Source organism: Vitis vinifera, chromosome 13, assembly GCF_030704535.1.
Source record: "Vitis vinifera cultivar Pinot Noir 40024 chromosome 13, ASM3070453v1".
Lineage (NCBI taxonomy): Eukaryota > Viridiplantae > Streptophyta > Magnoliopsida > Vitales > Vitaceae > Vitis > Vitis vinifera.
This window is the reverse complement of record NC_081817.1, coordinates 1,070,081-1,140,528: the sequence shown is the minus strand read 5'-3', so window position 1 is coordinate 1,140,528 and position 70,448 is coordinate 1,070,081. Positions and strand designations below refer to the sequence as shown.

The following is a 70,448-nucleotide window of genomic DNA, read 5'->3' as shown; positions in this document are numbered from 1 at the left end:
TTGGCCATTGTTTGCGCGCATGGTGCGTTTAGGATGCCGGAGGATCTGTTCCTTGATGATCAGGAGCCCGCCGCCTCCGGATTCCTCTCCTTCCTCGGCGGAGCGGCATCTTCCGCCGCCGCGGCTGCCGCTCCGGCCGTTGCCGCTCGGGCCGTTGCCGCTCGCGTATGAGATAGATCTAATTTGATCTGATCTATACATTGCTACGAGGCTATTTTTGGTAGAAGAAGGTTTTCTTTTATTTCGGTTCAATGCAATTTTTAGGTTTTTCCTCTCTTACGTAGATTGGATCTGGAAATCTGAAAATTTAGATGACCTGATCTAGTATGCTGTGATTGGTATGTAATTTTGTTTCTGATGGATTTGGTCAACCAACATTCTGTATACAATATGTTGATGGGTCATCATTGATCAATGGAGGAAGATGAATCATTATAATCTGTTTCCGTTTGGGTTGATTTTAGTTTTGGTTTTAATCTTTCTCATTATTCCTTACACTTTTTAATAGAGTTCTTGATGGCCATGCCTTAATAATCTCCATTTAATTGTACTCAACTTGCTGTCATTATGTGTTTTCTGTTTTTGCTCTTTTAGAATTATGCTGAAATTTCATTGCTCAATAATGTGGAGATCTGTTAGTGTAATTCCAGCTTGATTTGCAAAGCTGTGGCCGGTTATCATGGCTGTATTGTTGAAGAGATTTACTTGTGGGTCTTTGTCTAATTGCCTATTCGTGTTCATGATTATTAGTTCAAAATGTGAGCCTGATTCCAATGTGTGTGTTTGGATATTCATCTAGTAGCCTATTCCAATGGATACTGATAGGGCTGTTTGGAAGGTAGTCAATCATGACCGGGATGCAATTGCCCATTGAATGACAATTTGGTAGGGGAACTTGGAAGTGAGGATTGTTCGAAGGTGCTTTAGGTTTTAGGATGTTTCCTTTAGAACTGAAAGATAATATTTGTGTCATCAGTGTTAGTTTAGGAAAGGCCCATGGAAGGGTTATCAAAAGGGATGTGGGGATGATGTTTTCTAACTTATAAGTTCATCCCTTTGCGGTTTTGGCATGTCATGCTAAGTTAGGGCGGGGAAGATAGTAAGCTACTGAAGTTTTCGAAGGTTTGAGGCCTTTTAGTATAGTCTTTCTGTCCTTGGATACTGGAGGCACCTGTTTCCCAGTTAATGTAAGTTGGTATTGGCTAGGCTCATATGTCCAGACGACTTTTTGGGTGAGAATCTTGAATTTGGATCATCTCATGTGTCGCTGCACATGCAAAGGATCGAGGAATAGTGAATCTCCCCGACTCATTACCCTTTTGCTTGGGAATCGTGGTAATTAGTCTGCTATGCCTTCCAGATATCTCACCCGGCACCTTTGTTGAAATAGAAGTTCTAAGGAGAAGGGCTGGGAAAGCTACTCTTTCTTTTCTAATTTTTTTGGGGTTGTGGACTCCTCAATCTCTAGAACCATAGAAGTTTTTGCCCCCTGTATTTGCAGTCTTGGTTTGGGGGGGGGGGGTGTTTGTTAGAAGGCCATCTTTGGTGGTGTTCATCAGCAGAGTGGATTTGAGCCAGTGTCTAATTCGTCTTACCCCTTGTGCCTATTTTTATTTTCCTCCACTCTCTTGTTTAGTTTCATTAGGTGCTACTGCTAGTATATGCTTCCTCCGTACATGGGGTTGTTCTGCATCTTCTGCTGCTTGTTATACTTATCTTCTTATAATAAGAAGATTGGGTCAAGGATATCCTTGTCTTTGAGTGCTTGTGTACAAAGCATATCAGCACCACCCATTGTATCCCATTATCTGAGATATGGAAGAATAAGAACCAAGATATATCATGTTTGAAATGTGGTGGTGTCTTTAATAAAGGCAGGATATCAGTGTTGATCATTCCATTGTTTTCCTAAAACATGTTTGGTGGGTTTATCTAACAAATGTAAAGATGCAGCTTTGTTTAAAGAGGACGAGTTGATGGGGTTCTGTGCCCCTATACATCTGAACCGATAGCATCTGGGCATGAGACTTTCCAGCCCGAGCTAAGAGGTACTTGGCCGGTACTTAGTGTGCGCCTATACATGATTATATCTCTATATCTAGTGGCTAACACCTGAAAAAGTGACATAGTTTACCCTAGATTTGAATTGGTATTAGGTAGCTGTTTCATATTGTTCTAACTTCTAGCCAATGTTTCATCATTCTAGGGAAAGAGAGGCTTTTGTAATTGTATCTGGCTTCCTTAGGTCATATCTAAATCTAGAGGAAGGGTATACAAATGAGGGCCATGCCAATAGGCCCAGAGCTGCCTCTAGCTTGCTTATGGCCTCCCTTTTTGATCCCTAATGAATTGATAGTGAATTATGAGATTTTGCTAATTTTTTTACCTTATAGAAGAAGCCACTGGTATGGAAAATGGAATTGCTTCAATGACTGCAAATTCCTCCAATATCGTTTAACAAATGTTGTGAGAAGATATGGAGACGACAATTTTTCCATATGAATAGGTTTGATTGTTTTGTTCTTGGAAGTGTGTGTGAGAACATGGCAAAAAGGCAGCTTCCTTGGGTTGGAGAGAAGCTTTCTAATTGGCAATGTGGAACTAGAAAATTATGGTCTGTCTGTAGTAAAAAACAGTCTTATGATATTTAGAACAAAAAATAGATTCTCATATTTAAAAACACATTGGATAAATTTTGAATTGAAAACAGTGTTTCAGAATTTGTAATGAAAATAGGGTAATTTTTCAGAATAAATATGAGGCTTTAAAAAAAAAAAATAGGAGAAATAACTAGAACCCATGAATAATATTTTGGGGAAAGTAGCGAGGCCACCTTGTCTCTATGAAAAATACTGTTCTTTAGAATTAAGCTCTGAAATAGAATTTTACTCCTTGAAACAGCATACATCTATTTTAAGAATTATTTCAAACAAACCCCCTTGTTCTCTCATACCTACCTTCTCTTTTCCTACATTTAAGAAATTAAACGAGAACAGGGGATGAAAGGGAAGCGAATGGCGATTCTCTTTTCCTATATTTAAGATATTAAGGGTTACTTTAAAAATATTAGAAACTCTTTCTAAAATCATTCTCAAGACTATTTTAAAAATATTAAAAACGTTTTTTAAAATTATTTTTAAATATATTTTAAAAATATGTTTGATAGTGATTTTAAAAAATATTTTTAACATCTTTAATATATGAAAGATAAAAATTTTCAAGTGGTAAAAAGATAACAGACTCCCGACGATAAAAGAGAATTGATTCGCAACAAAATACTACCAAACACACTTAAAAGAGAATTGATTGGCAGGGTGTTTGATTGATTCATATTCATATTCAAAATTTTACAAATAGTTTCATCAATCCCTTGTACAGGCTGAATGATGGAACTTTTAACGACCTCTTTCGGAGGGATAGCTTTCACCATTAATACTGCCATATGCTGTACGTTCCACATATTCTTTCTGCCCAAAATATTTTCTTGGTTGTGGAAAAAAAAAAATTAAGTTCTCTTTCAATGGTAAAACTTACCGATGGAATTGATAAAAGTAATGGTTTTTTAATTTCAAAATAATTATGAAATTAGTGTTTGTTTATAACCAGGGTTTGTAATTTTAGTTTTATGAATCATTAAAATCATGATCATAAGTTTTGATTTTATATATGTTCTTAAAATCATAATCCCCAACTATAATTTTGAAAAAAAAGAAAGATGTGGAGGCTAATATGAGATGAAAACAAATACTAGAATATTTACATTTAAATTTTGTATTTTTTTTATTTTAAAAAAAAACATTATATCTGTGGCAAACAAAACGGTGTCATCAAAGCATTATAAAAGTTGGATGATGGGACATGCAACAAACCTTTTTAGCTTCTATACCTTTCACCTTTAATAGTCATAGTCATCCCACACTCTCCCACCTAGTATTTCGTTTTCCTTACAAGGATTTCAAGATACTTTCAAGAGTTTTGAGGAAAAGTAATATATTCGAAAAAAAAAAAAATTCCAAACAATGGATCCCTTATTAAAATAATTTTTAAATTAGTCAATTTATTCATGAAACCTATAAATTTTGTTTTATTTATTTTTATTATAAAACTATAATTACGATTTTAATATTTTAGGCCAAGCTCTCAGACAGTGTTAAGTCTTGAGGACCTCCTTGGGTATTGAATTTACGGCAAATCTAGTTCTCCTGATCAGCAAGCCAGTTCCTTGCAAACAAGCTATGGGATTACAGAGCTGAGAGTGAGTTAGGTATTTGTTTTGGTAGTAGAAAACTAGAGCCGGAAAGATCAAAGGCGAATCATAATAATTAATTATGATTTTAAGTTTATATTTTAAAATTATAATCACTAATTATGATTTTAGGATTAAAGTTCTCACTATAATTTTGATCGTTAACATAAAATCAAAATCGTAATTATCAACTACGATTTCAATTTTATGTGGATATTCCCCTAATTGAGAACAACTAGTTTAGAGATTATTATGAGAAGATATCTATTTTTTGGATTTTTTTTAAATAAATTATTTTTACTCTAAACTCTACTTTCGAATTGTTAAAAATATTTTAAAAGTTTTTTTTTCTAATATCTCATTTAATAAAAAAAATTTAAATGATTAAAAATTTAATCATTTAAAGATTTTTAAACTCTGTTTGGCTTCATTTCTAAAAATAGAAAATAATAGTGAATATAATGATTTTTAAAAAATTGATTAAAAAGATTAAGGTATTAAATTTTTTTAATTATCTTAAATTTTAAAATTTTGGAAAATAGTTTTTAAGGATATAAAGTAGGTTAAAGGTAGTTTTTACTTTTTAATGGATGATTTTATTTAATGAAAATACACCAGGGTAAAACAGGAAATGCATGATGGAGATTTAGTGATTGAAGTCGATGGAGGTGTTGCTAGGGGCAGGAAAGTAATTTCGGAGTCCACTTAATCCATAAGTGAGAAGATAGCCGTTGGAGGCGCGGCTTCGCCACAATTACACTTCGGAAAACCAGGTGGTCAAATTGAAGTAAAACCTAGAAAACTAGCCGTTAAGGCTTTATTTTTATTTATTTTTATTTATTTCTTTTTAATTTTTGTGTAAGAAGAAGGGTCTCTGAAGCTAATGATACCTGACATTATGTCTCCGGTTTTATTTTTCCCAATACAAAGATTCTCTTTCTCTCTCTCACAGATCTTCACGTGAAATCTCCCAGGAGCCCCATCTCTTCTTCTCAGTTCTCACTACAAAACGCTCTCTCAACTCACTTCAGCTCCTGTTTCATCCCTCATTCTCTTTCCATCTTCCCACTATTACAATACAAAGAATCTCCCTTTCTTCTTTTTCTTCTTCTTCTTCTTCTGGTTTCTTTTCACAGCTGGTATAGTTCTTAATGGTTATGGATAAGGAAACGGAGATTTTCAAAGGCTTTTACGCATACCCTTTTTGGGTTTTTCAGTTTTTCAGTGGGAGAGTGGTGGGTTGGAGACACATTTGTGATAAAAAGAAGGAGAAATGGAAAAAATTTCAGCTCAAGAGTGAGGCTTCTGGGCATTATGCTCGCTTTCTACTGTTTGTTCAGTTGATTATCTTGGTGGTCCAGCCTGTTTCAAGCCAGGCATGGGATGGAGTCATTGTCACAGAAGCTGATTTCCAATCGCTTCAGGCCTTCAAGCATGAACTGGTGGATCCAAGAGGGTTCTTGAGGAGCTGGAACGACAGTGGATATGGAGCTTGTTCGGGTGGTTGGGTTGGGATCAAGTGTGCTCAGGGACAGGTCATTGTTATTCAGCTTCCATGGAAAGGATTGGGAGGTCGAATCTCAGAGAAGATTGGGCAGCTACAAGCGCTACGAAAACTGAGTCTCCATGATAATTTCATTGGTGGTTCCATACCTTCAGCTCTGGGGTTTCTCCCAAACCTCAGAGGAGTTCAGCTCTTCAATAATAGGTTTTCGGGTTCTATTCCTCCTTCAATTGGCTCCTGTCCCTTGCTTCAAACTGTTGATCTCAGTAACAATTCTCTCTCTGGGACTATCCCTGATAGTCTTTTCAACTCTACCAAGTTTTACAGGCTCAATCTCAGCTTCAATTCCTTTTCGGGTTCCATCCCTGTTAGTCTCACTCGCTCTTCTTCCCTCACCTTCCTTGCTCTCCAACACAATAACCTCTCTGGCCCTATACCCAACTCTTGGGGTGTTGGGACGCAAGGGAAAAGCCTTTTTCGCCTTCAGTCATTAGCCCTTGATCATAACTTCTTCTCTGGAAGCATGCCCACTTCTTTGGGGAAGTTGAGTGAGCTCCAAAAGGTTTCTCTCAGTCATAACCAGATCACTGGAGCCATACCTGATGAAATAGGTCGGCTCTCCAGGCTTAAAACAGTAGATTTCTCCAGCAATGCCATTAATGGAAGCTTGCCCATTAGTCTCTCCAATTTATCCTCTCTTCTTGTGTTGAATCTGGAGAACAATGGCCTTGATAGCCAAATCCCAGATGCCTTTGAGAAGTTGCAGAACCTTTCAGTCCTCAACTTGAGGAGAAACCGATTCAATGGTCCTATTCCTGGAAGTATCGGGAACGCTTCAGCGCTCACACAGCTTGATTTATCGCAGAATAACCTTACCGGAGATATCCCATCTTCCATTGCTGATCTTCCAAACCTGAATTCCTTCAATGTTTCTTACAACAACCTCTCTGGTTCTGTTCCAGCTCTTCTGTCCCAAAAGTTCAATTCAAGCTGCTTTGTGGGGAATCTTCAGCTCTGTGGGTACGATGCTTCAACCCCTTGCCCTTCTGAAGTACCTTCTCAAGTTGTCCCAGCTCCATCTCGGGGAAAACCGAGGAGCCATGGCAGAAAACTAAGTACCAAGGACATAATTCTCATAGCAGCAGGGGCACTGCTCATAATCTTGCTTCTAGTCTGCTGTATTTTGCTGTGCTGCTTGATCAGAAAAAGGGCTGCATCAAAAGCAAAGGATGGTCAGGCCACAGGAAGAAGGCCTGGAGCAGCAAGGGCCGAGAAGGGCGCCCCATCAGCCGGCGTTGAAGTCGAAGCAGGCGGAGAGGCAGGAGGCAAACTAGTCCATTTTGATGGGCCAATGGTGTTCACAGCCGACGATCTTTTGTGTGCAACCGCAGAGATTATGGGAAAGAGCACTTATGGGACTGTTTACAAGGCCACATTGGAGGATGGAAACGAAGTTGCAGTGAAGAGATTGAGGGAGAAGATCACAAAAAGCCAGAGGGAATTCGAAACTGAGGTTAATGTACTTGGGAAAATTCGACACCCTAATCTTCTGGCTCTCAGGGCTTACTACTTAGGACCCAAAGGGGAGAAACTTCTTGTTTTCGACTACATGCCGAAAGGGAGCCTCGCAGCTTTCCTCCATGGTGAGTAAACTGTACTCCACACTTTCAACCACCCTAAACGGAAAAAACTGCATTCATCAGATACTAATATCTTGTCCTGTTTGCTGCAGCCCGCGGCCCGGACATATCGATTGATTGGCCAACAAGGATGAGAATCGCACAAGGAACTACGCGCGGTCTGTTCCACCTTCATAACAATGAAAACATAATCCATGGGAACCTTACATCAAGCAATTTATTACTAGATGAGAATATAACTGCCAAGATTGCAGACTTTGGCCTCTCCAGGTTAATGACGACTGCAGCCAATTCTAATGTGATTGCAACAGCAGGGGCATTGGGTTACCGGGCACCGGAGCTCTCGAAGCTGAAGAAAGCCAGCACAAAGACTGATGTATACAGTCTCGGGGTTATTATCCTGGAGCTTCTAACAGGGAAGTCGCCAGGGGAGGCGACGAATGGAGTGGATTTGCCTCAGTGGGTGGCCTCCATTGTGAAGGAGGAGTGGACAAATGAAGTGTTCGATTTGGAGTTGATGAAGGATGCGTCTACGATTGGTGATGAGTTGCTGAACACTTTGAAACTGGCTTTGCATTGTGTGGATCCTTCACCCTCAGCACGGCCGGAAGTCCACCAGGTTCTCCAGCAGCTTGAGGAGATCAGACCGGAGGCAGCTGCTAGTTCCGGTGAGGATGGAGCCGGAGTCCCTTCAGCAAGTGATTGAGAAGGGAATGCTTGAAAGTATTTGTATTTGTTGGTAGAGATATTAGGGAGAGAGAGACAATAGTCTCTACCACGATTCTTTTATTCTTGAATTTCGATTTTGGGTAGTGATTCTGTATCTGTATATATAAGTTTGTTTTAGTTAATTAAAGCTTGTTTTTGTCTGAAATGGATAAATTTGATACCAAAAGGTTGGATTCAGCTTACAAACAAAACCACGACAGAAGAGGAAAAAATATAAATAACATATTCAACAAGGAAAAATACTAGGATACCAATATGGTACCTATCAAACTTACAGTCCTTGAAAATGTATGATGGAACTAATTTAATAATTGCTAGTCATGGAAAAATACACATGTTTCTAAGTTCATAAATGATTACCAATAAAGTAATAGTAGTTGAATTTTATGTTTATTTAAAAATATTTTTATATAAAAAGGAATAATTGTGATATTTAAAATTAATTAATTAAATAAAAATCTACTTCCAATTGAGAAGCTCTCTTGAACAGGCCTTCCATAAAGCCTGCATATTCCATGAACTCATTCCCAATTTCTCCCTTTGTTCCTCTCAATTTCCCACTCCAAAAGCCCAGCCGCAGCAACAGCCACAAGCACAACCTCCGGCCCCAACTCATTATCATCTTACAGGACGAATCAAATGAAAGACCCTTAGCCTCAATAGAGCAAAAATGCCCATTGCAAAATTCATATAAACAGAGCAAAAGTAAAACTCAGAGCTAACAGTTGGAACTAGAGAAGTGATCTTTTACCCTAAAACAAGACCATATGATGAAATGTTTTTCCAACTCTGTTATTTTTCTTTGGTTATATTAAGAATGTGTTACTACTCCACCTCTATTGTCTTTGGAGTTCCCATATCTTCACACAGAGTTCCGAGCTGAAGTAACAAGGGTTTCTGTAGGCAACTGGGTATGTAATGAATGTCTCATTAAACTCCATATAATTTACAAAAATGAAAAAACAGAAGTCCACAGAAAAAAGCTGAAAACAAAATTTACAGCCTCGTCCTTCAGCTGCCATCTTTTGCATACCCACTTGTTTCTTCTGCAACCTTTTCCCAAACATTTGCCATCTTCTCTGCATATCCGGCCTGTGTGACATACATGACACAACCTTCTTTATTATGCATTCAAGAAGAGGGACCACATATAACTGCATGATAAAAATGGTTAAATAAAGGCATAGTGCTGCAAAAAATGAGATGCAAATTTAAGCAGAATCAACCAAACCGGAAAGACCAACTATTTGTTTATCCTGGACACTATTATAGTTGGCAAAAATATTCAATTTAATACTTTAATAAGGGCTCCTGTAGCAAAATCAACACCTCGCAAAGTCTGGTCCATGGCATCAAAGGACTATACTAGTCTAGGTAAGTTCTACCAAGCAACTATTAGCAACAAATGAACAAAGAAAAAAAAGGAACCAATAGAAGAAAAAGATTTTGTTTTCAGATTATAGAATGGTTATACAGGGCAAAGCGGAAAGAATCATGCAACTCTAAAACAGCAGGTACTTTAGCAGTCTCAATCCACTACTGGAAACCAAACAGTGCAACAGAAGTAACAGCTGTTCTATAGGACCACAAACCAAACCAAACACAATAAAATAAACAATCAATATCCAACCAATTTTAGAAGCTCTTGTCCCCTAGTATATGGAGTGAGAATGATATTAATGTTGAGTTATTAAAGAAGATAAAAAAGAGCTAGGATACAGTGGATACCCTTGAGCATGTCATCTTCAGATGTACCAAGTAAAGACACACGTGAATCAATATTATTTCAGTAAAGATTCAGCAAAAAGTACTCAAAAAATGTCTGAAACGGAGCATTAGGAGATTGAATATCAAAACACACCTTAATTGAGCAATGTCTAGCCCACTAAATCACTACAAGAAAATATAAGATGCATCCTGAATTTTAGAGAGATGCAAGTAGAGCCCTTAGTAACCAAAATCGAGCATTTTTAACTCCTATAATTATCATGGAATGGTTTTTAGTAAAAAGTTTGTAACTTCCCTTACAGATACGGAGGGTTTCCCCCCATAGTTGCTCCTAGCTTTTGATCTTAGGTTATTATTCTGATGAAAATTTTTTGTTTCCCAAATTTTTTATCTCCTACACTATGTAAATTCTCTTCATGCCATGCACTCGCAGTTTCAAAATGTTGTGTCGGTCGGGACAGATACAAACATTCCCCTTGAATCAAGGCAAGATCATAGTTCGAAAGCGCGCAAGGTGAGCTTTAGGTGGAATGGTCTCCTAAGGTTTAGGTGCAAGGTGCAACATAATGCTCACACCTAAGAGAGGTGAAATGCACTAGGATGCGAATCAATTTGACAAATCTTATTCCAATTCCAATCCAAGTAACAAAAAGTCTAAGATTCCAAACATTTTTAAAAGAAACATTAAACAAAAAATTAATGATATTATAGAAATTTCAATACACAGTTAAAATTTTTCAGAATAAAATTGTTAAAAATGGAAAAATAGAGTACACTAGGCATGTCCCTGCAACAAGACAACACCTTGGCAAGCAAACAATTCTAACTAGGGAGTGGTTGAGTCTTGGGCTTTGGTAAAGTGTGCCTTTCACAGATATGGGCAAGATAGTTAATCAAAGCCCATTAAGGCTTTAAGAGGATAACAGAAATCACAATTAAAGCAGGTGATTGATGATGGTGTGGTGTGGAGGACTTGGAATCCCCTCTGTTTACTGCTGCTCTACGTTAGTTCAATTTGCACTCTGATCGTCACATATCCGCCCCAAAACACAGATAAGAACCCAAAATGTGATGCTTCAACTGTTTTGAAGTTTTTGACTATCCCATTTGAATCACAGCTTTCAACTGTTTTGAAATATGCAAAATCCTTTGAAAACAGCTCCTAGAAAAAAGGCAAGTTGGAATAGAAGAACTATACTCATGATCTTGAGCTGGACTGATTGGAAAACCCAAATCTGATTCCTTATTTGCAAAAAGTTCATCAGAAGCAGGAGAGCCTTCAATGTTGCTCTTCAATGGCACCCCTCCACATGCTAAATCTTCAGTTTCTTAATTGCCCAAAACTCTGTTCTATGTCATATAGTTCATATAAAATTCCCCTTTCATTTGTTTTCAAAAAATAAAAAAATAAAATAAAAAACTTGCACTTTATTTGGACGAGCATATATCAGAATTTTGGCATTAACTATGTTTTTAGAAATTAAGATTGTACAAACCCTTGATATTAAGCTGCTAACCATGTTTTTAAAGTTCAACAAGTAGTCATGAATTTATGCTCTGACATAGTCTCAAGATCTTATAGCACCCAGAGCATAAAGGGGGGAGGAATACCTGATTGACTACAAACCCCTTCAACATGCTCAAGAAGTCATCATGCCTCTCCTTGTCTAGCCTTTCAAGCTCATTCCTGTTGTTTTCCTGCATATAGTTTACCATTCGTTATACTTAACAATCATACAATATCTTCATGAAAAACCAATGTGTTGTGGATTTATGTAATTTTAAAAGCTAATGCCAATTAAGCAAAACTATAAACAGCATAAACATATAACATAATTCTTTCTTAAACAAGTTTGAGCTTTGAAGGTCAAATAAAGATGGCTGATATGATTAAAAAAACTTATAAAAAAGATGATTGATGGGGATGAAACTTCAAGATCTACTCAAGAAATGAATAAAAAGAAATTAAAAATAATAATAATAACAATCCTAACTTACTTTATCAAGGGTATTTGGGTAATTCTACAGTGTTTTAGGTTCTTGCATTTGAGTTTCATTTAGAATTTAGGAAATTTTTTTGTTGGAAATTTCTCCTTAAAATAAGTTTTATATTTCTAAATTTTCTATTTTCTGAAGAGCTATTTTTTTTTTCCTAAAGTTTATATTTGCATCATGTTTAGAATCTAGAAAATCTTTTACAAGAAGGTATTATGAAGTTTAAGTTCATAATTCTAAAACAAAAGTTTCTATTTTCTTTATTTTTATAATTTGGAAGATTTAAGAGTTTTAAGAATTTGGAAGATTTTGGGGAGAGGGAAGTTTGGAGAGGAAAGTCCACTTAATCAACTAGGAGGTGGTGTGTGCGCAAAAGGAGAAAGGTGGTCTAGGCATAAGGAAGCTTGCTCTTTTGAACAAGGCCTTGCTTGGCAAATGGATTTGGAGATTTGCCCACGAAAAGGACAATCTTTGGAGGAAGGTGATTTTGGTGAAGTATGGCCAAGAGGGTTTTGGGTGGAGGACTAGTGAGGCTAATGAGACGATTGGAGTGAGGGTTTGGAAGGAGATCTTGAAGGAGGCAAACTGGTGTTGGGAAAACATAGAGTTTAAAGTGGGTAAAGGGACTAAAGTCAATTTTTGGACTGATCGGTGGTGTGACAATGCAGCGCTGTCCCAAAAATTTCCCTAGTTATTCGCTTTGGCGGTCCATAGGAATGCAACGGTAAATGAAGTGTGGGATTCGAATTTTGGTCAGGGAGGTTGGAATCTCAGATTTTATAGAGGCTTTAATGATTGGGAGCTGGATTTGATAGGAGATTTGCTTTTTATGCTGAGGGACTACAAGATATCTCCAAAGGAGGATTCTGTTTTTTGGAAGGGTGGAGGAAATGGAATTTTTGGGGTTAAGGAAGCTTATAATTTGTTGATTGCTCCCAACGATCTCGTCTTCCCGAAGAAGTGCATTTGGGTGGATAAAGTCCCAACCAAAGTTGCCTTTTTTGCTTGGGAGGCAACGTGGGGGAAGATTCTTACCCTGGATAGGCTTCAAAAATGGGGGTGGCAGCTCCCTAATTGCTGTTTTTTGTGTGGTAGTGATGAAGAAACTGTAAATCATATTCTTTTACACTGTACAGTGGTCAGAGTCCTCTGGGAGATCGTCCTGGCCTTGTTTGGTGTTTAGTGGTGTTCCCAGAGACAGTTAAAGATGTGTTATTTAGTTGGAGGGACCCTTTTATGGGGAAAAAAAGGAAAAAGATCTAGAATTCCATTCTGTTGTGTATTTTTTGGACGGTTTGGAAGGAAAGGAATATATTAGCTTTTAGGGGAGGGTCCTTAGCTATATAAAAACTCAAAAATTCTTTTGTTTGTAATTTGTGGAGTTGGGCTAGAGTGTATATTGGAGATGAGTCCTCTTCGCTTATAGGCTTTTTTGAGTGGCTAGCGTCCACTTAAGGGTTGGTGAGATTGTTGTTTTTTGCGTTTTTAGGTTTAGGCTTCTGTGTATACTCCATGTATGCTTTGTGGCCTTTTGATAATATATCGTGCTTATTTATAAAAAAAAAATAAAAAATTACTAGGTTAGACTTCTTTTTTAATGATTTTAATTCATTTTTTGGGTCTTCTAAATCCTATAAATCATGCTAATTGTTGTAAAACGCAATTGGTAATGAATAATAACAAGTTTTGCAAACTTTGCAATTCTCAATTATGAGACTCATAGAAGACCTTAGTAAGGGTCTAATCTTTTCTTCTTCATTTTTTATCTTGTTCTCTATTTTATTTTCTTCTCTGCTGCCATAATTTAAGTTCCTCTCCTCAAATCATAAAATATTAAAGCCCTAGTCCATCAATTTGATTGTAAACAACCATCTTATGGTTGTCCTACATCAATGAGTTGGTTATATGGTTAAACAGAAGACAGAAAATCAGGCTTCTAAACTTCGAAGTTGCAGAAAAGTGGTATATCTATGAAGTTAGGAAATTATAAAACATGGAAAATTAAGTTTTCATTCAGGCTAGACCAATTAGTGTATCAAAAAAGAAATTTCAGGTTAGACCACCAAGCCATCTTTCAGAACAAGGCAGCTAAATCTGAACCCATAATCAAGCCTCCATAGATTTTCTGGATCTCCATCTCAGTCCTATACTATATTGTAAGGAAATATAATATAGGCATACTAGCCCTTTTCCCTAATAATAAATTTTATTATGTGAAATTACAAATTATCAGCATATACATTTAAGCCTCTTCCCTGTTGGCGAAATGACTTGCCTTTTTCTCTGTCTATCATTTGTCATCATATATCCAATCAAGCTATAACTATTAAACTCGGTACCAAGGCCGCCATGCCAATTCACAAATAAATTTGAATTCAACTGATGAATGTAATTATATTGAACCACTTACAACCCAATTCAACTATTCAAAGCATTGATTGGTCAATAATCACATAGCTATAACTATTAAATTCAGTGAAAGGCCGCTTTGCCAATTTACAAATACATATGAATTTACAACTCTTTGTTATGTATGTATCTCTACTAAACATGTCATTATATAATACTATCAAACATACTCAAGATTTCTATTTTTGTACACTTGTGTGAATAGGCTATATATATACATATATGTACACACACACACACACACACACACACACACACACACACACTACAAAGCTAATAGTTTAGACATGCCATGGAGCAAAGTTAATGTGAATGGTACCCCTTTGGGTTTCTTCCAAAATTGTAGAGGATTAAGGCAGGGGGGTCATCTTTCTCCGTATTTGTTTGTGCTTGCTATGGAGGCGCTTAGCTGTCTCCTTCGAAGGGCAAGGGAAGGTGGCTTTTTGACTAGCTTCAAAGGGAATGGTGGAGGTGGAGAGAGTTTAGAGGTTATTCATCTACTGTTTGCAGACGACACTTTGGTGTTTTGTGAGGCCTCCCATACCCAATTGACCTACTTAAGCTGACTGCTTATGTGGTTTGAAGTCATTTCAGGTTTGAAAATTAATTTAACCAAGAGTGAGCTTATTTCGGTAGGGAAAGCGGAGAAACTAGATGAGTTGGCCCTTGTTTTAGGTTGTAAAGTGTGAGTGCTCCCGACCACCTATTTGGGGCTTCCTTTAGGCGGCCCTTTTAATTCTTTGGTGGCTTGGGATGGGGTGGAAGAAAGATCTCGCAAAAGATTGGCTTTGTGGAAAAGACAATACATTTCTAAAGGGGGAAGACTAACATTGATTAGAAGTACGTTATCTAGTTTGCCAATCTACTTTTTGTCTCTTTTTCAGATACCAAGGATTGTGTGGTTAAGGTTGGAAAAAATTCAAAGGGACTTCCTTTGGGGAGGCGGGACCTTAGTTAGTAAGCCTCATCTAGTGAAGTAGGATATTAGTCCTTGAAGATGGAGGAGAGAGAGAGGGTTAGAGAGAGAAAGAATGCGAGAGAGAGAGATAGCGGCAGCAATGGGGGATTGACAGAAACGGTAGGGGGCGAGAGCCATGCGAGGCATGGGAAGAAGGTCAGGAGGGGTGGCTTCGGGGTGGAATCGAAAATGTTTGAGGTTGAGGTGGAGGTGAGGAAAGGCAGTGTGCAGGCTACGATTGTGGAAAAGAAAGGAGGGATCTCGTCGTGGGTTAAATTAGGTCCGGTGAGCATTGGGATAGTCCTCGAATGCCTGACTCAGTGTATTGAGGATGTAAGGATGGGTAGGTGGGTTAGAGAGTGGAAGGAGAATGGGAGGGAGTACTCCCTGTCGCGCGACTATAATAGAGGGGGTTGTTTTCTCCGCCTGGGGGTTGCGGATTTGGAGAGAAAGAGGTTTAGTGTTTTTATCCCAAAAGGAAGAGGCGCAAAGGGCGGCTGGGCTTCAATGGTGGAAACACTACGGAGATTGGGCTGTGAAGAAGGAAGTCCTATGAAGCAGAAGGTAGACGAGCTTCGGTCGATACCAAACAAGGCGAAGACATATGCAGAAGCGACCAATAGGGCGTGAGGAAAGGAGAGAACATCAGTAAGGGTAGAGGTCACCAAGGAGGAAGTGGGTCGGAACCTATCCAAACTGGAACATTGCATTATCGGGACATGGAATCCTAATGCAACAAAGGGGGATGATATCAGAGGGTGGGGAACCCAGCTAGTGAGAATTTGGAGACTAAAAGGAAACCTAGGGCTTGCAAAAATGGAGAGGGGCAAGGTTTTAATGGAGTTTGAGTTCCCGGCAGAGGCTGACAAAGCCTCCAAGATTGGAAGCATTTCATTTGGGGGTTTTTTTCTCCGTCTAGAAAAGTGGAAGCCGGAGACGGGATGTTTGAGGGAAGGGGAAAGAAGCCGAGAAGCATGGGTGCGGGTAGTGGGTCTACCTGTTTCCCTGTGGGAGCGGGATATCTTGAGGAGGATTGGGGATGCGTGTGGGGGCTTTCTTGCAGTTGACCATCAAACGGAAAAAATGGAGGAGTTACAGTGGGCGCGAATCTTGGTGAAACGGAACGATGTGATTCTTCCCAATGAAGTGGAGGTTTGGGTTGAAGGATCATGCTATCGGGTAACTTTGTGGTGGGAAATCAGGCCAATCTTGAAAACGCCGACATGTGAGAAGAAAGGGAAGGCCGTCGTAACAGGAGCGGAGGTAGGGGATGATGTAAGTGCACGCACGAGGGAGCGCGTGACGGAGACGATGGAGGGCTCGAGGCTCGAGGTCTGCTTGCTGAATGCTGATGGGACGCGAAGTCAGTTCCATGAGTTGGGCCAAACTTCAAACCCTTCTCGGAGCGAAGACGGGCCTTCAGACGGGCCTCATGCCTTGAGTGGGCTGGGGTTATTGGGTCAAGTAAAGCCTTCTTCTAACGCCACTGGGCCGGCTAACTCGGGGATTGAGAAGCCCACGGAAAAGGCTTGGCCTTTGAGGCTGCTTCAAGAGGCTGGGCTGGATTTTCAAAGCCCATTTTTTTCTGGGTCATCTAGTGCCCAGGCGGAGAAGGGTCTGTCTGCCGCAGAGTGTAGCCGAAGCCCGTTAAAGGGCTCAGACGCAGCTATCTCCACGTTTTGGGTGAAGGATGATCAGTGGGGGACTTATGGAGATGAGCCACAGTGGGGGGGGATTTCCAGGACTGACAGTGCCCTGCTGGAGGAAGATGCAAGGTATGTTAATGCTCTTTCCTCCTCTGGATTGGTGGCTCTTGATACTCCTTCCCCCTTCTTTTCTCCTTTTGGTCGGACTCCATTGATGGAGTCTTTCGACCGTTCTAGGGAGCTTGCGGACTCAGCTACGGGGGACAATCTGTGCAAAGGAACTGGGTATTCAGAGAAGATTGAAGAGAAGTGTTGGGACTTGGTAGAGATCAGTAATGACTGTATGGAGGTTAATAGAAAGGCTCTGTGCCTAGCCAGGCTTTCATCTCAAGTAGAAAGTGGATGGGAGGAAGAGAGATGGGAGGAAAGTGATCTGGCCAGGTTCAGTCAATTCCTGGGGTTTTCAACGGAGGGCCTAGAGAAAGATATCTTGGAGTTTATGGTTAAAATTAGGAAGAGGAGAGAAAGAATTCACAACAAAGTCATGTTGGAGAAATCGAAATTTGAAAGAGAACTGAGAAGACTTGAATGCTCAGTCAACTATGAGGGGGGGAAGAAGAAAAAGTGTTCCGGGCAAGGAAGAGGGTGTCAAATTATGGAAGTCCAATGAAAATAAGGCTTTTGAGTTGGAACGTGCGCGGGGTTAATGACAGCTCCAAGAGGAAAGTGATCAAAGCTATAATTAGAAATCAGAAAGTTGATTTGTTTTGTATCCAGGAAACGAAAGTTCAGTCCATGAATGAGGGTTTGGTAAGGAGTTTGGGTTCTGGGAGGTTCCTAGATTGGGGTGCGTTGGATGCTCAGGGAGCTGCAGGGGGGGTACTGATTTGCTGGGACAAAAGAACCTTGGAAATCATTGAGATGGAGAGGGGCCAATTCTCAATCTCATGCAGACTTAGGAATGTAGAAGACGGGAAAGTCTGGATATTTACAGGTGTGTATGGTCCGTTCTCCAAAAAAGACAGGGAGACACTATGGGGGGAGCTTGGGGCGATAAGGGGAATCTGGGATGACCCATGGTGCTTAGGGGGTGACTTCAATGTCACTTTATCCCTTGAGGAAAGGAGCAATCAGGGGAGGGTGTTTGGAGCCATGAGAAGATTTGCTCAGGTGGTGGATGATCTAGAGCTTCTGGATATTCCTTTGTAAGGGGGGGTGGCTTCTTGGAGTGGGGGAAGGAATAACCAAGCTTGGGCTAGATTGGACCGGTTTCTAGTGACCCAAGATTGGCTGGATTGCTTCAGTGGGATCATTCAGTGTAGGCTGCCCAGACCCATCTCTGACCATTTTCCCATTTTACTGAAAGGTGGAGGGGTTAGAAAGGGCCCTTCCCCTTTTAGGTTTGAGAATATGTGGCTCAAGGTAGATGGGTTTAAGGAGCTGCTTAGGGGATGGTGGCAGGAGGCGGGGGGAAGGGGGAGGGCTAGCTTCAGATTGGCTTCAAAATTGAAGATTCTGAAGGAGAAGATCAAAACTTGGAACAGGGAGGTGTTTGGTAGCTTGGAAGTCAACAAAAACTTAGCCTTGCAACAAGTGGAATTTTGGGATAGGGTGGAGAGTGACAGGAGTCTAACTGAAAGAGAGACAGAGCTGAAAACAGAGGCTAAGAATGTCTTTAAAAAATGGGTGCTGTTGGAAGAAACGCATTGGAGACAACTGTCCAGGGAGTTGTGGCTGAGGGAAGGGGATAAGAATACGGGGTTCTTTCACAGGATGGCGAACGCTCATAGAAGAAATAATTCCATGGACAAGATTAAAATTAATGGGAGGTGGCTGGAGGAGGAGGGGGAGGTAAGAGAGGGGGTTGTGAATGCCTTTCAGCAATTGTTGTCAGAAGATCAATCCTGGAAAGCTGATATTGATGGGCTACAGCTACAAAGGTTAAGCAATGCTGAAGCTGAAGGTTTGGAACAGCCATTCACTGAGGTAGAGATCCATGCGGCTTTGATGGGGATGAATGGAGATAAGGCCCCAGCCTGCTTGGGGGATTGTATAAGCTCTTGGCCAAAGTGCTAGCCAATAGAATTAAGGAGGTGCTTGACAAGGTGGTTTCGCCGGACCAAAATGCCTTTGTGAAGGGAAGACAGATTTTAGATGTCTCGCTCATAGCCAATGAGGTGGTTGACTATTGGTTTAAACGCAAAGAGAAAGGGCTGATCTGTAAATTGGATATAGAAAAAGCCTATGATAGTATTAACTGGAACTTCCTCATGAAGGTCATGCGCAAGATGGGCTTTGGGGACCGATGGATGGAATGGATTGGGTGGTGCATTTCAACGGCTAGTTTCTCTATTATGGTCAATGGGGTGCCAGCTGGCTATTTCCCCAACTCAAGGGGGTTACGCCAAGGAGATCCACTCTCCCCCTACCTCTTCGTGCTGGGAATGGAAGTGCTAAGCGCTATGTTGAGAAGGGTTGTTGATGGGGGTTTCATTTCAGGATGTAACATTCAAGGGAGGGGGGGAATGGAGTTAAATGTCTCCCACTTACTATTTGCTGATGACACGATCATTTTTTGTGAAGCAAGGCAAGACCACATTACCTATCTAAGCTGGATTTTGGTGTGGTTTGAGGCAGCCTCTGGTCTTAGAATAAACCTTGCTAAAAGTGAAGTAATCCCGGTTGGGGAGGTGGAAGATATTGAGATGTTGGCGGTGGAGTTAGGGTGTAAAGTGGGGACCCTTCCCTCTGTTTATTTGGGGCTGCCCTTGGGAGCCAAGCACAAGGCCATGGCTATGTGGGATGGAGTTAAAGCAAGAATGAGAAGGAGGTTGGCTTTGTGGAAAAGACAATATTTGTCAAAGGGCGGGAGGATCACCCTCATTAAAAGCACGTTGGCCAACTTGCCGGTTTATCAATTGTCTCTTTTTCGCATGCCTAAGCTAGTTGTAAAAAGACTCGAAAAACTACAGAGGGATTTTCTTTGGGGAGGGGGAAGTATGGAAAGAAAAATCCATCTAATCAATTGGGAGGTAGTGTGTTCCCAAAAGGAGAGCGGGGGTCTAGGCATTCGGAAAATTGACCTCCTGAATAAGGCCCTGTTGGGGAAATGGATTAGGCGGTTCGGTTGTGAGAAAGACATGTTTTGGAGGAAGGTGGTTGGGGTGAAGTATGGCCAGTTGGGTTTTGGTTGGAGAACAAGGGAGGATTGCGGAACGTTTGGGGTGGGGGTTTGGAGGGAGATAATGAAGGAATCGTCGTGGTGTTGGAGTAATATAGAGTTCAAAGTGGGAAAGGGGACTAAGGTTAGTTTCTGGACTGACCATTGGTGCGGTAATGAGGTGTTGTCCCAAGCTTTTCCCCAGTTGTTTACTTTGGCAGTCTAGAGGAGCGCCTCGGTAAATGAGATGTGGGATTCTAGCCTCGGTCAAGAAGGTTGGAACATAAGACTCTCTAGAAACTCTAATGACTGGGAGTTGGACGCCTTAGGAGAGCTGTTGCATATGTTGAGGGACTTGAGGATTTCTCTTGAAGAGGATGCAGTGATATGGAAAGGAGAGGGGCACGGCCGTTTTCGGATTAGAGATGCTTACAAGCTGTTGACAGGGCCTAATGTCATTACCTTCCCGAAAAAGAGCATTTGGGTGGACAAGGTCCCAACCAAGGTCGCTTTTTTTGCATGGGAGGCTTCTTGGGAGAAGGTTCTAACTTTGGACAAGCTTCAAAGGCGGGGATGGCAGCTTCCAAACCGGTGTTTTTTGTGTGGTTGTGAAGAGGAAAATGTAAATCATATTCTTTTACACTGTACAGTTGTAAGGCCTCTTTGGGAGATTGTATTGGCCTTGTTTGGGGCTAATTGGGTGTTCCCAGAGAAAGTCAAAGAGATGTTAGTCAGTTGGAGGGGCCCTTTTGTGGGGAGAAAGAGGAAAAAGATTTGGACCTCCATTCCGTCGTGTATTTTTTGGACGGTATGGAAGGAGAGAAATAGATTAGCTTTCAGGGGGGGCTCTCTAGCTATTCAGAAACTAAAGAATCCGTTTGTTTGTAACTTGTGGAGTTGGGCTAGGGTATATATGGGAGAGGAGTCCTCTTCGCTTTTAGGTTTTTTGGAATGGCTTGCCATTCCCTAAGGGGTGGTGAGTGTTGGTTCTTGTTAGGCTACTATGTATACTTCCTGTATGCTTTGTGGCTTTTTGCCTCATTTTATATATGCGCATTTATCTAAAAAAATCTAGTGAAGTAGGATACCGTTTGCTCTGAAAAATGGAAGGGGAGCCTAGGTGTTAGGGCCTTCACTCGCTTAACAAGGCCCTCCTTTGTAAGTGGATTTGGCGCTTTGCTTGCCTTTTGGAGACAAATCATTAATGGTAAATATGGGGATTAGGAAGGGGATTGGTGCTCTAAGGAAGCAAGAGGAGGCTACGATGTTAGGTTATGGAAGACCATAAGAAAGTTGTGAGATTAAGTTAGTTATAAATTGTCACTTATCAAAAAAAAAAGGTAGTTGTAAATTGTCTTTTTTGGTGGGCAATGGGAAAATGATAAAGTTTTGGAAAGATAAGTGGTGCGGGGATGAGCAATTAATGTTTATTTTCCCTCTTTATTTGCCCTTTCTAACTTTAAAGACACTTGGGTGGTGGAGTTGTGGCAGCATTCTAATGAGGAGGGTGGCTGGAATCCCAACTTCCCAACGCCCCTAAATGATTGGGAGATTGGTATTGTGGTACGCTTTTTGGCAAGACTTCAAGTTAAAGTGGTTGAAGAGGGTAAAGAGGATAAAGTGTGTTGGGATGATACGAAGAGTAGGACTTTCTCTGTTAAATCACTTTATGCTAGCCTAGAGACAGGAAGGGTAGTGCAATTCCCTTCTAGTGTTGCGTGGAATGCGTGGGTTCCTCCTAAGGTGAGTTTTTTTGTATGGGATGCGACTTGGGGAAAAACTTTGACTCTTGACCAGTTTCAAAGGAGGGAGTGGTCTTTGGCCAATCATTGTTTCCTTTGTCTATCTCATGAGGAGTCAATTGACCACATCCTTTTGCATTGTGACAAGGCAAGGGTGTTGTGGAGCTTTTATTCTCTCCCTTTTGAGTTTTTTGGGTGATGCAGTTCACATTTAGAGAGACTTTGCTAGACTGACATGGTTCCTTTGTTGGAAGAAAGCGGAAAAAGGTTTGGAGGACAACTCCTTTATGCCTCTTCTAGACTATTTGGAAAGAGAAAAATAGAAGACCTTTTGAGAATGTGGAGCTCTCAATCCAAAGGTTGAAATACTTGTTTTTGTGTAATTTGTTATCTTGGACCAAACTGTTTATAGGTGTAAGATTGATGTCCATAGTAGATTTCATTGATTGGTTGGGGTCAATTTAAGGGAGGGAATAGTTTTTTGTTTCCTCTTCCTTTTTTTGGTACTTTTTTGTTGTTGTATACATCGTGTGTACTTTGGTGCGCCATTTTTGGCGTTTAATACAAATCTCATTTACTGATAAAAAAAAAATGGAGACAAAATATTAAGATACCCGCATGATTTGCCATGGGGAAAGAAGAAGATACAAAATGAAGATATAATTATCTCCTCTTATCAACCAAAAAGTGATTTATTAAATGTCCTTTCAGCATGGAAATGAATTTAGACAAAAGCTTGCTGACAATCAGTTTTCATGAAATAAATAAATTATGAAAATTGTGAAATTAAATTGAGAGCCTAAAAGTTTCCTACATGGAAACTTAACTTTACTAGCCTCTATCTTACAACTTCAAAATTCAGAGTTTGGTAATGCATGGCAAACATAAACTCAAGCATAAGGCATGCTAACAAGCAAAATGTTGAAAAGTGTCTCAAATTCCTAATTAGTATAAATTCTTTTTCGTAAAAATATTATATAGAATATTTCCTAAGTTAATATAGTGTAATATTAAATTTCCTCACAAAATAAGGAATGTTATTAAAAATATCTCTATAAATATTTTACGTCATGAGGGAAAAAGTTTATGAGATGGAGATGAGCTTCTAAAAACTACATATGGTGGATAGGGATGTGAGGAAAAATGAGACACTTAGTGGAGTGAGAGATTGTGATTTAGGGTGCAAATACAAGGAATGGGGAAATATGGGATATTTTGGAAACCTAATAGTTGTATTTGTTTTTATCCTCTGTAATATTCTCAATAGTATAGTGGAATAATTCTCTCTTATCTGTGGATGTAGGCATAGTTGACCGAACTATGTTAAAACCTCATATATCTTTGTGTAGATCATTTTATTTTTGTGTTCTTGAACTAACATTGTTTGCATTAAAACTTCCATATATGCAACAAACTAGTATCAAGGCTCACGTTAAAGATTTCTAGAATAGCCAAAAATAATAGAGCACAAAAGAGAATGACAAGAGGAGTTTTAATTGAAAGTGAAGCCAATTATTCTCTCATCGGGATGTGATATAAAAAGTGTGTATCATAGAGAGATGGAAGTTGACTTAATGGAATTTGATCGAAGGTGGAAATTGTTGAAAAATATCTCAAATTCCCAATTAGTATAAATTCTTTTTTGTAAATAATATTGTATAAAATATTTCCTAAGTTGATATGTTATTATAATATTAAATTTCCTCACAGAATAAGCAAAGTGTTTAAGAATATCTTCCCTAAGTTGGAATGTTATTATAATACTAAATTTCCTTATAGAATAAGGAAAGTTATTACGAATATCTCTATAAATGGTGGATAGGCTTGTAAAGGCTATACATGGTGGATAGAGATGTGAGGAATAATGAGACACTTGGTGGAGCGAGGGGGCTCGTGGTTCAAAGTGTATATACAAGGTAGTATGGTAGAATGATTGTCTCTCATCCGTGGATATAAGCCTATTGGCCGAACCATGTTAAAACCTTGTGTACCTTCTTAAATTAACATTGTTTGCCTTAAAGTTTCTGCTAACACAACACAAAACCCAATAGACAGAATCCTAATGTGGAAAGAAAACAAACATAGGTCTTCATGCTCATTAGTATTTGCAACTTCTTTTTAGAGGAGCAGGGAAAGGGGTTTGTTGTGGTTGTTTAACTGTGTAGCATGTTTATTAATTTCACAGGATTCTTCTCATTTTTCCATTTGGGAAATTTGACCATTATTAACTGCAAGGAAGCTGATTGACTTTTATAAAATCTTGTACATGTTAAAGCCAAGCAGCCTATAAAAGGTCATAATGAAACTTCAGACTGATCTTCTCATGGTAGCCATTGGTCAATGAACCTCAAAATCAAAGGTGAAAACCATGAAAAAAAGATGTTACCTTGATCTGTTCATATTCTCTGACTGCACAATTTTTAGCATCCTCAGAAACCTTCAGAGTTTCTTTCAACTCTTCTATTTTGCGAATTCTGGACCTGTCTCCACCAAATATTTTGGATGAAGCAGCTTCCAGCTTTTCAATCCTTGTATGCAGTGAAGATAACTCAGATAAAAGAGTTTGTACTGTTAACAAAGCACTTGCTCGGTCTGAAAATGCACTGTTGACAGCTAACATCACTCCAAGATATTCATGGAGTGTGTCCTGCAATATATGTCAAACAAAAATAAGCAAAATATCAAAACATTCTTCAAAGGACAGTGGACCAGAGGTTTCACTCCAATTCAGAACAAATCAAGAAGGTTCCCTAGTACAATATAGTTGTCAAAAATAGCTTTCTGACACTTTTGATATATTGGGACCACATTATAGCAAAACTACTGAAACTTACCAAATGTTTGACTGTTTGTGCATTTAACTCCCTATACAATCTGCTTGCTTTAACAGAAGCAGTTGCTAAATTTTTCATGTCAGCAGCTCGAACTCTCTGAGAGTTATACAAAGCTTCCTCCGTCTCAAACTTGGTAAGCTTAACAAATGCCAACCCCAACTCCCCCATAGTCTCTCCAATATCTTGCTGAGCTTTTACAAGTGATTCAGCCTGAAAAACCAGAAAACTGACTAAATTTCATTCGATAATAAATAAATAATCACAAACAAAAAGTAGGACAGGTTTAGATATCACAGGTCAGTCACCCTAGAAAAATAACTGAAAAATAAGGGTAGATTTGGAAGTCATCATAGAAAAATGACAGTGAAAATTACATTTCACAAAATCCTAAAAACCAATCCTATATCATAGCTGCATTCCAGCAAGGATATAGGAGGTCATGTCTGACATGGCAACTTCCTCGAATATAAATGTGAGTCTGTAGCAAGTTTGTGAACAATACATTCGACCAAACTATCCTCATTTGAGTATGTATGCATGTACATATACAAAATAACCATATATAGTAAAAGAGTGAGTGAAGTAAGCAACATACAATAAGCTCTATAAATAAAAAGGAAATTCTCACAAGTAATGAGTGAAGTAAGCAACATATAAAACAAGATCCTAAGCATAGAAGCAGAAATCTTTTCTTATGCACACTCTGCAAGTAAAGATCGACACACTTATTCTCTGTGCATCCAAAGAGATGTTGGACACAGTTGAATATGATAATCATGTCTCCTGCAGACCAACCCATACACTAATTATCAGTTATATTGATGATTAGTGTCAGCCACGTGCAGAAGTGATCGATACACTAATTATCAGTTATATAGATGGGCTGGCATTGATCACATGCAGAAGTGATCAGTATAATAATAATCGAGTATTGTTGGCTGGCTTAATGTTTTCAACACCAACATTCCAAATGCTGATTCGTATCCCTAAATGCTGTCTAAATTACATCAGAAAAAAATTAATTTTCATGGGACTGTGCATTTTAAATTGATTCAAATTAAGCTTAAATAGAAATCTATGTCCATACAAACTAATAGAAATAGTGCAAGAATCGACCTGCTGAGACACATTACTCAATTGCTGTTCAAAATCCATCAACTTGTCTTTCCTCTCCAAGAACTCCTTATCTTCCTCCACCACTGGTGGTTTTGAGCCACCCCAATCATTAGAAACTGCCTGCTTCAACTCCTTAAAAATCCTCAATAAGTCCCTCCCACCTTTAGCTGGCTGCATCACCTCCTGTGGATTTGCAGGGGCCACTGATTCTCCAAACAACTGTTTTGGAAGCTTCACTGCCCCATCCAACATCCTCGACGCCACATCAGTGCTTCGCGGCAATGGCAGCTTGCCATCCACCCGTAAAAATACTCGTAACTCCTCGCTTTTCTTGATCATTGGGTGCCCAGCTAATCTCCGCAAGTACTTCTCCAATGCCGATCTTCTCTGCTCCACGAATTCTTGCTTTTGCATCACCTGACTCTCGACAACACTCTTGTCTGGCCTCACAGGGATGAAGAACCCCCTGTACGACTCCGACATCCGATCAGACAATGTCACTACGTCTTTGAACCGCCGTCGGACGCTGAACTCCGATCCGGGACCACCGAAATCCGGCAGGTTCGTCCTTGTCGTGATCAGATACGTCACATACGTGTTTCCACCGGGAACAAGCGAATTTGACATCTCTTGCTCTCTGTGAGGCTCCGTAACTGAAATGTTCAAGTAATCGGAATTCGACGAAGCCGATCTCGGCAACGATTTGGGGCTTTCGTGGCCGTTGGTGTCGCCGTTGGATTCGTCGAAGGAATTGAAAATCACGTCGGCATAGGAGGGAGGTTCTAGAAACGAATTGAACGGTAGATTAGGGTTTTTGTGGTCTACGGACGACGTGGAGGATGACGAGACCAAAGGATCATCCACGGCTGAGATTACGGCAGCAGGCGGAGATAGGGTGTGGTGCGCCTCATGAAGAGACACGATGCTACGGTGATCGGAGAGATGGTGGCCGTTGGATGGCTCGTCGAGGACGAGAGTCTCCATCTCTTCTCGGGACGCGTAGAGATGGGCTTCTTCATAGCCCTGATTCTCATAGCCCATCATCTTTATTCAAAAATTCAAACCAAAGAAAGGAAAAGGAAATCTTAATTTGGAATTCACGTCGTTCTCATTCTGTGAAGAAATAGAAAGTTTCAGGAAAAGATTTGAAGGCAAGGAAGCGACAATTCCGAGCCGCTGCCACGGCAGAGGCTATCGTGCGCAGGGGGCGGTGATGGGGAGTGGGATACGTGCCAGGAAGAAGAAGAAGAAGAAGAAGAGTGGAGGGTGGAGCTGCATGTGGGTTCGGGAAACGGCGAGCGAGTGAGCCAACAGTATTTTTGAGACACTTGCAAGCTTTCAAAACTTGAACCTGACACGTCTGGACCAGTACGAAGCGACGTCGTTTTGAGCACTTGACTCGCTCCATTTTCCATGGAAACGGCGTCGTTTAAGTCCATTGCTTTCACGCGGTTTTCAGTTGGAAGATGTTTCCCTCTCCAAATTCCTCCAAGATTTGTCAGCAGTCCTTTTTTCTTTTCTTTTCCAATATAATTTATTTTTAAAAAATGAATATTTTATGTTACATTAATATGGATGTTTGGAGTAACAAATTCAGAACTGTTTAATTAATGTAGATTATCTTTTAATTAATTTACTTATAAAAAAAAAAGCAAATGTAAAAAAATTAATTAAATATAATAAATATTATTTTCAATATTTTTAAACAACTAATATGATGTGCTTGTCAACTAAGGTCATGTTTGGAACGGTTTTTAAAAGTCAAAAATTCTTTTTTAAGTTTAATATTAATTTATTCCATATTTTATTAGTTTCATTTAAAGAATGTATAATTTAAAAAGAAACTTAATATGAACGCCAAAATAAATATTATTTAATTTAGAAACTTTATTTTACTTATGCAAGAAGTAACCTAATATGGAGAGAAGCTAATTTATATATTCAAAATAATGATGAGATTTCTAGCCAGCCAACCAAGGGAATGCCTCCAACTTGATCTCAACAATAGTCCATAGTTTTGGCTCAATTTTGATTTATTAGCTTTGCTATTATAAAACTTGAAGTCATGTTTGGTTTTAAAAAAGTATGGGAAAGGAAAAAAAAATTGATTTAAATTATATTCTTATATTTGATTTTATTAAAATTTTAAATTATTTAATTTGTATATATAAAAAAAAAAAATATATATATATATATATATATATATATATATATATAAAAAAAAGTGAAATGGGTTTAAAATAATATATCAAAATTATTTATTTTTTTAAACCTAATTTTTACAAATAATGGCTTGAGAGTATGACACTAAGAGCCTTTTTCTTCTAAGTCTCGTATACCGAGTTATTCTCTTGGAATGGTACTTCAGAAGGCTGAGTTGCTTGAAGGAACCAAGACCAAGTCTTACCAAGGAAGGTTCTTCCTTGTGTAAGAACAAAGTTCTTGAAGATGATATGAGAGTGGTTTTGTGAGTGTCCTATAATATATCATATTATATCATATCATATCATATCATATGAGTATATATACACTCATAGATTATGATAGCTTTCACTTGACTTAGTTTTAGGTATTGAGTGATAAGTTTCATTTAAATTGCTTTGTCTTGATAGAGAATTCTCTTTATTTCATTGATGTAATGTTTAGTACAAGAGAATGAGGAGTATGACAGCACATTTTTTTATATATATATAGTTTTACATTTTCAAAATTATTAGTGGTAGAAAAGGGAAGGTAAGAAAAATGAAAATGGAAACCCTCTTAATGCAATGATTTAAGGTTTGTTTGAGAATTGTTTTTTAAAACTATTTTTTGTTCTATAAAACAAAAAATACAAAAAATATGTTTAATAACCAAAAACTATTTTATGTTTTATGTTTTATGTTTTTAAGAATAGAAAACATAGTGCTTTTAAAAAAATATTTTTTAATTATTTTCAATTATTTAGACTTATTTTTTGGGTTGTTTTAAGAAATAATTATACAAACATATAAAATGATTAAAAATAAAACACTAAATATAAAAAATATTTTTAAAATACATTTAAAAATATTAAAAACATTTTAAACTTCCAAATAGACTTTTATTTTACCAAAATCGAGAACAATTTTAAAAAATTATTCTAAAAAACTATTTTTGATCATTGTTTTAAAAAACAGTTATTAAACAAACCCTTAATTTTTTGTTTTTCCATTATTTTTTTATTTAACTCGTATTTATTTATATCTATTCCTATTTTCAAATAGCCTTGGAATATTCACAACTTTTAATATTATAATATCCATAAATTAATTTCCACAATTAAGTAATTTAAAAATATAAATTTAGATACCATGAAAATTTCGAAGGGACAAATGTTTTTAGTTGATTAAGGATTTTCGCTAATAAGGAAATCCCTTGGCACTTCTTTGAGATGGTTGGTTGCCGATTCCATCTCACCTTTCCAAATGCCATAGCAAAAGCAAACGTAAATAGGCAACCCATTAATTAAGAATTATAATCTCCATCTCATATCATCTTTAGTAAAAACTAGTAATTAAGAACTATAATCTCAATTAAGAGGAATAAATTGGACCGCAAATTTACACATATTTATTCTAATTATCATTCATTTCTTATAGATATTGTCATTCCACACTCTATTATATAGTATTAAGATTTTTTTTCTCCTTAACTAGATGAGATCCAAGCTAACAATGCTATTAGGCTCTTTAGTTAACTAATATAAAATCTAGGGATGGCAACAAGATTGGTTTGGGACGGGTCACCCATCCCAACCCCGTCCCATTTAACTTTTTTTTTTAAAAAAAAAAAAATTTACTTTTAAGTTTTTTAATTACATTAAAATAAATATATTTTATAAATAATTAAATTATTATATTTTTTTACTACTTATTTTACTAATTTTTTTATTATTTATATATTAAAAATAGTAAAATAAAAATTAATTTAATTTAATTTTAAAATTTAATTTTATATATAATTAGGATGGGACGAGATAAAGCAATACCCAAACCCGTCCCGGGTTTAAAAAAAAAAAATTAAAACCCGTCCCAAACCCGTTTAGCTAAAATTGAAACCCGTCCCATTAGGGTAGGGGCGGGATGGGGCGATGTAGGTACCTGAGAAAACTCGTCCCATTGCTATCCCAAATAAGATCTCTTACCTTTGTCATATTGAGAGTTTTTCTCCCTAATTATTGTGTGATTTCTCACCCTAATCAACAATGTCATTAATGAATTGTTGGGCCAAATGTCACCCCCGCTTTGATACCATATTCATTCAAGGGTATATGACTTTGAAATACACATCTTGAAAACTGATTAAGCAAGTCACACCTCATAGGCATTTTGGTCTGATCTCTTTGTATATACCATGATCTCGACCTCATTGCTTTGCACCTTAATCTTATTATTTGTGTTTAACATCATTTTTTAAGTATAATGATCCTATTATTTGTCTAATTGAGATACATACAAAGTTCAAGAAATCAGTACTGGGGACTTTGTCCTTCAGGTTCTATACAAACACCTTCCCATGGGGTTAGGACTTAGGAGAGGTGGTTCACACCCTACTGACCTTTGCATATTAGGTGATTTTTGTATTGTAGGTGTCAACTACTAAGGGTTGTATTCGTTTTTTCATTTACTATCAGCTTTTCCTTAGAAATGCTCTGAACTCAGACAGCATTTCCCGGTGATAGCCCAGTAGAAGTGAGGCATTTCTTCTGGTTTTTATTCAAAGGTTTTCCATTAATATATCTGTAGAGTTTCATTTCTTCATAAGCTACGTTTTTCAGATACTGATCGATATGGAAACAAGCTGGTTGTTTACTCATAATAAACCTCTGATTCAGTGAGGCATTTGAAGGGGAGAAAGCAACGATTCCGAGCCACAGCAGCGGCGGTGGAGGCTATCGTGCGCATGGGGGTGATAGGAAGTAGGATACGAGCAAGGAAGAAGAAGAAGAAGAAGATCGGGAGTGTGGAGCTGCATGTGGTTTCGAGCATTACTCTCGGACTTGGACCTGACACGTCTAGACCTGCACGAAGCAACGTGGTTTTGAGTACAGCTTCATTCCCACGGAAACAATGTCGTTTTATTCCTGTGTTTTCCGGGCGCTCTTAACAAAATGGAACCTCAAAAACATAACACTCACAACAGCATGAAATCCATTTGTTTGTGGTCGCTTTTCTTCATAAACTACGCGATATATAGCTCCATCACCGCCTGCAGGTACATTAAGGCCTGAGATTGGTTTGTTCAGGATGTGTGATGGCACCAGATATTAGGCATTCAGATATATTAGGTGAATATCGATCAGAAAAACTGAAGTTAAAGTTGGATTTCCAGCTAGCCAACCCTTGGAACCTCTACAACCACTCCTGTTTGGCCTTCAGTAGTCCAAACCCAGACTCGATCACAGCCAGAGTCCATAGCTGTGTAGTGTCCTTGCTTTATTAACTTGGCTTTCACTAAAGGATTCTCCCTTTCAATTGTCACTTTTGCTACTTCAGATGTCTCTCCCACCAAAGGCTGCAACTTGGTTGGGTTGGTCGGTGATGGCTAACCCAAGCCCAACCCGGATTAAGTAACAATAAACCCGAATCCAACTCATCCTCTAACCCAAAGCGTTCAACTCAAGCCTAACATAGTTTCATTTCTCTAAGCTTAAGTTAAATTCAAATTGGTTGGGTTGATCAAGTCCTATAATTCAAAATTTATCTATAATATTTTTTAAAATTTGTTTCTATATATTTATATAAAAATTTAAATAATAAATAAAACAAAATTTCAAAATAAAAAAAAATTATGTATCTTCTTAAAAAAAGAAATGAAGTATATAATGTAATATAATTTGATATTTTTTAAATAAAATCTAAAAAGGAAATTAATATTACTATGATAATATATATTATAAATATTATAAAAAAACATTAAATCAAACTCGGGTTAAGTTTGTGTTGTTTGAACCTTATTTCAAACCCAATCCAAATTGAGCTGAGTTAGAAAAACCTAACTTAAGCCCAACATGAGTAGTGAAGCCCACCAAGCCTACCCAAACATCAGGTTGGGCCGGGTCAAATGACCCAAGTTGCACCCTACTTCCACCAATTCAGGCCACACTTGCTTCCCTACAAAAACACTCCACAACAACCCACCTCATACGCCATGACCAAAACTAGTAATTAAGAAGCAAAACCTTCAATTCAGACAAATATGATCCACTAAATAGAAGGGCAAGCAGTTTCAGAAAGTAGTGAAGGCAAACCCTCACCAAGGCAATGAGGTCCTTCCATCATTGTGTATGAGTGAAGAGTTTATGGATCAGCTTAGGATGGTTTTGTCATATTGGTTCCATGGCTATTCACACCTACATATACGGGTTACAAGTGATTCAATATTGAAAATGTTGGCATAGTTTCAGGTGGATTGGGTTTGATTTAGGACAGGTGGGATCAGACTCCAAACCCCACTTTGTATGTTGGGCGATGAAGGTGATATAAGCTGCCTTGTCTTCATTGTTGGACTTCTTGTCTGTATTCGGAGCATTTTATAGGTTTATTTGGCTTAACATTTGTTTCTTCCTTCAATATGGTCTTTTTTTTCTCTTGGTGGTGGAAGTTGGGGTGTGGTTCCAGGGCTGGAAATGCTCTGAACTAGCAGAGAATTTCCTCTTGATAGACGGAGAGAACAGCTGATTGTTTATGATAGAGAAGTATGGAGTTCTGTCCTTTGGATTTATATCCATTTGGAGAAAGAACTTCGATGATTTGTTAATGAGTTCCAAATTAACCAAAACCAAACCATTTGAATGAAAAGTATATGTATGGCACCAGAGATGCTACATAATATTGTTCATTTATTCAGAATATAGCTGATTACTCATCTCCCTTTACAGAGGATTTCCAACTAGCCAACCTTTGGGACCTCTACAACCACCCCTGTTTGGCCTTCAGTAGTCCAAACCCAGACTCGATCACAGCGGTAGTCCATAGTTCTGTAGTGTCCCTGCTTGATAAACCTGGCTCTCACCGAAGGGTTCTCCCTTTCAATTGTCTCTTTTGCTACTTCAGCCTTCTCTCCCAACAATTCAGGCCAAGCCTGCTTCCCTGCAAAACCCCACAAAAACCCACCTCAGTAACAAGTAAAACCTTCAATTCAGACAAAGAAAATGAACATGAATTCATAGATTTATGAACAAAACATGACCCTTCAAACAGAAGGGCAAGCAGTTTCAGAAAGTAGAGACAGAAAAAAAACCCCTTACCAAAGCAATGAGGTCCTGACATTCAGAGCAAATTGCTTGTGGATCAGCTCGGGATGAGCTTCCGAGAATGGCTATGTATAGAGATAGATAGGTGTCCGAATATTGAAACAGTTGTCATAGATTCACGTGGGTGGGGACAGGTGGAATCAGACCCCATTTCCTTTTGCATAAAATATGTAAGGATGGGAGGACTGGGTTGGCTTGATTCCTGGGTATTCTTGTTCACATGAGGAGCATTTACTAGCCCTGCAGAAAAGACAAAGTCACTATCGACTGTTTTGGCGTCGTGTGTGTCCTGTGCTGGTAATGCTTCAATTCTTAGAGCTTTTCCTCTTAATAGGCTGATTTTTTAGTCATTAAAATGCAGCTGGAAGACCTAGACGATGGCCATTATCGTTGATGTTGTGCCAACTTGATCCGGGTCAGTGTAGTTTCATGAAAGTCAGATAGACTTTTTTCCTTGAAAGGATGTCTAGGTGGGTGGTTCGGACACCTCCTTGCTTAAGTCGTCAGGATTTAGTAAGAGTGAATTCAACTTTTTTAATTGATTATATGCATGTGTACCTTTTTCATGTTTTTCAAGGGATTTTTATTTTTAATTGATTATATGCATATGTACATTTTTCATGTTTTTCAAGGATTTTTATAGAACATATAACGTCATTGTGCATTCATACCTTTCTTGCGTTGATGATCGTTGTCGTGACGGATACTAAGCCTTAATAAGGTAGTCAACATCATCATCTCAATGCGAACTGAGCAATCATATCAAATAAGAGCTGCAAATTTGTGTCATTTGTTGGCTATCGTGTAAGAATATTAGACCATGTCGTTGACTGTACATTTACGTTTGTCAGTGTCACTAATTGCGTATAACGACTGATTGATATTGATTTTTGGGTGTAAATATCGTCTAAATTATCGTTCAGGTATTAGGTGTGATTAATCATCTGTCCAATGCTTGGAATTTTCGACTGGGTTGGTTTGTTTGTCTGAAAGTCTTAGTCGGTTTGGTCTATCTATTTCATTTGGCATTAGGAAATAAAGAAATCTATTTTTCCTCTTACAGGTTTATCTTAGCCTAAATGGATTGATCCTAGATGGATTATTTACTTACCTTAGACGATCAAAGGATCTTAAACTTGGAAAGGACACATGGAGGGAGGCTTTCCACAATAATCAATGGTGTCCTTGTCAAGTATAAAAGGTTTATGCAAAACCATGGATGATGCAACAAGCCTAGACTCAGCAAGTTCAAGGTTCTACAACCAAAAAAGGTTACTAATGACAGAGCTTTCGGGTTTCTACAATGCCACATAGACACTAAGCTCTGAGAAGTGTTCTTTATAGAACAGTTTTTGTAAAAAAAAAAAAATCTATTTGAGAAGTTTAAATGTTTTTAATTTATTTTTTATGGTTTTAAAAATAATTTTTATATTTTTATTTTTAATTATTTTCTATATTTATATAATTATTTATTAAAATTATTTTAAAAAAAAGATAAATAAAAACAACTAAAAAAAAGTAAAAGATATTCTCTAAAAATTTTTTCTATTTTTTCGTTTTTCTATTTTTAAAAGTAAAAAACTATTTTCAAATTTTCAGTTATTAAATATGTTTTTATTCTCGATAACATAAAACAATTATCCTATACCGCTTGGATGGTTATTGTTCCTGGTTTCTTTGAAAAACAATCGCTGCTTGGGATGATTGGATGTGATGGTCCTCCAGAGTATACTGGTAAACAGATCAAGGGTAGATCATGGTCCTAGGCTCACAATCTAGCTTTTTGGGTCCTAGCAATGGGGTCGGTAACAGAGTCGCAGTTCAGGATTAAGAATAGATAAATAAACTTCCATGAGAGCGACGGTTGAGGACCTCCTGGTTGGTTGTGACAAGTAAAGCAACCCCAAGTTCCCTACTCTCTACGACATTGACTATCAATAAGATAAGAAGGACGCGTTTACCCCATGAATTTATTTATTTATTTATTTTTCTTCAACCCTCCTTCCTAACCAAGTCAAGAGACTCGGAATCGAGATTCGAGATCACGGTTGTTGGAATTCTTCTCCTCTTCAGGGTCTGGTTCCGCTTTTAGAAATCCAGAATCTCCTACTTTTTCTTTTTTCATTTTTCTTTCTTTTCTTTTTTTAATTTTTTTTATTCCTCCATTGGTAAGGAAAAAGAACCTTTATTTCCTATTGAAGTTTCTAAATAGGAATTTGTTTCTAATAATAATAATAATTCAAAATTATTATCAAAATCATTTTTTGGATAACTATTTTAAGAAATATTACCAAATAGATCCTTAATTTCATTAGTTGTCTTAAAAATGACACAAATTTTGAATTTGTTTATAATGAAACAACATTTAATATTATTATTTAATGAGTTATTACTATATTTTTCTTTTTGCATAGACTTTTTTGGCTTAAATTTGTACAAAATCTTAAGGTTAGGTTTGGTTACTAGAAAGAAATGGGGAAAAGAACAAATGCTATCAAAAATTATTTTATCATATTTAGATAGCATAAACAAATGCTAAAAAATGGAAAAAAAAAAATAGTAAAAAAAGAGGAAAATACTAATAGATTTTTCTCCCTCGGTATTGTTTGGCTCTTGGAAAATTTGAGAGAAAATATAATGAAAAGAAAGTTGAAAAAAACAAAAGTAGAGGAAAAGAAAAGTGAATGAAAATAAAAAATAAATTTAAAACTAATAAATTATTTTTATATGCTACTTTAAACTTATTTAACTTATTTTAACTTTTCAGTAAAAAAATTATATAATTTGAAAATGTTTAAGTTTCTAACTAATTTTAATTATATTTAATTTTCTTTTGTATTTTTCACTGCACAACCATGAGAAAATTATTTTCTTTTATATTTTGTTTTATTAGTACTTTTTGAAAACTAAATGTAACTCTAATTTCTTTAAGTTACATTTGGTTCTAAAAAAGTACTAAAGAAAAAAAATATTTTCTTATATTTGGCTTATCATGAAACCACTACACACTAAACACGAGAAAATTATTTTCTTTAGTTTTTTTTATTAGTACTTTCTAAAAACCAAACATAACCCTAATTTCTTTGCATTATATTTGATTATAAAAATATACTAAAGAAAGAAAAAGAAAAATATTTTCTCGTATTTGACTTGTCATGAAACTACAACACACTCAAATACGAGAATATCATTTTTTTAAGTATTTTTTTTCCTTTATTAGTGCTTTGAACTAAACATAACACTAATTTCTTTGAGATATATTTGGTTCTAAAAAAGTCCCAAAATATATATATATATATATATATATATATATATATATATATATATATTTGATTTATCATGAAAAATATGAAAAAAAAAATAATATAATTAAAATTAATTATAAGCTTATGTATTTTTGCATAATCAATGAAAATAGTTATTATTTTTTCTTGTCAAATTTTTTTTGTTTAATTTTCCTAAACCAAAGTATAAATCAAAGTTTCAATGTGAATTGTATTAGTTATTAAACTTTCAAACGAGCACCTCAAAGGCTGTTTGATAACTATTTTTAAGAATAGTTTTCTATTTTGAAACAAAACAAATAAAGAAAATACGTTTAATAACTAAAAAATTGTTTTTAATAATATTTTTAGATAATATATTTTAGTTATTTTTTTTATTATTTTCACTTATTTTATTAAAGTTATTTTAGAAAATAATTATACAAATATGTAAAATGATTAAAAATAAAACATAAAATATAAAAATTATTTTTAAAATATATTAAAACTAAATTAAAAACATTTTAAATTCTCTAACAAAATTTTGTTTTATAAAATATTTTCCAAAATTATTCTAAGAATAGATAAATTTACTTCCATGAGAGCGACGGTTGAGGACCTCCTGGTAGGCTGTGACAAGAAAAGCAATCCCAACTCCCTACGACATTGACTATCAATCCACTGTCAAAAAGATAAGAAGAACGCGTTTACCCCATGAATTTATTTATTTATTTTCCTTCAACCCTCCTTCCTAACCAAGTCAAGAGACTCGGAATTGAGATCACAGTTGTTGGAACTCTTCCCCTCTTCAGGGTCTGGTTCCGCTTTTAGAAATCCAGAATCTCCTCCTTTTCCTTTTTCTTTTTTTTCTTTTTTTAATTTTTAATTTTTAATTTTTTTTATTCCTCCATTGGTAAGGAAAAAGAACCTCTATTTCCTATTGAAGTTTCTAAATAGGAATTTGTTTCTAATAATAATAATAATAATTCAAAATTATTATCAAAATCATTTTTTGGATAACTATTTTTAAAAAATTACCAGACCCTTATTCTCATTAATTGCCTTAAAAATGACATAAATCCTAAATTTGTTTATAATGAAACAACATTTAATATTATTATTTAATGAGCTATTACTACATTCTTCATCTTGCATAGACTTTTTGGGCTTAAATTTGTACAAAATCTTAAGGTTAGATTTGGTTACTAGAAAGAGATGAGGAAAAGAACAAATGCTATCAAAGATTATTTTCTCCTATTTAGATAACATAAACAAATGCTAAAAATGGGAGAAAAAAAATAGTAAAGAAAGTGGAAAATGCTAACAGATTTTTCTCCCTAACTAATGTTTGGCTCTTGAAAATTTTGAAAGAAAATATAATAAAAATGAAATTGAAAAAAAAAACAGAGAAAGAGAAAAGTGAAAGAAAATAAAAAATAGATTTAAAATTAATAAATTATTTTTATATGCTACTTTATATTTATTTAAATTATTTTAACTCTTCAATAAAAAAAATTATATAATTTGAAAATGTATAAGTTTTTAACTAATTTTAATTATTTTTATTTTTATTTTTTTGTATTTTCCACTATGCACAACGTGAGAAAAAAAAATTTCCTTAGTATTTTGTTTTATTAGTACTTTTTGAAAACTAAATATAACTCTAATTTCTTTAAATTATATTTGGTTCTAAAAAAGTGTTAAAGAAAAAAAATATTTTCTTATATTTGGCTTATCATAAAACCACTATATAGCCAAACATAAGAAAATATTTTTTTTTAGTTTTTTTTTTATTAGTATTTTCTAAGAACTAAATGTAACCCTAATTTCTTTGCATTATATTTTATTAAAAAAAATGTATTAAAGAAAGAAAAAGAAAAATATTTTCTCATATTTTACTTGTTATAAAACTACAACAAAATCAAATATGGGAATATAATTTTTTTTTTTAGTATTTTTTTTCCTTTATTAGTACTTTGAACTAAACATAACACTAATTTCTTTGAGATATATTTGGTTCTAAAAAAGTCCCAAAAAAGAAAAAATATATTAAAAAAATTATTTTCTCACATTTGATTTATCATGAAAAGTATATAAAATACAATTAAAATTAATTATAAGCTTATGTATTTTCATATTATTTAATCTTTCTACAAAAGAGAAAAGTTAAATTACATGACTATGAAGATGATAGAAACCATGATTTATGCAGCGGAAACAAATCATGATGAAACAAGCATGGAGGCAAGCCAAAACCATATGTAAAAGACTGACCTTTTTCTCTGCTGAAAACGCCCACAATCTCCTACAATCTTCTGCTGTTTACCTTTATCAATTTTCCGGACTGTAATTTCTGAGTGGGCAGAAAAAACAATAGCTGGGGTTCGTCACTCTCTTTTCTGTTTTTAATATATATCTCTTCGATGGGAAGAAGACCACTTTCTTAGAAACTCTTTTTTCTGTTTCTAATATATATCTCTTCGATGGGAAGAAGACCACTTTCTTAGAAACTCTTCAGCACATAATTTGCTTGAAAAAAGATATAAGCGTGACTCTCTTTCCCTTAAAATGCTCATTTTAAATAAATTAGATTATCTATTTTTAATTAAATAAAATTTAATTAAAAACTAATCTACCATTTATTTAAAACACATAATTCATGTATAGTCCAAACAATTAAGGCACAGCAGGGACCGCAGGAATAAAATTAACAAGGCTACTAATTATAATAAGAATTCATACAGGACCAGTATATTCTCATTATAATTAATCACAAATTATACCACTAAAAATTCATGATTGAACTCCTTATTAATCTTACAATTCCATTACATAATAATTTATGTTTCCCACGTTAAGATTACAGATGCTATTTACATCAAACAAATTACTGACAATTTATTTGAGTAACAATAGATCTTCAAGATTGTCGCTTAACTTAATTCATGTGTCGGATAAAAATCCACCTGCAGGGTTTACACAATGAAACCTTATAAGCTTACTTAAAGTGCATCATCAATCTCTATACCGAGACGTGGATTCAATCATTATTTAATACATCGCAAACATAAAGCGTCTTTGTCCAACTCATCGAGTCTTATCGCTCCAATAAATGAAACTCACTCTTTGATGAATCAAAACACAAGATATTTTATATTTGCTCATATTAATTAAATCATGATTAAAAACATAAATCTTATTTCTAATGTCCTAGAGAATATGTTTTAACAGTCAGTACAAAACATCCATTCTCTACTTGGTCCAGTTAGTTATATATAAAATATACTAACACAATTATTATTAAATTATGCCGAAAGATTAATTTATCTAATGCAAATCTCCAATTAAATACAAAGAAATAATTGTTTATAGAATGACATCATAATAACATACTATTAAATTCACGCTTATGCATGGTTAATAGTATATCTCTATCAGAAGAAACGTATAAAAATAATTTATTTTTCAATTTTCTTCACTCCTTCATTCATAGTATTTTTCCTCTTTATTTTCTTTCCCTTATCTTCGAAAACCAAACATATTAGTCCCTTTGGTTTCCTCTTAAAAGATGGCATCAACCCAACAATGGTTTATAATTAAACATCAACATCTATTGTTTTTTTAATTTTAATGAATTACCCTCTCCTATCATACACTTTTTCAATCTAGATTTGTACAGTTTTAAAGAATGAAAAATAATAAGGTGGTGTTTGTTTTTTAGCTGAATAAAAAAAACTAAAATATTTGACTTTTTCTATTCAACTAAAAAACAAACACCATAAAAAAAAAAATGTTTAAAAGACCCCTTTGGGTTTTTTTATACTTTTTGTCAATTTAACTTTTCGTACCTCAACTTTCGTATAGATAACCAATGAAAAAAGTTACTATTTTTTCTTGCCATTTTCTTTCTTTGTTTTTTTTTTTCTTTTTTTCTGTTTAATTTCCCTGAACCAAAGTATAAAAAAAGTTTCCATGTCAATTGTATTGGTTATTAAACTTTCAAAAGATCACTTGCCCAGAGTGTAACAACTTGTTTGACAACTATTTTTAAGAATAATTTTTTGTTTTGTAAAATATATATAAAAAAAACAAAAAAATAAGTTTGATAATAAAAAAAACTGTTTTTAGTAATGTTTTATGAAAAGTATTTTAGAAAATAATTATATAAGCACGTAGAATTATTAAAAATAAAACATAATATATAAAAATTACTTTTAAAATTATTAAAACATGTTAAAAACATTTTAAATTTTAAAGCAGATTTTTGTTTTATAAAATAGTTTTTAAAAACTGTTGTAAAAAACAATTCTTCATAATCGTATTCGAAAAGGGTCACCAAACAGACCTAACATTCATTTTCCCTCTTATGTAAATATTGTACACTAAATTAAATGGCTACTAACCCAAATAGGTCTTCACATCTTTTAAATCGTGTACATGGTGAAGATTTCTGAAGTCCATCAATCTGAAAACTGTTTTAGATCATTTTACGTCTCCATCCACCCGGTTAAACAATCATTACTGCAACTTGACAGAAAAGAACACTTTAAAAACAACGAAAATCCAAGAGATAATCACAACAAAGACTGTTTCATTGACCATTCAGAGAGAGGTGTACCCATCACAATACTATTAGGTCTTTAATAATGATATTTCACCGAAGAGTAAAGAAACGGACGTTGTATAAGAATCTCACCCACCAACAACCACCGCAGGAGAAGAAGACACGCACAAGAAAGCAAGGGCAAAAGAAAATCCATAAATCCACGACAAAGAATATAAATTTTTTTTAATTTTTTTTCAGTATTAAGGATGTTTGTATGCTTCTGCTCTTCCATCAATTTCTTTATCATTACTTTTAACGGCTTTGCTCCCATGAACTATTTTCTTTCTTCCTTTTGCTTCTTCTCAGAGTTCTCGAAAGTCAATAACAAACTCACCAACTCTTGATTTAAGTTCATTCGTTTCTTGTTCACCTATCTATATCTTAATCTCTTTCATATGCTTCCATCCAAAGAGACTAACGGTTGCCACTTAGCCATAAAATTTCCATTCAGAAGACATCGACAAAGGCTTCAAAATGACTCTTCTTTCCTTGTGTTTTAAGGGATTTTCTCAACTTCAGGCTGGGTATTTGGCCTACAAAGTACCAAGGGTTTTGGCAGTTCTGATTAGGGGATGTGGGTGTGGGACAGAAGGCAAAGAAAAAGAAAGAAGATCAAGGGAATCATGCATACAGCTAAGAGCAGCTAGCTGGAATGGACTTGTAGTAATAGGCCAAAACAGGAACACTAATACACAATTTTGTATAATCATGAAGGCTAAACCAAGCTAAAGTACACGAAAACTAGACTCAGGTAGTACGATCAGGGAAAAGCATATTCACTGGTTCAAAAAAGACGATATCAACAACACGTGATAATAGCAAAAACATGCATCAGGACATATGGTTAAGGGGTTGGAGTGTGTTTGCCTCATCAGACATGCAAACATGCATGCTTTTCAACACAGAAAAGGGCAAAGGTTCCAAAAGGATCATCCATTTTTCAACTTTCCAATTGACAGGCTACCTAATTCAGATATAACTAATCTAAACAGCATTTGTTTAAGATTTCCTAACTCAATTGTTGTTGACAAAATTGCTAGGAGGGCCAATGGGAGGAGATCTCTCTATGTATTATGATAATGAGGACATAATGGAAACTTTTACTCGAGGCAACATGGGGTTTTAGTCCACACTTAACCGAAACTACTAGACTGGATCAAATCAACATTATCATATTATACGTCACACCCAACACGCGTCTTACCAACCGATCATCTTGACCCGGTTTATTGCTTTGAGAAGATGTTATTACTATTCAATCACAGAGCTTAACCTTGCAATCTAGAAACAATGATTGTGGTACCACGAAATGGTCATTTAAGAGATCTTGAATATGGAGTCTTCATATATTACCTAATACCATCACCAAGTCTCTAATGGACAATGGACTTCAGAGCCTTTCCTCTCCAACTTTCACCACCCTAAAAGAATATATAAATTAGACAAAAGCAAAAGATACAAGCTTTGCTTCTTCAAACCCTTTCCCACACAAATATCACTCTCAACCCATTGTTCAAGACTAGAGATAACGGGGCATACCCATTTTTCAAAAGGATGGTGATGTTACATGTAGTAGAGATAAGAGAAATTTGAGGAGCTCCCCATAACCAACCTCCCATTAAATGAAAAAACAGGGTCTATTCTAAGATTGGACATTTCACTCTTATGCATATATGAATGGATTTATTGGCCCTTTGGCAGTGTTTTTGGATGACCTTATGTCTATCAATGAACAGCTTAAGGAGCTTTCCTCCATGTACACTTCAAAAAAAAATGGAAGGGCAGTTGTGGGTTTTAAGACTGACTTCTCCACTTATGAAAAAGTTCAGTGTCAACACCAATTTCTTTTTTCTGTATGAGAGCCATGGTTTGACTATTTTGCCTCTGATGAGGATTAAAAAAAAAGAGTGCCAGTTTGAGTTTTTGGGACAATGAACATGATGATACATGCAAAATATTTTTGCGTTCATACATCCTATTTGATAACCAAACAAAAATCCTATAATAATGATGCTTTCTTGGAATTCAAACCCAATAAAGACTTGTTAACCAAGCATTCATGAAATGGTTCACTTTTGATAGGCCAGTGGGTACAACAACTCCTAAAAGAGTTGAACGAAGTTTGCCCCTGTAATATGACCATCATGCTGAATCAAAACCTAATCTGCCAACCTTGAAACAACCCTGCTCTTCCCCTCTAATTGCCCTATAAAAGAACCTTCTCAGTTTCTCATTCTCCCACCAACAATACTAGCTTCTAGCTCATCCACCATTTCCACATCCACTTCGTAGAGATGGAGGCCTTGAGCTGCTGCATTGCCAATTCTAGGTCTTTCCTCTTGGGCCTTTTGCTTCTCCTTGCTTCTGCAGTGTTCTTTACAGAAGCCGAAACCCACCATCATGATTTTGTTGTATGTCTTCTCTTCTTCCTTCCTTCCTTTTACTTGCTTCTTTCCTCTCTTGGCCTTGGATTCTGACTATCTGCATTGATGTAACAGGTTCAAGCCACCCCGGTGAAGAGGCTGTGCAAAACCCACAACACCATAACAGTGAACGGGCAATACCCGGGGCCAACGTTGGAAATAAACAATGGAGACACCCTAGAAGTCAAAGTCACCAACAAAGCTCGATACAATGTTACCATTCACTGGTAATTCCATGCATGCATACATGTTTCCTCTGTACAAAAATGAATTGAATTGAAGGTATCTGGATAGGGCATGAATGCATGCAGGCATGCAGGCATGCTCCTACAAAAGAACCAACCAAAGTATATATTTCATCCAATGAACATACTAATGTATATAGAAAGACTCTTCCTACCTTCTATACTTATCTTACTATTATTTCTCTCCAGGCACGGTATACGGCAGATGAGAACAGGATGGGCAGATGGGCCAGAGTTTGTAACTCAGTGCCCAATTCGACCAGGAGGAAGTTACACCTACCGGTTTACAGTTCAAGGACAGGAAGGCACTCTATGGTGGCATGCTCATAGCTCATGGCTCAGAGCCACTGTCTATGGTGCCCTCATCATCCACCCAAAACCAGGATCCTCCTATCCATTCACTAAGCCAAAGCGAGAAACACCCATTCTTCTTGGTAATGATCACTTCTCTAATCACTAACAACAGATGATGATAATGATGTGGATAATAGGATAACAATTTGGATGCCTATGACTGAGAATGATAGATTAACGGTGAGCATAATGATGTTCAGGAGAATGGTGGGATGCAAACCCCATCGATGTTGTGAGGCAGGCGACTAGGACAGGAGCAGCTCCAAATGTGTCTGATGCATACACCATCAATGGTCAACCTGGTGATCTTTACAACTGCTCCAGCAAAGGTTTGCTTCTTTTCACAAATACTTTGCTCTGCTGACGAGTTCATGCAATATGCCTAGATTTTCCCTAGTGGGCCATTTCCTCCACACAAAGACATATGATGTCCGTGGATGCTCCTAGAAATTATAGGAAAAAAAATTAATCCAGTTTTTGGAAGACATCCAAACTTGTCCTCTCGGGGCAAAAGAGGGCCACCAATTTACCGGGGCATTCTCTGTCCTTTAGAAAAAGATGACACACCTAAAGAAATCAGAGCAATTCCTTCAAATTTTTGAAGCAAATCCTTACTCTTCCAACTCGAATCCATAACCAGCTTGACACTGGGGACTGGGAGAGTGGATTTGACCATATTTACCCGGAGGTTCATACATTGGACAGAACCAAACACCCAGGAAGCAACCAATTTCTACTGTCCTATAACAGCTAAAACTTAAATCTTCATCATGGATGCTTAGATCATGCCTACAAAAAATCTTCTGACCTTGTTTTATTGGTATGCAGACACTGTGATAGTTCCAATTGACAGTGGTGAGACCAACCTCCTCCGAGTCATCAACTCTGGGCTTAACCAAGAGCTCTTCTTCACTGTTGCCAACCACAAGTTTACAGTTGTCTCAGCTGATGCATCCTATACCAAACCCTTCACCACCTCAGTCATCATGCTAGGACCTGGTCAAACCACTGACGTCCTAATCACCGGTGATCAGCCACCAGCTCGTTATTACATGGCCGCACGTGCCTATCAAAGTGCTCAAGGTGCACCATTTGACAATACTACCACCACAGCCATACTTGAATACAAGTCTGCTCCTTGTCCTGCTAAGAAGGGTGTCTCCACCACCCCTGTTTTCCCTTCTTTGCCTGCTTTCAATGACACGGCCACTGTCACAGCCTTCAGTAAGAGCTTCAGAAGTCCTGCTAAAGTCGAAGTCCCCACAGACATTGATGAAAGCCTCTTCTTCACTGTTGGCCTAGGGCTCAATAGGTGCCCACCAAAGTTTAAATCCAGCCAGTGTCAAGGTCCCAATGGAACCCGCTTCACCGCCAGCATGAACAATGTCTCTTTTGTTCTCCCATCCAACTTTTCCTTACTGCAAGCTCACCAGCAAGGTATCCCTGGAGTTTTCACCACTGATTATCCCGCAGCTCCACCAGTAAAATTCGATTACACTGGTAATGTGAGCCGGTCACTCTGGCAACCCGTTCCAGGTACTAAGTTGTACAAGTTGAAGTATGGGTCAAGAGTCCAGGTTGTATTACAGGGAACAAGTATCTTCACAGCTGAGAACCACCCCATCCATCTTCATGGATACGATTTCTACATCATTGCAGAAGGTTTCGGAAACTTCAACCCCAGTACTGATACATCCAAGTTTAATCTTGTTGATCCACCTCTTAGGAATACAGTGGCCGTACCTGTGAATGGTTGGGCAGTCATCAGATTTGTTGCCGATAATCCAGGTAAAATTACTTGAATTTCCCAAAAATTCTACTTCCAATATATTTCAAATTTTTGCCCTCAACTTTCAATTCATTTGTCTGGCAAAAACAGGAGTTTGGCTAATGCACTGCCACTTGGATGTTCATATCACCTGGGGTCTGGCCATGGCTTTCCTGGTGGAGAATGGAGTTGGGGCTTTGCAATCGATAGAGACTCCTCCAGCGGATTTGCCTCTGTGCTAAGATCATCAACATAAAAACCACCCACAGTTGAACTTCATATATATGCCTTATAAAAGGGGCACCTATTTTTCTACTCTTAGCATACGGATTATTCAGTGTTGTTTTCCCCGCATTTGGGGCCTTAGTTCTTGCTTTCTATTTCATTGTTCTTTTTGATAGATAAAGCGGGTCCAGATGGTGCTGTGTTGCATCACAGAGCGCCATCAGATTTAAAATCAGACCCCATTTGTTTCCTTGTTTTTTTTCTTTTTTCGGTTGTATTGTTTCAAGAAACATCATCAGAGATAAATTGAAGTTCAGAAAGTTATTATTATATCACTATCTTGTTTATCACCAACTACCTTTACAACAGCAGCATTATCACAAATGCACTCCATGCATAGTAATTCTAGCTCTGACTCCAAGGGATCCTAATTTTTTAAATTCTGAACCAAATTAGAAATGACAGTTCCAATCAGATCAAGAAACATGAAATAATTCACGGATGCTAAGTGCCAAATGCATCTCAGACTACAGATTCAGCCCTCACAAGTCCACAATCTCAATGAAATATATCCTAGGCTTCTAGTACATCAAACTTTGTACATATACAGAAAAAAATAAAAATAAAAGGGGTAAATTCAGGTTCTGTTTGTTTACTGGGAAAGTCAGGCATAATTCCTGAAATTCGGAATGATTTGATGAACACCAACCGCAACAAGAATTTAAATGCTTCAAAATCAACTATGATTCTCGGCAAACCTCAGAAAGATAATGGATAATATGAGCAGACCGTCAGTCATCGTCGCGGCATCCGTCCGCATTGATTTTCCGAGACTACGTCGTTTATCGTATCGAACCGAGATCGTTTTGCCTTGTCCTGTGTAGAAATTCAACTACGGCCATCAATGATCCGTTCGGTTGCAGAAATCTCCCGAGGAAAAAATAAAAAATGAATCTAAGAAGATTGCCCCAAGATTTTTCAAGATTCCTAGTTTTTCAGCATTTTCCTCCACTTTCCAACAATTTCCCAGGAACCAAACAGGCCACGGAACTCCTCTGCCCGACAGCAAAAAATGAAGCATTTTTTACTTTGGACTCTGAGTCACAGTCTGCAGTTATTTGACCAAAACGCATCGTTTCGTTCAAACTCCTTTTTCTGCATGCATCACCAATTTCGCCTTAAATTAAAACTTTTCAACTTAAAATTAAAATAAATTCTTCAAAAATTTTAAATTGGCTAAAAAATTTACAACGTTGCTTACAAAATCAATTATGGAATCCTGAAACTTTTACTCGAATTAAGTTTATCCAATGCTCTATTGATCAAGAAATAAATTGTAATACTTAATTTCTCACAAAAGGTTAAAGGCAAATTCAGATATAAAACATGGGCAGAAGGAGGGCCCAACAATTGGGCCCAGATTATGCCCAAGAGCCCATCATTTCAAGTTGGATTCGGTCCTTGATTAAAAACCTTGCTAGGATTGGGTTAGTACCAAGTTGGGCCAAGCCGGGTCACAAATCCAAAAATCAGAACCACAATTTGGACCACCAAATCAAATTTACATTCGTAATTTCCTTAATTTCAAGAAATTACAATACTTTTCCCAATGTTTTCACAGTAGAACTAACCTATCTTATGATCTATTTTATTATCAAAAACCTTCCTAAGATAGTCTATTTTCAAAATAATTAATTTTAAAATTATTTTATTTTATTTTAAAGTACATTTATCTAATAATTAAAGCTAGTTTGGTAATATTTGAATACAATTTAAAAAATGGTATTTCTATTATTTAAAGAGTTTGGAAATTTGTAGATTAATTATTTTATTGATAAATTACTAAAATAATATTATAAACTTTATTGTATTACCATCTTCTTATGTATATTTTTAAACCATAAATAAAATATTAAACATAATATATATATATTAACAACAAATATGTAAATTATTGAGATATAAACAAAATTTAATGTAAATTATTGGAATACAGAATTTAGATTTATATCCAATAAATAAATCGAGGAAATACAAATAATTAAGATTTCTCACCAAACTAAACTTTAATACCATGTTAAACTACCAATTTTTTTTTTAAAAAAAATTAAACTAGTGCGATTTAAACTCAATATGTATATCATGTTTTTTAACATTTTAGAATTTGAGAAATTTAAGAGAAAATATGAGAAAAATAAAATAAATAAATAAAATAATAGATTTAATCTTAATAAATTTGTATATATTTTAAAATTTGTTTTTCTCTTTTTATTTATATAAAATAAAAAATTAAAACATATAAGCTTTTAAATAGTTTTTGGTTATACTTGATTTTTCTTCATATTTTTTTTAGATAAATCAAATAAAATAATTTGGATTTCTTGCTATTTTTATTCTTTTCCTTATTATTTGATGCACTCCTTTACCTTTTAGGCACCAAAAGTTCGAGCCTTTCAAAAATTAGGTGGTGTTTTTTTTTTCTTTTTGTAAAAATCAATTTATTTTTAAATTTTAGATTATTTATTTTTATCATATTTAATTTTTTTTACGGGATAAAAAAAATAAAATATTTGAAGTTTTTTTATTACTAAAAGGAAAATGTTAGTTTTTCTTTAAGTTGTTAATATTTAATAAAAATAAAATGTTAAAAAACAAATAACTTAAAATTTCATCTTATTTAATTTTAAGTTTTATTTAGAATTAAGTAAAAAAACAAATAAACAAACACTATTTTTTTTCATAGAAGGATTCTAAAATTTTCAATATAATTTATAAATTTATATTAAAATTATTTATTTTTTAATAAAAAAACAATTTTACTTTATAACTATTCAAGTCAAAATCAAATTCAAATTTGTCGAACTTTGATATAAATTTATAAACTGTTCTTATCATAAAATCTTATTTTTAATGTACTAAAATTTTGTTTTGAAAGTAGTAAGTATTTTATAAAATATATATATTTTAAAATAATCTTGTAAAATAGTATTATTTAAATAAATAAATAAAAACCACTCGATAAGCGGGTCAATGGATAAAATAAAAAATGAACTTGATAAGGAAGAAAAATGAATTTTGACCAATTCCCCGTGTAGTCAAAGTTGTCAAACTGTCGAAGTCCAGACGCCCAATAAAATACCGAAGAGAATTGGAGTAAGACTTGCTTCTCCATTATATTAAGGGAAGCCAAGGGCAGCTCAAACTCAAAGACCAACCTTTTTTATAACACTTTTGTACTACAGATCTTTCCAGATGTTGCATCTACGTCAGCCACAACGCACGAAAAAATTTATTTCATAAATAAAAAATAAAGGTCAGTAATGACGTAATGATAAATAAATAAATAATAATATGTGTGAGGAGTCGACTTACATGGAAAATGACCTGCCGCACCCCAAAGAGGCGAGTGCTGACCATGGATGCGCTGTACTACTCTAATTAGTATGCTTTTAGCTTGATAAGATATGGTGACGAAATTACATAAACGGCCCTGCCTTTCTCATAGTAAAGTTCTAAAATACCCATTTCATATGCTACTATATTTTTATGGAATTTTTATTGGAAGATATATATTGGCTTACTTGAGGGGCACATAAAAAAAAAAATCTTAAATTCTTTATTAAAATTAATTTTTTTCCTCAAAAATATTAATTTTTGACATAAAAAAATGTTAATTTTTTTCTTCAAAAATATTTTTAAATTATTTAAATTATGTTTGAAACAACATAATTTTACCGTGAGTATATAATATAAGTTTAATAAAAAATAAAATATTTTACCATATAAATAAAATAAAATAAAAAACCCTTCCAAGGAGCAATAGATTTTTTTACTTTCATATTAAAATTTTGAATTATAAATTATTTTTTGGGTGAAATTATCCATCCATTATTAAAAAAAAAGAATTATTCACTTTTCATAATCAATTCAAAAGAATAAAAAATAAGAGTAGCATAAGCAAAATACTTGGCATTCAAGAAACATAATGGGCATAACAGTAATTTCACAGAGTGGTATCGTAGAAGTTTCACGAGAAAACGTGGGACAGAAACGCAATCCCACACAGCATTAATGAAAAGCAGGATTCTTCGGTGCTAAGAAAACGATGGGAACAAAGGTTGTGGCTCGGGAAGCATCCACTGCCACGTGCCAAAAGTTGCGGTACACCAAGCGACACGACGCGGCTAGGAAATCGCCACGTCATGGACACCGAAAATATTTTAAGAAATATCTAGAGAATTCTTCTATAAATATCTCAGCTGGCATGCTATTAGAAGATTTCAGATTTTATTGAATCTAAAACCCAAAAGAGAGACTGAGAGCAGAACTCGAAACTGAAAACGTTTTCTGAAATCACCGGGAGAGACAGAAGAAGATAGAAGTCCTCTAACTTTGGTAACTGAAAAGCAGAAAAGCAGAGCTTTGATCAGAAGTGGAAGGAGTTTATTCAGTGCCCATGTCGTCCGGAGTCATTGAAAGGTGGGTATCGTTTGAAATCCTTTTGTTCTTTGCCCCATTTTTTTATTTTTTTTGGGGTTTTGTTTGTTGCGAAGTTGTTGAAGTTTTGAATTATGGCTTTGTGCATGGGGGTTATGGTTATGAGGGTACTGCGGCTTTGTGCCTCTTTTTTTCTCATTGAGTGCATTCTGTTTGGTTGCTGAGAAAACGCTGGGAAAGTTTAAAAAGACGAAGAAATTCCTGAACCTGAAGTGCTTTTATGAATTCTACTATTGAATAGAGTTGTGTTTGGTTCTATGGAGAATGAGAAATTTACTTTAAAATTACTTTTCCCTTTTTTTGTTCCCTCTATTTTTCTCTTTAACATTGAGAGGTGCTTCAGTTCAATTTGGATTCTGCCTGTTTTCACCATAGCTTATGACTCTTTGACCTTTGATTTGACCCACATTTTTCCTTTGTGATATGTGATCGATACTTGTGTGTACTCCTATGAGTTGAGTGTTTCTTTCTGAGAGTTGTGGACCAGACTGGCTGTTCTCATTTACTTAGGTTTGCGACGACATGTTGAAAAGGATAGTCTATCAGTAACTTTGGTTGCTAATTTCTTCTATTACTTCCCCCCCAAGAAACATGGACCAGGTTAAGGCATTGAATTAGTGCCCCCGAGCATTTTTCTTCTTCATTGTTTGGGACCCAAGAAAGCTAAACCCCACCTCAAAGGGAGTTTAAAATACTTTGTATCTTTAATTGTAGTTCCCATTGTTTAAGGGCAGAAGAGGGCAACTTGAGCTCTGATATCATCATTCATCTATTCCATTTTCCCAGAACCATTTTTGGGTTCCCTTTGTGAATTCTGCATTAGATATCTGTCCATTCCTGATTATTGCTTCATATGCCAGTGTAGGTTGATGGAATTATCATATTAGACTCATAGAAGTATTAGGTGCAGGTGTTAGAATTTGTTTTTGATTGCTCAAATACTTCCTTCTGGTAAAAAATAAAATGTTTTCCATTTTGAAGGTTATTTTTGTGGTGCATTATTGAATTTGTATATGAATTTGTTAGGATGGATACCTGCGTTCAAGGTTCTAATAAGACTTCTTTTCCATTTGCTTCTTCCAGGAAGAGAAAGTCTCGAAGCCGGCGAAGTGGACCTAATTCCGTGGCCGAGACTCTTGCAAGATGGAAACAATACAACGATATACTTGATTCTGTCCGCAAAGCTCCAGCAAAAGGTTCAAAGAAGGGGTGTATGAAAGGTAAAGGGGGGCCCGAGAATTCAATATGTGGTTACAGGGGTGTGAGGCAGAGGACATGGGGTAAATGGGTTGCTGAGATTCGGGAGCCAAACAGAGGGAGTAGGCTATGGTTAGGTACCTTCCCAACTGCCATTGAAGCTGCTCTTGCATATGACGAAGCTGCAAGGGCCATGTATGGTTCTTCTGCCCGTCTTAATCTTCCAAATTACACCACGTCTTTGAAGGATTCTTCTTCGGCTCCAACTACATCGGTTTCTGATTCCACCACGACAACATCCAACTACTCTGAAGTGTGTGCATATGAGGATTCAAAGAAGCCTGTTTTACCGAGTATCAAACATGAAAGTGGCGAAGGTGAATCAGGAATAAGTGGTGGTATGCTTTCTGCAGTGGTTAAAGCTGAACCTGCCACACCAGTTAGTTTGGTAACACAGGGAGGAGGTAATGATCCTGTCAATGTAGGTAATGAACCTGTTGATGCAATGAAGCTCCAGCATGAAGAAAACGGTCATTCTTTGGATGCCATGTACTTCAAGAATGAAGACGGAGGACAGGATTTCTTGGAAGGATTTCCTATGGATGAAATGTTTGATGTGGATGAATTTTTGAGGGCCATAGACTCTGACCCCCTTGCTAGCTATGGTACAAGGCAGGAATTGGGTCATGATTCTGGGCAAGTAGGGAGCTTTGAAACTGATAATATGCAGTGGGAAAAGCCAACGGATTTATCTTACCAACTGCAAAATCCAGATGCTAAGCTTCTTGGGAGTTTGAATCATATGGAGCAAGTGCCTTCTGACTTTGATTATTGCTATGGCTTCTTGCAGCCAGGCAAGCAGTTAGATCCCTGTATAGGGTTGAATGATCAGGGGTTACTTGATTTGGAATTATCAGATATGGGGTTCTAAGAAGATTCTGATTGCTGGATATGAGATTGCCAGATTGAAGTTCTAAGGATGCCTGAATATAGAAGTCAGTATTACAGCTTGAAGATTGCAATTGATAGTACAATTAGCCAGATGACTAGACGATGGAATAGATTTCTGTGCTTTCATACATTCGTTTCTCCTCCTGGTTTGCCTCTTTGATCTAGCACCTAAGAGACAGTGCACCAGGGGAGTGTAACTTTGAGATTTTTTCAGTTCTTTAGCTGACTTTTTTCCTTGTATCATCTCTCTATTTTGGGCTGATTCTCTATAGGTTTTTTAGAGTGGGGAATTTAGCTTTGATGTGGTGGTTTTTCTAACCATTTTTAGGGCTAGTCTTAGTGTCTTAGTCATACCTTCAAAACAAACAGATTGTGTTTCCAAATAGTAAATAGTTTTCTCTTTTTTACCAGGACACAATTTTTTGCTGTTCATAGTTCGTCAGTGAAAGCATGTAACTCTCATAGTTCACTGTAATGTAAAAATGATGTTCCATTTTTGTTTTTCTGGCTTGGTGAGTTGAATGCTACATCCTCTCTCTCTCTCTCTCTCTCTCTCTCCTAGAAATCATCCTTTTAGCAATTTGGAGCGTGTTCCAGCACCATTCCCAGGTTGAATCTCTCTCTCCCTGTGTCTCAATTGATGTATTAGTATGGAGTATAAGAAGATGATCATAAGCATAGCTACCATGCTGTTGTGCCATTATGAATGATGATGTTGAGGGTGTCATGCCTTTAAAAAGAACATCTTTCTCTTGGCCCATGCCTTACACGAACACCTCATGGTTCAAGCGCCTCGCCCTCAGCAAGCTCCCAAGTCCTTACTCAATTTCTGAAGGGTTGGGGGGGCTTAGGGTCTGTTGCCATTGGGTGGGGCTATGGTATATAGGTAGAATAAATTGAAGAAGCAAACATATAACGGTGAGGTTCGTACAAATGATCATGGCAAGGCCTATGACTTTAAAACACACATTATCCTCCCATACAAGCCCGAAATCAAGGGTGAAGCCACATAAGATTTGAGGGGCATTAAATTTAGGAAAAAAAACCTTCATTGAAGGGTATTTGAACCGCTGGAACCTTTGCCCTTTGGTTACTAGGAAACCTTGGGTACCTTAATTTAAACCATTGAGTCTTAGAAAAATAACCTATATAAAGAAAAAAATATGATTTTATATATCTTAAAGCTAAGATTTTTATATATTTAGACTATAGTTTCTAATTTCTATAAATAAAAAAAAGGGAAAAATACATGGCTATTTTGATGACCACATCTTGTATTTTATTACCTATTAAAAATTCATTAAAATTTTGAAATCATATCTTAAAATTATGAGTTTATATTAAAAATTATATTTTAAAAATATGATTTTTTTAATTTAGAAATAGAATTTTGAAAGTATAGTTTCTAATTTCAATAAAAAAATAATAAAAAATAAAAATCGACATGGCTACTTCAATGACCATATCTTGTATTTTATCACCTTGAGTTTCCATCTTGGGCTAGGCACCTAAAAAATCCATCTTGGGCTTGGGCCAACATTCCTCATTCATCCCACTTAAAAATGGACCCAAGACCCGGGTCCGTGACGTGAATTATATTCATTGCTTCTTATGGAAGGTGTGTCCTTCATTCTCACCAATCTTCACTCTTCAGTCTTGATGTATGAGTGTTTATGGCACCAATAAAACCAGCTTTCTATATCCTTATTAACTCTTGACTTTTTGTGAGGTAATTATGACAAGTGACTTTCCATTAATTGGGCCTCAATGAATGATACCATAAATGCTCTCCGGGAAGCGTGCATTTTAGGAAGCAGCCCAATTTATAAACTTGAAAAGCCCAAACACCAAGCCCAGCCCATAATAAATTCAGATCTTGCTTTTAATTTTTATTGGTACTGCACCGAGAACATGAACTGACGAACGCAAATCCAAGCAGTTTGTTTTTAAATTCCCCAAACTACCCCTCGAAATCCTAGCTGAATTGTCGGGATTGCCCTTGGGTCCAGTCCGGTCTCCCAACAAACTCCGTTAACTCGTGCGAAAGCGGAAAAAATGGGAGAAACGACAAGAGAAAACGAAAGCCGAGATTTTCCAGACAGTTCAATAGATTTCTCCGCCTCACTCACTCAGCTCATTCACTATCTCACTTCGGTACGCTCACTTCACACACGAGTCGTTCTCTCTCTCTTCTTCTCTTCAATACGTTTCGCGAGGCCCAACTTCACCTAGAGAATCGGTTCTGCGGTGCAACAGTCCGGAATCGCACTGTCGTCGATGATCCTCTCCGGCATAGTATCAAGGACGGACAGGAGATGAGCATCGCCGGAGTCCGGTTTCACTCTAGCTGTTTTCAGGTGAATCGCTCTTGACTGTGACTTTTCAGCTGAAGCATTTGTGTTGGATTTTCCGGGAAGCGGACAACGTACGAATCGGCGACCAGCATTGCCGGAGTCCGGCTTTGCATTTGCTGTTTTCAGGTGAATCGCTCAGTACTGTGCGACCTTACGGCTAAAGTATTTTTCTTGGATTTTCCAGGAAAGTTTTTTTTTCTTTGCAATTTTTTTATTTGCTGGTGTGGTTCTGATCTTGATCAGTGCTGACGTGAGCCGTGTGTTGATTTGCCGGCTTTTTCCTTTCCCTGCCTCAATTTGGGAGCTGGTTATATTTTCTGTTTTTGTCGATTTTTTTTCTATTATTGGCCTTTGATCGTGCATGCATGTTTGCCTTTTCCCTGTAAAGCGATTGATTCTCCGGAAAAAGAAGTGAAAAGATGGTACGGAGTTAATTTTAGTGAGCCAGGGGAATAAAAAGGAAATTTCTTTTGGTAGCCTAAAATTCTAGGCTCGTTTTCTTTTCTTTATTATTATTTTTTTTTCAGGAAAATAAGATAAGAAATGAATAAGTGTATGCATATAGTTTGTTTTGTTCTCGCAGTTGTCGCGTGATGTTCATATTGTTGAATAGTTTAGGTTGTGTGAGATAATTTTGGGGAACATCAAGCCTATTTTCTCGGAATTGCCTGAGGCAACAAGTTCTAATTTGAAGAATATAAATGCTAGTGTATTACAGGTATATCACTTGATACCATTTGCGGCTGTGAATATTGAGGAGATTGAGCTGACTCTCGAAACAATATGCGGAAGAGGAATTTATGTCAAAACCAGCATCCATTTCATGCATACTGTAAGCATTAACCTGCATCTGACCACCTTCTTTTCTCTAATTTCTCTTTGCATTGAAATTCATATGGATGGTCGGGAGTCCTTTCTCCCTTTTTTTTTTTCTTTTTTGGCTGATGAGATCAAAGACTGTCTCAAGTTTTATTTTTTTGGGGGGGCATTTTTAGCTGGTAGATTGTAATTCACTTTTGGCTCCACTTGATACCATTTGCGGCTGTGAATATTGTGGAGATTGAGCTGACTCACTAACAATATGCGGAAGAGGAATTTATGTCGAAACCAGCATCCATTTCATGCACATCGTAAGCATTAACCCTGCATCTGACCACCTTCTCTTCTCTGATTTCTCTTTATTTTGCATTGAAATAGATGGCCAGGAGTCCTTTCTCTCCTCCCTCCACATTTTTGTAACAATGGGGAAAAAAGAAAAATAAGAGAGGAATATATCATTTTTCCTGTGATTTTATAGTGCCCCTGCGTCTGTTGTTTTCAGAGAACAATTTATACATGTCATCTTTCTTTTTTTTTTTTTTGTGGAATTGGTATTTTCTACCATTGTTAATGATGTGACATCTGACAGCTTTTGAGGCATTTTACTTTGGGTCATGGCAAGCCATAGAACTCATGAGGATTGAGGATGGAACAGTAGCCCTACATCTGGCAGAGAGTGAGTATGTAATTGAGGAGAAAAGTCCAATCCCAAACCTTCGGATAAGGCCAAGGAAAGCAACTTTGTCTGATTGTACTTGCTTTCTGAGGCCTGGCACAGAAATAACCGTGCTTTGGACCTTGCAACAGTCAGAAAGTTCAGATGAAGAAAATCGAGAGCCGGTAAGTTTCTATTTCTTTAATTGAATCTGCATGACTATAAGCTTGTAGTTCCTATGATTTGAGAAGTGGTTGAAGGCCGCCTCTCCCCACCCAAAACCTCCCCAATCAAGCCTTGTTAATTAAAATTGCTTTTAGTATGCATGATATGTTGGTCTATCTTCATGCATTTGTTTTTCTGTAATCAAACAATTAAAAATAATGTTGCCTGAAAGATGAAAAACTTTCATTATAGTTCTTACAAACCAAAGGTGATCTTGTTGCTTGTAGATTGTGTGCTTTAGATATAAGTTTTTGATTGTACAAAATTTGACTTACTTTGAGAATAATAGTTGTAATTGCATTTTTAATCTTGATCACTGGTTTTTCTTTATGATATAGGTGTGGATTGATGCTAAGATAAGTTCCATTGAGAGGAGGCCTCACGAGCCCGAATGTTCATGCCAATTTTTTGTCAACTTCTACATTACCCAAGACCCCCTTGGCACAGAGAAGGGAACACTTAGCAAGGATATCAGTGTTGTAGAACTCGATCAGATTTCTATCCTCCAAAAACTTGGAAAATATCCTTGTGAAGATGAGCACTACCGGTGGAAATTTTCTGAGGACTGCTCTTTGCTGCAAAGAACTAAATTGTTCTTGGGGAAATTCTCATCTGATCTTTCATGGCTTGTTGTTACATCAGTTTTAAAGCAAGCTGTATTTGACGTAAGGTCAGTGCAAAATAGGATTGTCTATCAAATTGTGGGTGGTGATCATGATAAGGTTTCATTAAATGCTGTAAATTTTAGAGTAGACAATGGAATTTCCACTCCTGTCATATTCCCCTTTGTTCCTGCTGATACTATTGAGGCTGATCCTTTAAATGGCACCAATGAAGCTGGACCATTACCATTCTGTGATATTGTGGACTTACGGCGCTCCAAGCGTCGAAATGTACAACCTGATCGTTTCTTTAGCTTAGGTGGCTTTTCAGAGTCGGATATTGGGTCAGTTCGAGCGGGGATACACAAGGTAGACTACTGGAGAAAGGAAGAAATGCCATTGGCATTGCCAGATGAGGGGGACGTGCATTCAATTTTTTCAGAAAAGCATATTATTGATTATGAAAAAGGGGCCCACTCTCTTCAAATAGATTCCTATGAGGATTTCCTTGTCTGCAAAAGCAAGGACAGGTCAAGGGAGGTAAAGCCAATTCTGGCTGCACAAAATGAAGATCAACATCAATTTGCTATTGTTCCTGTGCCTCTCATTATTGAACCAATAGCACATGGAGAAGATCATCTCCATGATGAGACTCCTTGGAATGAGTCAGGAGAGATTGGGGAGATATCTCCCAAGTATTACTGCACAAATGGTGTTCCTAAATTACAGCGTAAGAATATGTCTGATTTATATATGGAGGTCGAGAGCAGATGGGAAGGGAAAGGTCCAATTAGGAAACTCCGAAGAAAAAGGGGTTTTACTATACGTACGAAAACAGAGAGTTATGGTGAAGTAAGACCTCATAAAAAGAGACCCTTCAGTGAACCTGGGTATAAGGAAGTGATAGAAGCTTACATGAAAAACATAGAATCCACAATCAATAAAGAACAGCCACTTGTTATCGACCAATGGAAAGAACTTCAGGTGAGAAATGACTTGAACCAAAGAAGGGACTGCAACTCACCATCTTCGGTTGGGGATCAGGAAGAAAGCTCAGAAACTGAAATGTTGTGGAGAGAAATGGAATTCTCCATTGCATCATCTTATCTTCTAGAAGAAAATGAGGTACGAGTTATGATTGAAAAAATAGCGGGTATAGAATTTCTTCTTGCACCACTCAATAGAATTATTTCATTTTGTGTTCCATGGAGACAAGTTTTTCCCTCATGTTTGCCATGGTTGGTAAATATCAGGTTGGTAAGAGATTAAAGTGATTTAAATCATGTAACACTCCATATTGCAGTTTTTATAAAATTGGTGGATTTTTATGGATTATGGCTACTGTTATTCAATCAATGTAATATTTGGTTGCATGACATGCATGGAGTGGAATGTAATGCAATTGTGGGTTTGGAAATTTATGAGTTTCTTAAACAGATAACAATGATTGCAAGTATAACCTGTCATTTGATGGAAAAATTTATTAAAAGAAACAAAAATGAAATTTATAACATGTTAGTTAGCTTAATTTCAGCAACTTTCATTAAATTCATGTTCTTATGGCTGAGGCATTTTGTAATGACTTTCAGGGGTCAAATGTTGAAGTCTTGAAGGAGGTTGTGCAAGAATCAAGTAACATTAGTGAACAAGTTTGCCAGCACGAATACATATTGGACGAAGAAATTGGGGTTCTATGTCAGTTATGTGGCTTTGTGAGCACTGAAATAAAAGATGTCTCACCCCCCTTTGTAAGTCAAATTTGAACTCAAGAAGACAATTAGTTTCTACTGCATCTACTTGTTTTCTAAAAGATCCTCAAGATGGATGCACGATGTTTATTGACATCTTTGTCAGGCTACATGTGCTGAATATGCAGGGTTAAAGGGACATTTCCCTCTTGAAAAATTTTGAGAAAGATCATCTGTCCTGGATGATTCTGGAAACGGATGTGTGATTTTCTTTTCGTGTTTTAGTTGTGTACACTATAAGTTTAACCAAAATACCATCTTTAGGCATAAAGCGCCCCTTTTGCCATAGCTAGAGAACTTCTAATGGAATAATGAAATGCTTGTTTTCAAAGATATGTGGAAAAAGGAAGTTTCTCTTTAATAAGTCATGAGATTTTATATATTAAAACCTTTACTGGAAATTCTACTACAAAGGCATCCTACCCATAACTTTGCTTCCAGGCCTCAAACATTTTCTACTTTAAAGTCCTTTAGTGGTAACCTCTTTGACAGTTCAAAAAGAGCTTTTTGGTGGTAAAAAAGCTATTGTAAATAGGGCCCTAGGTTATTTAATTAGACTGACTAAGCCTGTAATTCAGTGTGTTCATTAGATGACAGGTCCATATCCCTGCAGATTCAGCTCATAACTTCATGCTACAGTTATATGTAAGTGTACAAATTATCTTGAAACAGAAATGTGATTATTTTCTTGTTTATTCCTCTAGTTTCAACCCACTGGTTGGATCACAAACAGAGAATGGCGTGATGAAGAAAATTCAAAGCGTAAGCAGGCTGAAAATGATGGCTTCAATCTTTTCTCCATTCCTGCTTCCTCTGACACACCCTTGTCAGAAGGAAATGACAATGTGTGGGCCTTAGTACCTGATCTGAGAAAGAAATTACGGTTACACCAGAAGAAAGCTTTTGAGTTTCTATGGAAAAATATTGCTGGCTCTATGGTACCAGCACTAATGGAACAAGAAGTCAAGAGAAGAGGTGGTTGTGTTATTTCTCATTCTCCTGGAGCTGGAAAAACTTTTCTTGTTATCTCGTTCCTGGTGAGCTACTTGAAGTTATTTCCCGGAAAACGGCCTTTGGTCCTTGCTCCAAAGACAACACTCTATACCTGGTACAAAGAAATTATTAAGTGGAAGGTTCCTGTTCCAGTTTATCAAATCCACGGTTGTAGAACCTACAGATATGAAATCTACAAACACAAAGTGGAAACTTCTCCAGGGATTCCAAGACCGAACCAAGATGTTATGCATGTTCTTGATTGCCTAGAGAAAATACAGAAGTGGCATGCACATCCAAGTATTCTTCTCATGGGTTATACCTCGTTTCTGTCATTGATGCGAGAAGATTCAAAGTTTATCCATAGGAGATACATGGGTGAAGTTCTGCGGCAAAGTCCAGGAATTCTTGTACTCGATGAAGGGCACAACCCAAGAAGCACAGGATCAAGGTTAAGGAAAGCTCTGATGAAAGTTAAAACAAACCTGAGAATTTTGCTTTCAGGTACATTGTTTCAGAATAATTTCAGTGAATATTTCAACACCCTTTGCTTAGCAAGACCGAAGTTTGTCAATGAGGTGTTAAGGGAATTGGACCCAAAATTTAAGAGGAACAAGAATCGGAGGAAAAGAAGATACAGTTCAACAGAATCTCGGGCAAGAAAATTCTTCACAGATGAGATTGCAAAGCGAATCAATTCAAATGTGCCAGAAGAACAGATAGAGGGCCTAAACATGTTAAGGAATCTCACTAGTAAATTTATAGATGTGTATGAAGGTGGAAGTTCTGACAACCTACCTGGTTTACAAGTTTACACCTTGTTGATGAAATCAACTACTATACAACAACAGTTTCTGTCAAAACTTCAGAAGAAAAAGGATGAATATAAAGGATATCCTCTGGAATTGGAGCTTTTGGTAACCCTTGGATCAATACATCCTTGGTTGATCACAACTGCTGCCTGTGCTGATAAATACTTTAGTAGGGAGGAATTGCTGGAGCTTAAGAAGCACAAGGATGATGTGAAGAAGGGGTCAAAAGTGAAATTTGTTCTAAGTCTTGTGAATAGATGTATCATTAGAAAGGAAAAGATTTTGATCTTTTGCCATAACATCTCACCCATTAATTTATTTGTAGATATATTTGATAAGCTCTATAAGTGGAAGAAGGGTGAAGATGTTTTGGTCCTTCAAGGGGACCTAGAGCTATTTGAACGGGGCAGAGTGATGGATCAGTTTGAAGAACCAGGTGGTGCCTCAAAAGTACTACTTGCTTCCATTACAGCTTGTGCTGAAGGCATTAGCTTAACTGCAGCTTCACGGGTGATATTGTTGGACACAGAGTGGAATCCTTCAAAGCAAAAGCAAGCTGTTGCACGGGCATTTCGGCCTGGTCAGGAGAGGGTGGTTTATGTCTATCAGCTCTTGGAAACAGACACACTGGAAGAAGAAAAGAATAGTAGGACCAACTGGAAGGAGTGGGTTTCAAGTATGATATTTAGTGAAGCATTTGTGGAGGACCCTTCATGCTGGCAAGCGGAAAAAATTGAAGATGATTTATTAAGGGAGATAGTCGAGGAGGACTGGGCTAAATCAATCCATATGATAATGAAAAACGAGAAAGCTTCAAATGGGTTGATCAGAGGTAAAGAATAGTCTAGATTAAACAATGTAATCTTATTTTCCTCCAAGGAGCCCCTCTCCCTCTTTTTCTCATTTGTGTGTACATATTGCCCTCTTCTTTTTTTAACTAGGAACTGGAAATTAAGATGTGGTTAAAGAAATGTCATTGCAGAATATTCAGCATATCATGGTCATTATGTGTGTGTATTGTATCATTTCAATGTATAATATGCATAATTTTGTGTGTATTCAGAATTCACTTGTGTGATGATTGGCCTGAACTGTTCAGCGGTTCATGGACTTTCTGTGGATCTTGTAACAATAATCTCATTGATAATCATTTTAGCAGTGAAGGCCCTGAATCCTTCAAGATTCAGAGATGGATTGTCCCGACTATATAACTTACAGATTTAAAGTCTTTTATTTATGAGGTCAATTACTTGCATAGTTTTTTTTCCAAGTTCCTACTTGGAAAAATAATATTTTGCTCTATCCATTAAGAGGATAATAGAAAATTTGCAAAGTCCTCAGTGGGCAGAGATTTCCAATTGTGAAAAATAATCTCCAGCAGGAAAAGTCAGTTGATAGTTATCAATCAGATAAGAGGGACTGTAGGGGACTTTGGATCAATGAAAACCGAAGGTATGCATTGAAATCCCTTTCTCAATCTCATATTTTTTATTTTTCATAAAAGCACTATCTGTTTTTCACAGGGAAGGCTAACCTGACCTGATGTAGGTGAATTGCCTATTCTTTTTTCTTTTTTCTTTATTTCGTCTTCTGTAGATTATGCTGATTATTTTCCCTTCATTTGGATCTAAAACCACCAAAAACTTGAAGTTGAATAATTTCTTTGATTTGGAATCATTCATGCTAAAGGTGATTTGTTTATTCTAGGTTTCTGTCTCTCATATTGCAGACAGGCCTCTATTTTTCTTTAACCAGTGAAGATTGTTTTCATTTATTATATTTGAGTAATGATAATTTAGATTTTATACTTCAAGATATCAATGCTGTAATTTATTAACTATTCATCTATCCTTTATGTAGTTTATATGGTAGTTGGAAATTGTTTAGGAAAGAAATTTTGCTTCGGACTTACTCCGATTGTAAGGGGTTATTCTTTCCACTAGTTGATATTTCAGACAGTATGCAGCTCAGGTGTGCCTACTCATCTTACAACTCTGCTTCGTGGATATTATTATAACTTTTCTAGTACTTGTTATTTTTAAAAGAAGCAATCCGTTTTCCTGCTTGATCTTGTTGTTTTGTTGGAAAAAGAACTTCAAATTTGGTTAATTGTTTTGCTTACTAAAAACTAGAGCGAGTATGGGCATGACCTTAATTACCAAGGCAGTGGTGCAGGCAGTTACAGAGATGAGAATTGTTCGGAATGGTAGCATTAGACTGTTTGGGTGATATGCAGTATTGGTTTGTTTCCCTAACAGCTTAAGCCTGGGAAGTAATTGATAGTTTAACACAGTAACCAAACTTTGGTTTCTAGAAATATCAGTTCAAATCTTTGTTGGTTTACCATTTATTTACACAATTAGTTGCCTGCCTCTTGACATGAGTGTCAGCTTAGGAGAACCTCTTATAGTTGTTTGTCAAGGACTGGAAACAGCCTTCATGGCTTGAAAGTCTATTTTAGCTTCTGAACTGAACAGTACTATAATAACTTTGATCTGTTTATACTTCTTCTCCCACTCCTATTATGATTAATTCATAGTTCTTCATCACTACATTCATTTCCCTGCAAAATTCCCAAAATGCAAGGGAAATTTCACTCAGAAGTGACATTACAGTTGAAAATGTGAATGAGGCATTTTTCTTTTTTCTTTTTTTAAGATAAAATACTTGGGTGATATATTCTTCATAGTTATAATATGCCTAACCAACTTTGACGCTAACGATCTTTTTCTTTTCTTTTTTTTCTTTTTTTGGTGTTGCTCTAGGTTCTGTTCTAATTTACTGGCTAGAGGGTACTCTCCTCAAGATTTAATCTTTAACTGCCTTCTGTTTGCTTTTATTATGAAGACAGAAAATTCCAGGGAAGCTGTATATGCTAGTGTATATATTCTGCCTAAGACACTAGACCATAATAATTTGTTAGCTCTCAAATTCTTGGCTAGATTTGCCAATAAAAATCAACAGTAGTCTGCAATTGTTATTTAGTTAGTATTAGTGTTGATGATGAATTGGATTGGCTAACAAAACCAGCTTTCTAGGTATGGGATTTTTATCAACTTGTTTAGTTAGGTTTAAAAACCTCAATTTGAATCTAACACACTGAATTCATGGGCCAACCTGAACTTATCAGAGAACCCAGAATTTTCTCTAGTTATTTTTAGCTAATTTTAGCATTTCATACTGGAGATGCCGTCATATACTCTGCCTGGTACAAAAGTGAAAGGCACCATAGTAAAAATGTAGATGTGGTCTGTTTAAGAAAAAGAAGAACCGAAATTAATCTGTTCCTGCATTTTCATGATTATGATGCGGTTCTAGGTATGTATAAGATTATTAAGTATATAGGTATTGCTCTTCTTTTGTTTTTTTCTCATTAACATGCATTGTACATTGCCCTATTAGTATATTTAGTCGGAAAAAGAATGAGCTCACTTTTATGGATTTGGGGTTCATTCAAAGTATCTAGTCTTCACTGCAATAATGTATCAGAGCAATTTCCATGCTTCTTCTAGGGTAAAACATAGAAATAAGTACTTCATAAGAAGGGACTTTTGTAGGCTTTGATCTTCATCCTTTGTGTGAAGTTGGGTGTTTTCATGTTTCATAACTTGAGCCTTGGCCAGTTGGGACAGGAAATTTGTTGGTTAGAGGAAAGGAAAAGTGCTTAGGATGGCTTCTTAATGCTTAGTTCAGTTAATCTGAAAGGGAGAAAAAGTGTTTACAGCTTACTTGGATCATCATTTGTTTGATTGGAAGATCCTTCTTGGAGTTGATTGAGAGGTTAGCCGAGTGTTTCCTTCTTGTTAACGGGCCTAACCTTGTCTTTGCACATAAACTCGATAAAATGGGAAAAGAAGCATGGATGAGGATCTTTATTAGGTTTGTGATCCCATGTTAGATTACCAATTTAACCCAAAAGTTCACACTAGGCTAAAACCCTACTGACCTTTAATGTCTGACCATAACTTGTATGCCACTCATGCACATGGGTTTTCCGTTTTGGATTTTGGTTCTTCAACTAGACTTGACCTACAAAATATAGAGAGAGATCTAACACACAATTGTCAAATAACAGAATCCCTGGTGTGGATTGAAAACAATAATGTCACAATCAAATTATTAAAAATTTTAGATTTCAATCATGCCCAAATCCTTGGTAGCTTCCTTGAACAGACATCCCATATCAAGTGGGCAGATTAAAATAAACACACCAACTTGAGCTTCTTCCTTTTTTTTTTCCTTTGTTTTTTCCACCTCTCTGTTCTCAGATTTGCTTCCTTGACCAGGTATTTAATTTTAAGATTTCCACCTTGGCCATATTTCCAGATGAGTCAACCTGTCTGCAATTTGATCATTGGCATTTTGGTTGGTATTTTAAATATGTCTGCAACCTCTGTGTTTGTGTATATATTTTATTCATATTTTTTAATGTTGTGCTTTTTTTAAATTATTCATGAATGAATGTTTTTGCTGCTACATACAATGTAGGATGGAGGCTGAAGGATCCAAGGAGAGTCAACTCACTTGCAATCTACCACACAGTCTGTTTTCAAAGTTGATAGCCGAATTCTAGAAAAGGTATGCACAGAAGAACCTCTGCTAAAGCATCCAATTCAAAGTTTTCAATTGCATCATTAACTACGTGTCTAATTGAAAGCCTCTGTTTTGATGCATCTGATACAGCAACTTTTTTCCTTGCTTTTAGGCATTACAAGTCCTCCTCTTGGCCAATAATATTTAAGGGTTTTTTTTTTTTTTTTCCCTTAATTGGTATGTTAGTTTCAAAAGTGATCTTATGCTACCAGTAGGTAAGAATTATTGACCTAAATACTTGAACTCTTAGGTGATAGGTCAAAACTGTAAACCAAACTAACCCTCTTCCTCACTTGTGGATATGAAGAGGCAAACCAGGATCACGGGTACATGGAAAAACTTGAACTCAAGGTTTCTAGTAAGTTAGAGCTCTACCACCAGGTTAAGTTACCGGCTCTAGCCAACAAGAATGCCATGGCCATGTTTGGGCACGTCTTCAAAAACAATTCTCAAAAAGTAGTTCTTAGTAACAATTCTATTAGGAAACTCAAATATGAAAAACTGTTTTCTCGGCTTGTTCCCTATGAAGGTACTAGTAAGTTATGTAGAATTCAAAAGTTGATTGAACGGTTCTCTAAGTTAGAACATAAAATAGTTTTTAAGACCAATTTTCAAATAGGGCCGGCTTTGTTTATGACGCGATAGTGATAAAGAATATAGATTAAAGATGAAGCTATTAAGGAAGGTAACTTGGGTCTCACCCAACGTATAGGTGGGGTTGGATTATATGGAGACATTGGAATGGATAGGTTTCTTAGTCTTCATATGAGGAACATGTGAAAAGTGGGTTCCAACTTCCAACTACAAAAAAAAATCACCAAGTTGATGGAAGTGGGTGAGAATAGAGAAATGGAGAAAGGACAAAAGGGAAAGACTCCATGGAAACGGAATCATGTTAAAGTTGTAAAAGAGCTAATTAAGCCGTAAAATATATAGCAACTAGGCTTTGAGAGAGATGATTAAAGTTGATGTGGGCAAGCCTTAATTTTTGGTAGTAACATCTATTTACAAGTCTGTCCTAACAAAGAAGAGAGACTACCTTTTCTTTTGTAGAAAATATCTTCAATTTCTTTTACAATTTTTCATTCAATAAAGCTGAGGGGGATGCTTTCACTCAACAATTTACTGAAGGAAATTTTACAATTTAATTTATTTTTAGAATTAATTCATATTTGAACTTGAAAAATAATATAGTTTTGACATAAATACTCTTGATAGAAATTTGTGTTTTTTTTTTTATAAAAAAAATGTGGATATTTGATCAAAAATGGGTAACTGTTTCAAAAATAGTTTTTTATTTTTCAAAACAAAAAAAAGGAAAGCGCCTTGGATAATCAAAAAGTATTTTTTGTTTTCTGCTTTGAAGAAAAAAAAAATGGCATTTTCATGTGATATCTTTTAATTGTTTTTTATTATTTTCACTTATTTTTTAAGACTATTTTAAAAAATAATTATAACAATATGTAAAATAATTAAAAGTAAACATTAGATATAAAAATTATTTTAAAAAATAGGTTAAAAATATTTTAGGTTTTCAAAACATACTTAATGTTCTACAAAACATCAAAGAATTGTTTTTAAAAACTATTCTTAAAAATCGTTTTCCCTAACTGTTTTCAAAAATAGTCACAAAGACTCTTAGCTTTTTAAAGTGGGAATTGTTTCTTCTATTTTAATCAAATAAACCTCTATTTATTTATTATTTACATATCAAATAAAAATCTCTTCTGGATTCTTCCATCCACTTTCCATCTCATGTAACATGAATCTTCACTTTTTTTGGTCCATTTTTCTTTTTAATTTTGAATATTGTCATGTTGGGATCACTTTGCTATATTAAAATTATCATTATTGTACTATATGATTCATTTTGAAAATGCTTTTAGCAAGGTTCAAAGTTTGTGTTCCCAAAGTGCTGCTTTTATATTTAGTACACCAGTATAAAGACTGAAGCTGTCTCAATGTGTTCTGTGTATATTTACAACATAAGCTTTGATAATGATTCTTTTAGAATATATTTGGTTCTCGAAAGCCTTTGGAAAATCTTTTTGGCATTTCTCTTTTTCTGTTTTTTTTTAATAATTTTTATATTTTTCTTAGTATTTTGTTTCTTAACTTGGTATTCAAATATAATAATTTATTTTCATTTTTCTTAACAGTTTTTATTCCCAACACTTTTTAGGAATAAGAAAATTATTTTTTATATTAAAATTTTTAAATAGAATTTTTTATTTTTAAAACAATTTTTAGGAATTAATTTTTAAATGGTTTTTAAAAACTTCATGAAACATCCCCTTGCACATGAGTGTTTCTTTTTATAAAAATAATTGGCTAAAATGGATAAAATGCTTCTCATATTTGTGAATTTATTCCTTCCAATCATTTTATTTGATATAAATGTCTTGATTATTTCAAATATTTATAATCTATTTTAAAAGAAATTGTTATTTTTATAATAAAATAATAAGGATATTTTGTTAAAATATGACTAAAAAATGATGAAGGATTAGATTTTTAAATTAGGGTTAGAAATTTTGAGAGAAGTACGAAAGAAAGATGAAAGAAAAAACAAGATGAAGGAAAAAAAATATAATAAATTATTTTTATGTATAAATTATTATATAATTTAAAATAATATAAGTTTTTACATTATATTTAATTTTTTTGATAAATTATATATTAATTTTTTTTTTAAAAATCTATTGTTGGTCAAATATATTGCGAAAGAATTTTATTTTTTTCCTTTGCCGTAAAAGAAGAGACAAAAATGATAAGAGCAAACTACACCAACAACCAAGTCGTATATGAAAGGTAGAGCACGATTCCTTCATTGAATTTTCGTTTTCCAATAAGAAGATGAAGCATTCATGGTTGTTGGTTTTTTTCACTTTGAAAGAGCACACCATTCAACATCTAACACAGCTAAGACCAAGTGGAAATTAATGCATTTTTAAGTCTCCTTGGAAAATTCCCCCTGCAAATCACAATTTGGCTACCTTCAAAAAGTATGTCATGGAAAGTGACATTCTTGGGTAACCTCATTTGCTCATTTCCTTTAGAAATTTGGGATTGACTTTGTAGGTTAAATATTATCAAGTCTATCAAAAATTTTGATTATGAATTATTATTAAATGGGAAAGTGAATAAAAAATTCTTAATTTTAATTAGCTTTTCTCTTTTTTCTTAGATTTATATCAGAATTTTCACAATCTTTATCAAATATTCAAAATAAAGGGTGGGAGATATTTGAATTTGACAGAGACCACTTGCCGTCCCGGAATGGCATTATCGTAGTTTTGGAAAAGAAAGGGGGCAATTTCTGGAAACTTCGTCCAAAGAAGATTGCAAGTTGATGATCCACTTGCTCGTCTCCCTCGTAAGCCCTGTGAGCTTCGCCGCTGATTCAGCCAAAAGAAAATGTATGCTATTTCAAACCCATCTCTCTATAAATTTCCATCTCATAAACCCTAAATCCCAATCTCAAAGACGAGGGAGGAGACGTAATTTAAGTGTCGAAAATGCCCTCATCACTTCAGCTTCACAGAATCAATAACATTGATCCCACCACAGTCGCCGTCGCCGCCACCGCTGCAGTCAACTGCCACAAGCAGTCGCGGACCCCGCTAAGGTGTGCCACTCCGGTGCCGGACGCGGTGGCTAGCTACCACGCCCACGCGGTTGGCCCCCACCAGTGCTGCTCCATGGTGGTGCAGACCACGGCGGCGGCGCTCCCCACCGTGTGGTCCGTCGTGCGCCGCTTCGACAACCCCCAGGCGTACAAGCATTTCCTGAAGAGCTGCCACGTCATCTTCGGGGACGGCGACATCGGCACCCTCCGCGAGGTCCACGTGGTGTCGGGACTCCCCGCGGAGTCCAGCACCGAGCGCCTGGAGATTCTAGACGATGAGCGGCACGTCCTCAGCTTCAGCGTCGTCGGCGGCGACCACCGGCTCTGCAATTACCGGTCCGTCACCACTCTACACCCTTCCCCGACCGGAACTGGGACCGTTGTCGTCGAATCTTACGTCGTTGATATCCCGCCGGGTAACACGAAGGAGGATACTTGTGTTTTCGTGGACACGATCGTGAAATGCAACTTGCAGTCACTAGCCCAGATGTCTGAAAAACTTACCAACAATAATAGAAATTCATCTTAATTGTTCTATCTTTCTCATATGGATTTCTGTGTGGGAGACATGCCTTCTTACTCTTTTAGATTATTGCACCCCCTTCAAAACTTTACATTCTGCATTTCTTCTTCTTCTTCTTCTTCTCCTTCTTCTTTTTTGGGATTTCATTTTGGTATTTGCTTATCCTGAAATCTGTATGTCTTCTCTGTATGTACGTATGAGTGTATTATCTGTACATGAATGAATGAAAAAAAGTAGATAAGTTGATCAGAATATGTGGTATTTTCTCTGGTTAATTTGCATGAGGGTTTTGCAAGAGACCCATGAAATCAGCAGCCAGGTTTTTGAATGTATATAATTGAGAGAAGAGATTGTTTGTGTAGCAGTGAGTGGTTGATTCAGGGAGGATTTATGGTGGTTACTGATCTTGTTTGCTTGAATTCAATGGACAATGAGACTCTACTTACATGTCCAAAAAGGTTTGAGGAAGGGGAAAGGAGAAGGAGAAAAAAAAAAGAGAAATAGATAGTAAAAACCATGATTAGACTTAGTAACAATTATATATAGAATTACCATTTTGAAAAATACATAAATTAGAGAAAAGAAAAAAAATGAAAGAAATATAAAATATATTTAAATTTATTTTTTTAATTAAAAAGATTAAGGGTTTGTTTGGCTATGTTTTTGAAACTTGTTTTGAAAACCTATATTTTATTTTTTAACTTAAAAAATAAGTTTTAAAAAATATAGTTAAACGAACCCACGTTTTCCTTTTATTTTTTAAAATCGGTAAAAATAATTTTTCATTATTATCTAAAAATTGTTCTTTATTTCATTTTATTTTTGAAGTATTTTCAAAACAGAAAGCAAGTAGTTCTATTTTTTAAAATATAAAACTATTTTTAAATCATAGGGTCAAACAAATTATAAATATTTTAAATTAATGTTTATTATATCTATTTTTAGGATTGTCCAAACATGAGAAAAAAAAATTTTCAATCATAT

At 36.1% G+C, this 70,448-nt stretch overlaps 7 protein-coding genes across 9 annotated transcripts in view; 6 read left to right on the top strand and 1 right to left on the bottom strand.

The window, feature by feature from the left end:
- The window catches only part of LOC100241569 (PRA1 family protein B3), a 1,264-nt gene extending 801 nt beyond the window's left edge, over positions 1-463 (top strand). Inside the window, exon 1 of the mRNA XM_002278059.5 lies at positions 1-463. This exon is cut by the window's left edge and continues 801 nt beyond it. Within this exon, the coding sequence (XP_002278095.1) occupies positions 1-171 (171 nt within the window). The 3' untranslated portion in view covers positions 172-463.
- A 4,653-nt stretch (positions 464-5,116) lies between these two features.
- Positions 5,117-8,264, top strand: LOC100246700 (probably inactive leucine-rich repeat receptor-like protein kinase IMK2). Its single transcript, XM_002277893.3, has 2 exons — positions 5,117-7,393; positions 7,483-8,264. Exons 1-2 carry the CDS (start codon positions 5,398-5,400, stop codon positions 8,094-8,096), a joined length of 2,610 nt encoding a protein of 869 aa, XP_002277929.1. The 5' UTR covers positions 5,117-5,397; the 3' UTR covers positions 8,097-8,264.
- A 623-nt stretch (positions 8,265-8,887) lies between these two features.
- Positions 8,888-27,181, bottom strand: LOC100251814 (sorting nexin 2A). Its single transcript, XM_002273907.4, has 5 exons — positions 25,708-27,181; positions 24,592-24,801; positions 24,144-24,404; positions 11,459-11,545; positions 8,888-9,211 (listed from the first exon to the last, which is right to left on the bottom strand). Exons 1-5 carry the CDS (start codon positions 26,749-26,751, stop codon positions 9,131-9,133), a joined length of 1,683 nt encoding a protein of 560 aa, XP_002273943.1. The 5' UTR covers positions 26,752-27,181; the 3' UTR covers positions 8,888-9,130.
- Positions 27,182-42,837: 15,656 nt separating this feature from the next.
- LOC100262045 (laccase-12) lies at positions 42,838-46,197 on the top strand. The gene is made up of 6 exons (XM_002273839.5): positions 42,838-43,263; positions 43,351-43,502; positions 43,710-43,954; positions 44,075-44,203; positions 44,703-45,662; positions 45,754-46,197. The coding sequence occupies exons 1-6, from the start codon at positions 43,147-43,149 to the stop codon at positions 45,882-45,884; spliced, it is 1,734 nt and encodes a 577-aa protein (XP_002273875.2). The 5' UTR covers positions 42,838-43,146; the 3' UTR covers positions 45,885-46,197.
- A 3,932-nt stretch (positions 46,198-50,129) lies between these two features.
- LOC100267216 (dehydration-responsive element-binding protein 2C) lies at positions 50,130-53,017 on the top strand. The gene is made up of 2 exons (XM_002273802.3): positions 50,130-50,346; positions 51,448-53,017. Exons 1-2 carry the CDS (start codon positions 50,324-50,326, stop codon positions 52,490-52,492), a joined length of 1,068 nt encoding a protein of 355 aa, XP_002273838.1. The 5' UTR covers positions 50,130-50,323; the 3' UTR covers positions 52,493-53,017.
- A 1,442-nt stretch (positions 53,018-54,459) lies between these two features.
- On the top strand, positions 54,460-61,910 carry LOC100250037 (SNF2 domain-containing protein CLASSY 1). Of its 3 annotated transcripts, none has more exons than XM_010659916.3 (6): positions 54,460-54,992; positions 55,575-55,698; positions 56,275-56,525; positions 56,904-58,292; positions 58,757-58,915; positions 59,620-61,910. In XM_010659916.3, exons 2-6 carry the CDS (start codon positions 55,650-55,652, stop codon positions 61,561-61,563), a joined length of 3,792 nt encoding a protein of 1,263 aa, XP_010658218.1. In that variant the 5' UTR covers positions 54,460-54,992; positions 55,575-55,649; the 3' UTR covers positions 61,564-61,910. The 3 variants fall into 3 exon arrangements, with proteins under 3 accessions (XP_010658218.1, XP_010658219.1, XP_010658217.1); XM_010659917.3 differs by having other exon boundaries at positions 54,548-54,992; positions 55,585-55,698; XM_010659915.3 differs by lacking the exon at positions 54,460-54,992 and adding an exon at positions 55,862-55,996 and having other exon boundaries at positions 55,591-55,698.
- Positions 61,911-68,557: 6,647 nt separating this feature from the next.
- LOC100256965 (abscisic acid receptor PYL4) lies at positions 68,558-69,716 on the top strand. Its single transcript, XM_002277526.4, has one exon. It carries the CDS (start codon positions 68,832-68,834, stop codon positions 69,468-69,470), a length of 639 nt encoding a protein of 212 aa, XP_002277562.1. The 5' UTR covers positions 68,558-68,831; the 3' UTR covers positions 69,471-69,716.
- Positions 69,717-70,448: the final 732 nt, after the last annotated feature.

What these genes read in the sequence shown, in the direction of transcription:
- LOC100246700 (XM_002277893.3), top strand. Translation starts at nt 5,398, where the DNA reads ATGGTTATGGATAAGGAAACGGAGATTTTCAAAGGCTTTTACGCATAC. An exon ending in CCTCGCAGCTTTCCTCCATG is followed by an intron (nt 7,394 to 7,482) that starts GTGAGTAAACTG and finishes TGTTTGCTGCAG; the next exon opens with CCCGCGGCCCGGACATATCG.
- LOC100251814 (XM_002273907.4), bottom strand. Translation starts at nt 26,751, where the DNA reads ATGATGGGCTATGAGAATCAGGGCTATGAAGAAGCCCATCTCTACGCG. An exon ending in CACAAACAGTCAAACATTTG is followed by an intron (nt 24,405 to 24,591) that starts GTAAGTTTCAGT and finishes CATATATTGCAG; the next exon opens with GACACACTCCATGAATATCT. An exon ending in AGGGGTTTGTAGTCAATCAG is followed by an intron (nt 9,212 to 11,458) that starts GTATTCCTCCCC and finishes TATGTCACACAG; the next exon opens with GCCGGATATGCAGAGAAGAT.
- LOC100262045 (XM_002273839.5), top strand. Translation starts at nt 43,147, where the DNA reads ATGGAGGCCTTGAGCTGCTGCATTGCCAATTCTAGGTCTTTCCTCTTG. An exon ending in TTACAACTGCTCCAGCAAAG is followed by an intron (nt 44,204 to 44,702) that starts GTTTGCTTCTTT and finishes ATTGGTATGCAG; the next exon opens with ACACTGTGATAGTTCCAATT. An exon ending in ATTTGTTGCCGATAATCCAG is followed by an intron (nt 45,663 to 45,753) that starts GTAAAATTACTT and finishes TGGCAAAAACAG; the next exon opens with GAGTTTGGCTAATGCACTGC.
- LOC100267216 (XM_002273802.3), top strand. Translation starts at nt 50,324, where the DNA reads ATGTCGTCCGGAGTCATTGAAAG. An exon ending in TCGTCCGGAGTCATTGAAAG is followed by an intron (nt 50,347 to 51,447) that starts GTGGGTATCGTT and finishes TGCTTCTTCCAG; the next exon opens with GAAGAGAAAGTCTCGAAGCC.
- LOC100250037 (XM_010659916.3), top strand. Translation starts at nt 55,650, where the DNA reads ATGCGGAAGAGGAATTTATGTCAAAACCAGCATCCATTTCATGCATAC. An exon ending in GCATCCATTTCATGCATACT is followed by an intron (nt 55,699 to 56,274) that starts GTAAGCATTAAC and finishes GACATCTGACAG; the next exon opens with CTTTTGAGGCATTTTACTTT. An exon ending in AAGATGTCTCACCCCCCTTT is followed by an intron (nt 58,916 to 59,619) that starts GTAAGTCAAATT and finishes TTATTCCTCTAG; the next exon opens with TTTCAACCCACTGGTTGGAT.
- LOC100256965 (XM_002277526.4), top strand. Translation starts at nt 68,832, where the DNA reads ATGCCCTCATCACTTCAGCTTCACAGAATCAATAACATTGATCCCACC.